Here is a 72,089-nt window from a genome sequence, read left to right on the forward strand (position 1 = left end):
AGGCTGTTTCGTCATTGTTGGTAATCATGCCCACTACTGTTGTCGTCTGCAAACTTGATGGTCGAGTTAGAGGCGTGCATGGCCACGCAGTCATGGGTGAACAGGGAGTACAGGAGGGTGCTGAGTACGCACACGTGTGGGGCCCTAGTGTTGAGGATCAGTGAAGTGGAGATGTTGTTTCCTACCTTCACCACCTGGGGGCAGCCCGTCAGGAAGTCCAGGACCCAATTGCACAGGGCGGGGTTGAGACCCAGGTCCTTAAGCTTAATGATAAGCTTGGCGGGTACTATGGTGTTGAATGCTGAGCTGTAGTCAATGAACAGCATTCTTACATTGGTATTCCTCTTGTCCAAATGGGATAGGGCAGTGTGAGTGTGATGGCGATTACAACGTCAGTGGACCTATTGGGGCCGTATGCAAATTGAAGTGGGTCTATAGTGGCAGGTAAGGTGGAGGTGATATGATCCTTGACAAGTCTCTCAAAGTACTTCATGATGACAGAAGTGAGTGCTATGGGCGATAGTCATTCAGTTCAGTTATCTTTGCCTTCTTGGGTACAGGAACAATGGTGGCCATCTTGAAGCATGTGGGGACAACAGACTGGGATAGGGAGAGATTGAATATGTCCGTAAACACACCAGCCAGCTGGTCTGCCCATGCTCTGAGGACGCAGCAAGGGATGCTGTCTGGGCCGGCAACCTTGCGAGGGTTAACACGTTTGAATGTTTTACTCACGTCGGCCACGGAGAAGTAGAAGGGGGCCCACAGTCCTAGGTAGCGGGCCACGTTGGTGGCACTGTATTATCCTTGTTATATCTCGGACGTTTGCAATTCGTTGCATCAGACTGTCTTCGGTTCTGTCTGTCTGTTTGTTCACTGCCCAGTATGTCAGTCATTCAGAATCAATGGTCAGGATTTGACCTGGGCGTACCTCTCATACCTGCACTCTTTTACACTTCCAAAAATGTGCTACAATAAAACCTGTCCAACAATCCAGCCAGACTCTCCTAGTCTCGGTCTCTCATACAGAGTTCATTGACACGTTGTTGTTTTTCTTTCCTTTAACCGTATGAGCAATCAGATGAGACTGATAACACCCTAACTTTGTAATGTACCGGCTGGCTGAGCAGAGGTTCAGGTTCATGGAGTTTTATATTAGTTATGAGGTTTTATGACCTATGATTTAGTGGCAACATGGTGAGCTGTTTTTACTGTGGTGTGTCTTTCCTTGTTGTTTGTGGAGATGGAGAGGGTTAGGGGAGTGAATTATTGTCTCAGGTGAACGGTTGGATCTGTTATGAATGTTTATTATGGGTTATTTTAAACTGATTAGGGATGTGTTGGACGGGGTCCTGGGAGTGAGCTGACTCATTTGTGCCCAATCAAGTCTGGTTCTCACCAACCAAAAAAAACTGCTGGGACTTTCTGCCAAGGGAGCAGGGGTTTGGATAGTTAGGAGCTGCATGTTGCATCAAGGTTAGAGTTTGGGGATTGTTAACTGATCCCAGATCTTTGTTTATGATTTTTCTTTACAATGTGCACACTCTCCCTTTTTTAAACGTCTTTACTCCCTGAACTTTACCCTTTGAACGCTTCCTTGCACCCCTCTGTAGCGAAACAGTGGTATCTTCCACAGAACCCTATGATACACCAAACTCCAGGAGATTATGGGGAATTAGAGCGGGGTTGGAGTTATGTTGGCATAAATCACACACAGCAGTGTTTTGGAGGGGTAACATTGTTGGAAGGGGGGGGCTCTATTCATTAATTTATTGCCAGTCTGTTATATATCATGCTAAAGATAGCTGGGCCTGAGCAGAGTTTGTATTTTCTGTTATTCTATGTGATATTTTTGTTTGGGGCCTGTATTGTAACAGCTGCGATCCCTCACTGTTAAAATAACATCCCTGGGAACACGGCCTTCCTAACGTGCACATAGGGTTGGCAGTGGTATACTGCTGACTGCTGAATGCTGGATTCTATACTGTGTATGTGTACAGTGGCTTGCGAAAGTATTCACCCCCTTGGCATTTTTCCTATTTCCTATTTTATTGCCTTTACAACCTGAGTGAAGGAAAAGCAACCAATGAGTTCTCAGCATATGTGGGAACTCCTTCAAGACTTTTGGAAAAGCATTCCAGGTGACTACCTCATGAAGCTGGTTGAGAGAATGCCAAGAATATGAAAAGCTGTCATCAAGACAAAGGTTGGCTACTGAAGAATCTAAAATAGAAAATATATTTTGATTTGTTTAACACTTTTTTGGTTACTACATGATTATTTCATGGCTTTGATGTCTTCACTATTATTCTACAATGTAGAAAATGGCAAAAATACAGAAAAATCCTTGAATGAGTAGGTGTGTCCACACGAGGATTGCACATTTTGGGGAATATTCAAAGGTGGAAACTTTCCGTGGGAATTAGGGTAGTATATGGGTATTAATGGAAATATATGCAAATTAATATTAATATAATTTAATTGTGCAGTGGTTTGCAAAAGTATTCACCCCCCTTGGCATTTTTCCTATTTTGTTGCCTTACAACGTGGAATTCAAATGGATTCTTGGGGTGTTTGTATCATTTGATTTACACAACATGCCTATCACTTTGAAAATACTTTTTATTGTGAAACAAACAAAAAAACTCAAACCTTGAGCGTGCGTAACTACACCAAATGTGTTTGTTATTTAAATAAAACAATTCTGGCCACTCTTACGTAAAGCCCAGCTCTGTGGAATGTACGGCTTATAGTGGTCCTATGGACAGATACTCCAATCTCCGCTGTGGAGCTTTGCAGCTTCTTCAGGGTTGTCTTTGGTCTCTTTGTTGCCTCTCTGATTAATGCCCTCCTTGCCTGGTCCGATTGTTTTGGTGGGCGGCCCTCTCTTGGCAGGTTTGTTGTGGTTCCATATTCTTTCAATTTTTTATTAATCGGTTTAATGGTGCTCCGTGGGATGTTCAAAGTTTCGGATATGTTTTTATAACCCAACCCCTTTATAACCCAACCATTGCTTGGCGGTGCCCCTGGCTTAGTGGTGTTGCAGACTCTGGGGCCTTTCAGAACAGAAGTATAGATAGTGAGATCATGTGACAGATCATGTGACACTTAAATTGCACACATGCAGACTTTATTTAACAAATTATGTGACATTTGAAGGTAATTGGTTGCACCAGATCTTATTAAGGGGCTTCATAGCAAAGGGGGTGAGTAAAAGTTCATTTTTTTTTCATTTCACTTCACCAATTTGGACTATTTTGTGTATGTCCATTACATGAAATCCAAATAAAAATCCATTTAAATTACAGGTTGTAATGCAACAAAATAGGAAAAACAATTAAAAGCCGATAAATAAACATTTTGCTGGAAAAAATGATGATGCGAAGGAAATAATTTTTTTCTTTGATGAAATACCAGTCAACGTAAATACCTTCATGCTTTTCGGTTTCTACATTAATCTACATAGTTTAGTGGAATTAACTTGGCCTGTCACACGCACACAGCATACAGAGCCTATTTTGAGTGGGATTTCTCCTGCTGGTCTAAATGCCAGCTGGTCTAAATGCAATTGCATGTTAAAAATCGTGTTGGTGCACAATTGAAAAGAGCTACAATTTTTATTTCTCAACCGGTAATTGAAGCACACCCCCCATTCACCATTCAAGTGCAGGCAACAGGCTATCAGCGTGTCACCCACCACTTTACAATGTGAGCTGGAGGAAGTGTGCATTTTGAAAACATACTTAATTTTTTAACATGAATGTTTTACCTTGCTTCAAAGTAGCCTATAGCCAAAATCTGCCCATGGACGTGGAGTCAATTCTTTCATAAAGACTTCATTGGGGGGCGCGTGCGTTTCAAGTTTGGGGACACTTACGATTTATCCTATGATTTCTACCGGTCTGGGTGCAAGTTATGATTTCCCCCTGCGCATTTTAGTGGAACCATTTTATTTCAATAACGTTTTTGTTTCTCAAAATCATTATCACGTGGTTAAATCATAAAAATGGGAATTCAAATGATCATCTTAAAGTTAAAAGTCAAGTAATGTGAGATCACCAGCCTCTGCCACACATTGATACACCATGATCCATTGGCGGCTAAAGTAATAAACGTATGGAACTCATAGCCTGTCGGCCAATGCAGCAGCAGGCATATGTCTTCCATTGCTCTTTCACACTGAGGATTGATGATTATCGAGGGGGAGGTTGTTGTAAAGGAACTTACTGTGAGGAACTACAGTTTCAAAATACAGTATAATCATTCGCAATGGATGTAAAAAAAAAAAAAAAAAATCCTACTATTCCACACAGCAGGCCAGGTACTTATATGTGTGCTCAGGAACAAGAGCTCCCTCAACATTATCAGGACAGAGAAACTAGACACATACTCTTTGCTCACATTGAGCACTCCAAACAAAAGACAATGAAAAACGTGTTTCTTGTTTCTTACAGGTTATCAGGTTGTGAACTCTGCAAACAATGTTTCTACTCTGAGAATGACTGAGTGACTGTAATTAATACACGCATTAACAGACATTCATGTAACCAAATGACAGGGATTAACGGTACATTTACTACTGCAGACATATGTAATGGTGAATTGATTCAAAAATTAAATAATCAAAGGGCAAACAATTCACAAGAGTTGGTAGGAGACAGCTGAGCTGTTCTGGAGAGAGATTCATTTTCTTGTCTCAATATTTTAAATTTAGCTCAAGACACGTTATCTTCACACATATTTTAGATGCTTTTTACTGACAGCCGCAACTCAATAACCATCTAGGCTTATTTCCATGCACCCTGCCCAAATTGTGGGCTTCCCAAATAGGCATAGACCTACAAGCTTGTGATTTGTAAAAATCCATGGCTAACTTTTTAAAGAATCTAATGATCTTTGATTCCTCTGTGGCTAAGTCATGCTTCCTGGGGAAGTATTTTGAATGATTTTATTTATTTCTGTATAGACAGGAGTAATTATATAATTTTGGCAAATGTATTTCCATACTTCCCAATTGGATCCACTATGCCGTTTCTCTCCTGTTCTATTGGTTTTCATATCAACTTTCTTTCGTTGTCCAGAAGCCAAAGGCACAATGCTAGTCATATTAGCAACCCATCCTAGTTGTTGCATCTTTAGATTCTCCCTCTTTCTAAGTTTCTAACATGTTCATCTCTTCCACAGGAACTGCTATCAGGTGTGCTATTTAGAATGGTGTTTTCTCGCAAATTGTCTTTATAGCAAATGTTTGAAAATGACCTTTTATTGGCTGCTTCATAATCTACATGTGATTTCTGTCATTCTGAGCACCGTGGGTGGACGCCCTAATGGGTTATGCACCCAATGCATATGGGTCCGGTAAATTTTTAAATGGCCGGTAAATGTAGTTGTCCGGTGCCACATTTTCCTAATGGAAACCCTGGTGGGTGGGTGAGTGGGTGGGTGGGTGTGTGGGTGTTTGGATGTGCGTGTGTATGTGTGGGAGATGCAGAAAGAGCAAGCCTGTATGTGTGCATCTGTGAGAGCTAGAGACTGTGTGTGTGTGTGTGTGTGTGTGTGTGTGTGTGTGTGTGTGTGTGTGTGTGCGTGTGTGTGTGTGTGTGCGTGCGTGCGTGCGTGCGTGCGTTGGAGACAGATTTAACACATTGTCCAGAGTTGAAACATAGTACTCCCAACTCCTCTCTACCCTCTCTGCAGCCTTTTACTTTTTTGTGCCCTTTGCTCCCTTGAGTTCCGCTCCATTTCATGGAATCCAGGGGACACGGTTTCCTCCTGGTGTCTGTGCGCGTTTATCCCAGGCCAGGGCCCTTTGGTCTCAACCGTGCCTCTCCACTCAGGAAAGCTGGCGCTCTTATAGCATGCCAGAATACACACACATCAGAGAGGAGAGATAGAAAGGGAGTGGGGAGATTGACGAGGCGGGAGTGGGAGGAATTGGAGTAGAGTGTAACGGTTTTCATCCTCCTCTTTTGAGGAGGAGTAGGAAAGATTGGACCAATACGCAGCCTGGTAAGTGTTCATCATATTTTTTATCAAAACTGAACACTACACAAACTGAAAACGAAACAGTTATGTGTGGAAGACACAGAAAACAATCGCCCACAACCAAAATAGGGAAAACGGGCTACCTAAGTATGATTCTCAATCAGAGGCAACGATCGACAGCTGCCTCTGATTGAGAACCATACCAGGCCAAACACAGAAATACAACATAGAAAAAAGAACATAGACTACCCACCCCAACTCACGCCCTGACCAACCTAACACAAAGACATAAAAAAGGAACTAAGTTCAGAACGTGACATAGAGGATTCGGTGTTTCCTCTTGGATTCTTTTTAGCAGCAGTAGCAAATGTAAAGAGGGGAAATGATGTTGACACCATCTGAAATATAACTGATGCGTGCCACTGCATTGTAGGGAGATGATGAGGAGCAAAGGATTGCTGTACGCTCGTGGCTCTCAATTGCGTCACTGCTCGCTCTGTTTGCTACAAATATACATGAAACATGTCACTGACTTTAAAGGAATAGTGTGAGATTTTGTCAATTAAGCCCTTTTTCTACTACACAGAGTCAGATCAACTCATGGAGACAATTTGTATGTCTTTGCATGCAGTTTGAATGAAGTTAAAGGTAACTAGCGTTAGTGCAATGACTGGTCTTCTAGTCATTGTGCTTAAGTTAGTTAGCAACTTCCTTCAAACTGCATGCATAGAAATAAAAATGGTATCCATGAGTTGATCTGACTATGGGTATGTAGAAAATGTATTTATTGCCAAGAACTTGCACTATCCATTTAAATACTTGTCTCAGCAGAAATATATCAAAAATATAATAAAGAAAAACAAAATACATTTTGGGAAGTGGTGGAAACTATTTAGCAGAGGTGGGCCACCACTAGGGCTGTTACGGTGACCATATTACTTCCACACTGGCGGTCACAAGTCATGACCACAGTCAAAATCCGTGTGACCATTTAGTATTTAGTACACAGTATCTGGGCTTCTTCAAGCTCTGATGCCACTGATGGCCATTAGTAGCCTACCAGACTTGCTAACTACCTGGTACTCAGCACTCTATTGTCCTTCTAATCACTCTGACATAATGCAAAGGTTTTCGAAAATCAAATCAAACACTTCATGAGACCCATGAGCGGATGTTGCGCAACATTTCTATAGGCTATGCAATTGCATGAGAAAACAGAGTTTTGTTGTGTTTACATCCCTGTTAGTGAGCATTTCTCCTTTGCCAAGATAGTCCATCCACCTGACAGGTGTGGCATATCAAGAAGCTGCTAAAAATGGCTTTATTTCTATAGGCTATGCAATTGAATGATAAAACAGAGTTTTGATTGCCTCTATTAGAAAGAGGATCCCATCAGTTTTCTATAGGCTAGGCCTAGCCTAGTTTTCTATAGGCTAGGCCAATTTATCAACTTTCCTAATATTAAGCACATGCTTTACAACAGGAATATAGCCTACCTGGCTGGCATGAAAATGAACCCCAGGGAAAAGCATCCTCCATTCGCTATTTATGTGCCCCAGTTTCCGAGACCGGTGCATGATAATGGTCCCAGACATGTCTGTCTTCACTTGTAGCCTACTTCTTAGCTGAGATGCCTGTGAGAAGGAACCGATCACGTTACGGGCATTTGCTAACAAGAATTGAAATATCTGAGAGAGCAATGTGAGTGAGAGGTGTTTTGGAGCATGGCAGCTGGGAGAAGTGAATTATAATTATTTTCAGTCCATGGGCACAACGGCCACTTTGGCCGCAAAAGGCATGGATTTTTTAGGGGCCATTACGGCCATACAAGGGGGTATGCCGCGGAGAATATTATGCCTGGTGAGAATATTATCAAGTGCTTATCAAATTGTGAATGAGTCACTGATGTAGTGTGTGGAGCCTGCACAAGAAACAAATCAGAGCTCATGCCTTTCAAGCAACTTTTTTCAAATCATCATTAGAGTCGCATCATGCAGCCTTAGAATGTATTAAAAATCAAAACATATAGTCCAACGTTTGTATCACAACTAAAGTTGCATAAATAACTTTAAATTAAGCATATAGGAGGACCTGTTTCTTTGTTAACAGCTCAACACAGAATAGCCGCTTGTGCTCACTTCCTTAGAAATCATTTGGAGAAAATATCCTTTCTATTTTATTCAGCTTTGTTCAGTTGTATTCTTCATACTATACTATTTTTTTTTTTAAATTCCACGGAATTCTAAGCAAATCTTGTCTGCTAAATGAGCTAGTGGAAACCACAACCAAATGACAGCCATGTCAGGGCCTAACATAAGGACAACTCAGAGTATGCCATTCTGTTCTTCTGAAATAGACTATATTTCTACATATTATTTTTTTGTTTTTACCTGTCTAAAATAAATGATGGACTTATTGTGATGGTGTATGTTATATTAAATGGATGTATTAAGACTTTTTAAAATGTAGATGTTCCAAAGGTCTGCATCAGTGGCTTGTAGGCTATGTGTGGAAGCCAGGAGATACTAATTGTATTTATGTTAATTCATGGTCAATTACCGTGAGACCGGCAGTTGACAACATTTCATGCAAGGGGAAACCGGGATACCTAGTCAGTTGTACAACTGAATGCCTTCCGCTGAAATGTGTCATGACCGCTACAGCCCTAGCCACCGCTGCTAATTTAATATAGGGGAAACACTGGGATTTAAATTCTGACCTATACAATGTAAGTGGTTCCCAGCTTAACTCAGCTGTTGCTTATTGATTTTATGACTTTTGGAAAAATGCATTCATTATTTACACTGATCAAAAATGTAAACGCAACATGTAAAGTGTTGGTCCCATGTTTCATGAGCTAAAATAAACTCTCCCAGAAATGTTCTATATGCACAAAAAGCTTATTCCTCACAAAAATCTGGTGACCAAATGTTAGTGAGCATTTCTCATTTGACAAGATAATCCATCCACCTGACAGGTGTGGCATATCAAGAAGCTGATTAAACAGCATGATCATTAAACAGGTGCACCTTGTGCTGGGGACAATAAAAGGACACTAAAATGTGCAGTTTTGTCACACAACACAATGCTACAGATGTATCACAGTTTGAGTGAGGGTGCAATTGGCATGCTGACTGCAGGAATGCCCACCAAAGCTGTTGCCAGATCATTTAATGTAAATGTTTCTATAAAAAAAAATTTGGCGCTACGTCCAATTGGCCTCGCAAACACAGACCACACCAGCCCAGGACCTCCACATCCGGCTTCTTCATCTGCGGGATCGTCTGAGACCAGCCACCCTGGCAGCTGATGAAACTGTGGGTTTGCACAACTGAAGAATTTCTGCACAAACTGTCAGAAACCGTCTCAGGGAAGCTCTTCTGCGTGCTCGTCGTTCTTACCAGGATCTTGACCTGACTGTAGTTCAGCATTGTAACTGACTTCTAGTGGGCAAATGCTCACCTTCAATGGAGAAATGTGCTCTTCACAGATTAATCCCAGTTTCAACTGTACCGAGCAGATGGCAAACGCTGTGTATGGCGTTGTGTGGGCAAGCGATTTGCTGATGTCAACATTGGGAACAGAGTGCCCCATGGTGGCAGTGGGGTTATGGTATTGAGAGGCAGAAGCTACGGACAACGAACACAATTGCATTTTATCGATGGCAATTTGAATGCACAGCGATACTGTGACGGGATCCTGAGACCCATTGTCGTGCCATTTATCCACCGCCGTCACCTCATGTTTCAGCATGATAATGCACGGCCCCATATCGCAAGGATCTGTACACAATTCCTGGAAGCTGAAAATGTCCCAGTTCTTCCATGACCTGCATATTCACCAGACATGTCACCCATTGAACATGTTTGGGATGCTCTGGATCAACGTGTACAACAGCGTGTTCCAGTTCCTACCAATATTCAACAACTTTGCACAGCCATTGAAGAGGAGTTTGACAACATTCCACAGGCCACAATCAACAGCCTGATCAACTCTATGCAAAGGAGATGTGTTGCGCTTCATGAGGTAAATAGTGGCCACACCACATACTGACTGGTTTTCTGATCCACGCCCCTACCTTTTTATTAAAGTTATCTTTGACCAACAGAGGAATATCTGTATTCCCAGTCATGTGAAATCCATAGAATAGGGCCTAATGAATTGATTTCAGTTCACTGATTTCCTTATAAGAACTGTAACTCAGTAAAATCTTTGAAATTGTTGCATGTTGTGTTTATATTTTTGTTCTGTGTAATAGTTATTTCAATTCTCACTGGTAAGGATTGTTGTTAGGCTACAAAGAGGACAACTGATCCACAGCAACATATAACTCAAGGCTCGTCATCCTTAGGTATAGAATATAGCTAAGCATCTGCACAAACGCAATTGCAATTTTGAACAATGTGAAAGTTTGACATTTTAACGAAGCATAAAGTCCAACTGTCCTGCACTTCAAAGTGAACCTGGATGGGGACATAAGGGTAATGCCAAGTCATAGCCGTTATGCTAACTGCTTTGTGATCGAATGACTTCAACCAAGAGCCTTGTTTGAAGAATGGGAGAGAGACAGATTGAGGGAGAGTCAGAAGAAAAGGGGGAGAATACCTACATACTTAGTCTACAGTTTTCACTCTTTGCACATGAACAAGAGTAAAAAAGTCAAAGTTCAACGTTTGTCTGAGTTGGATCAGAAGATGGCAACACTGCAAGGTTGGGGAGGAAAAAGGTTAGCGAGGAGCTTGAGCTAAAGCTGTGTACTCTGCATGACAGAAATAGACACCTGGCTCAAATAGAAGCCTGTCTCTAAGCGCCGGTTGTGTTCGGTGATTGAAGCAAATAAGCACTATTCATTTCAGTTTTACTTAGACGTTGTGTTCATTCATCTCCTTTCCATTAAGTTTAAACAGATGTTACCAACTACTAGAGAGCCTCAATTCTAAACAACATGCAAAGACTGAGAGAAACAAAATCACATAAGGAATATGCATGCTGCATACAGTAAGGGGAAGAGATATAGGTTGTTTTTGTGAAACTGCTCTGGGTCAAGCTGTGGCATATGGTTTCGTGTTCACAGTGAGAATAGAAATCTACTTGTTACTCACCCACGCACACACACCAACACACATGAATTTACATACACACTTGCACTCAAAACAGCTCTTAAAAACTTGATGGCACAATTTGTTGGTAAAGTGAAAAGTTAGTCAAACTCTATTATATAGACCAGATATGCTTGTGCACACAACTTCATGCTTGAGCAAAACCTTTAATTATCTTCCCCCCCCCCCCCCCCCCCCCCCCCCCCCCCCCCCCCCAGAAACAAGAGAGGGAGAGGGAGAAAAAAAGATTGGACCCTGTAACTGTTGTTCTAGCCTGTGATTGGTGGTAGCCTGTTGCTAGGCTTATGTCATTGTGAGGGTGGGAGGTTTTTGCTTCCTCTCTCTGCAAAGCGATAGGTCAGGTTTGAACTGGTTAGGAGGACTTCTACCGCTTGTTGAACATCCCCAAAGTTTTGTGGTTTTCTTTGGCTCTCCGTTCTCTTCTCTTCTAATTGCATGTGGAAAACACTGCAGCCACTTCTGGGGCACATACTTTATGTGCACAGCATTAACTTTGGCTTCCTCTCTCTTTGACTTTTATCCTCCTTTTTACTGGTAACAGCAGCTGAAATGTTTGCGCAGTAAAACAATAAATACATTTCCTTAGCTTTAAAAAAATATATATTATAATTCTGGCCCACTCAAAAACCATTACTTTTATCCTGTCCATAAAAATACTAATCACAAACCAGTTGCATTGATGTGATAGAGATCTGTTAGTAAACTATTTACTAACATACTCCTCTCAAACCCAAATATCTAATTTGAATAAATAGTCTGTTGATTTCCAGTCCATACATACCATTGTTTCAGTATTGTCTGTAGAATGTATTCCCAGTCAGTTGTAACAATAGGATATCATTGTGTGTGGGTGGTTTGTGCATCATCAGTTAGACTGGTCATTCAGACTCAATAAAGAGAGGACCACTGAGAACCAGGGTTCTCTGGAGACCCAAGTAATTTAACAAGGCCTCTATTCCTAATACCGCAGGACTAATGGCATGGCTCATATACCATGTCAATCCTGTTAGTTCAGAAGTCCAAAAGTCCTTCGAAAATAATGGCTAAATGAACGTGGTCAGTTCCAAACTGAGTCTGATCTGATGAAATTAAAGAAGAGTTAACTCCAACTCTACTGTCCAATCCCTCTATCCCTTCCTCTGATGCTCACCATCTGCACTGTGGGAACTGTCTTGAGAAGGATCCCTGCAGGATCTCCACTAGCCTCCCACTGCAGTGTAATTAATCATCATGATGTTATCATAACCCACTCTTACCCCTGCCCCACCCGCACTGGGCTTGGCTGGCATGTGTACAGCAAAGCCCCAAGAGTGTCTGCTGGGTGGTGGTGATGTGTATGCCTGTGACAATAGTGTTTGGCCCTGTCCTCTGTCCGGGGTGCTGAGGGCCAGTCGGGTCCCTGACCTAGCCTAGCGCTTTTATGTGAAAAGATGATGTCGGAAACCAAACGCTGACCAGGCCTCTTCTGCTCTGCAACTTTGCTGAGCCATGGGGCTCACATACACACAGTGCTCACTGTGCTGCTCCGGCTATTGCGGCTGGGAAATGGCAGAGTGCTGACTCCAGACCCAGGGCATGTTTACCATGACTCCCACCCCTCTTTGGGGAGAACAGGGAGGGGGAGAGAGGGAGGGGGGCACTATCACACAATGAACCTGCTGAATGGTGTGCTATCTATCAGCCAGGGGACTGACTTGCAGCCAGCCAATGCCAAATCAACCAGGAAGCCAGGCCCTTAAACAGAGTATTGAATTGGAGCTTGGATCGGCTCGGTCTAGTGATAACCGATAACAATCTGGGCTCCCTTACACCACCACCTCCTTGTTACCTAATAAAACTTGTTTGTCAGGTTTTATTTGGTTCTTTCAGCAACACAGGTGGCTGGTGACATCATTCAGGCTGTATCTATATTGACAGGCTCTATGATAGATGCCTGTCGTTTCTAGACTTCCTGTTAGGTTTGTTTGAGGTGCTATACCGCAAGTCTGATTGGTTTAGGCCTGGGCTGCTTTATCGGAGCTCTGATAGTCTAAAGGCCTCCGCATGCTTCCCATCCGAAACAGATCAGAAAAGTTTGTGCATATATTATGACTAGGTTTTTTGACGTTTTTATTTGTTTTGGGCTTCGGGCAAGGGTTTTTTCAACTGTTCATGCACACAAATGTTTTTCTTTTTGCAAGCTCAATTTTGGTAGCCGAAGTCTATGCACCTTCATAGGTCATTGGTCAACAGTAGTGAACTCGTTTTAATGCACCTTTTTTTCACTTGAGAAATACTCCACCAAACATCTTAGTTAGATGTAAAATTACGCGACTAAGATCTTGTTATCTTAGATTACACTTCCTCACAATAGCCTGATGCATAAAACTCTTTGTGTTCCGGCTAAAGTCATTCATTGCCAATGGGCAGTCCACAACGCTACGTTGGGGGTGCCTCACTAAGCTGCGGTGCATTCTGTGTACTGTATGCATTGCTTACCGTGTGTCGGTACAAATGGAGTTACACACACACATACTCCAACTAGCTAGCTTTTAGCTAGTTGAAAAGCAAAGTACATGTGCGTTAAGTACGGAACATGTGGGCTAGACATCCAGCAAAACAAAAGGCATATGCATCTGGTGGACACCAGGTATTAGAGCAGGTCCGCTGGAGCCATGGCCCAGTGAGACAGAGGCACCGGCCCGCATAGATGGAAACAAAAAAGTATTTTGGGTAAAACACTGGGTTAAGTCTTCAGTTGAAATGCACCATAAGCAGGGATTCATTTCAGGTTGTTTGTACACCTGCTGTGTCCTGTCCTGTCTTGCAGGACCAGATATCCTACTGTGTCATAATAATATACGCCACCGCAGAGCGTCGGTAGGCCACCTTGTTTACAGTGGTGATGCTGGCCAAGGAGACATGACCAGATTGGACTCACAGAGAAAATAACTTGCTGCTGCTTGCTGAATAATCTTGTATCGGTAGTTGTTTTCAATGCACATGACTGAGATGAGGACATAGATAGCTGGTGCATGCAAACATTAGTGTAGTGGGTCATTGTGGTGGGAAAGGGTGAAAAATAAAAACGTGCAAAAAAAATTGCAAAGTGAATGACATAATTGATTTAGATAATTCGCCTATGGATCATGTAATAAATACATTAAGGCAGCTGGTCAAAGGGACCTCTTAAAAACTATGAAAGTGGGGTAACTAAGTTAACATATGGAATTGTTCTAAGATGGTCATACCATTGATCAAATGTAGAATTTTGCCCTATTTCTAGGAGATGTAAGAAAGCTCAGGAAATATTTGTGGTTGTTTTGGACATATATTTAATCCCTTATATTTGTTGGCACAAAACTACCTCCATACTTCCATTCGTTTGTATGGGTTACCTCCAAGTGTGGTGGATTGAGACGCAGACCATGCAATCTCTAGTTTAAATTTACGGATTTTCATTTGTTTATTAAGTTACTTAGATAGACTCTTAAGATTAATGCACACATTCAATATCCATTGCCATGATCAATGGCAGAAGCAAGGAACAAAATTAGATACTTGATTGATTATGTTTTCCTGGGGGCTGGCTCGCTCTGCGTTCACGTTTAGACCCTCTCTCCGCACGGTCCACTCCTATTTCTCCGTCCTCTTATACCTCATTGGATGAATGGAGGTTGTTTTCGCCTTTCGATTGGCTGAGGCGCACTTCACTCAACTAGGGCTCAGTTTATTTACAGTGTGTGCTGAGGTTGAACGGTATTCTGCTGTAGGGCTGCAACAACTGACAATTGAGCACTTTACCCTCATGAAACAAAGCGAGAACGGAAACCTCAATTTAAATATACCTGAAACACAGGATCGCAGGAAGACACATTATGAGGCACGCAACTGCAGCAACAGAAACCATGGACAATAATTCATTTACAGTAACATACTTATATAAAATATGCGCTCATTGTGAACGGCTAAGCAAAAAGGTAAGAGAAAAGGAAAATAAATGTCAAATGCTTTTGACAGTGAATGCATGTTTTTAAAACTCCGTGCACCGTAGTTGTGGAATTTTAGAGTGTTAATTTGTGACAAGTTCATGTCCCTTTGGACACTTTGTTTTGTGGCTGCGAGCGAAGGAACTGCAGTGCAGTCTTTTCTTTTGTGTCCGACCTTGTTTACGCGTTTGAAGAGTTAGCGTTGCTTGTCAATGCTTTACATTTCTTCTCTTGCTTTGTCGTCATATTGTCAACTCTTCTATTTCGTATATGCTCTTAGCAAAATGTTTTGCTTGGTGTCTTTGAATGCAAGACCGTCGCTATCGATTAATCTTTGGCCCCGAGTTCTTCCAAGACTAGGTCATTCATTCTACCACTTCATTGCTCTGCGCAGAGGGACAGGAGCTATCTATGGAGCCCACAGGGAACATATGATCAGCGACTTCTTAAGTTGGCTGTTTTTAATGTTTTAATGAGATATCAATCGTGTCTTGAATGTGTTCCTTTTAATAACATTTGACAATGCAAACCTTTCCGAATAATTGTGTCAAATAACGTATCAATTAGGGTATTAAATGTGTTTCAACCTCAAGTGGTTAAATAGCAGCCGCACGCATGATACATTGTATCTATCAAGTGTTTGATTTGTGTGTTTTGACACTTGTCGCATTTCTAGAGACTACTGTTATGGCAGCTTGCTACAGCGAAATTGTGAACAAAATGAGTTGGATTTCTCTTTTGCACAGGCTGTGCATGCAATTCTCCAACCTGACTGTAGAGCGAATATGTGATCTAGTGGAGAGAGTGAGAGATGTCTTGCAGAAGGACGTACAATATTACAGTCAGGGCTCGCAGCCAAAATGGTACTAAAAACAGCATTTAGGGTTTTCGCATGATGTTGCATTTGGTTCTTGCAGAACAATGTGTTTCTGTACTCTTAACTTGCAGGACTTAGGAGTTCGGATCCCAGGACCACTGGGAAATGGACCAAGTAGATTTATCCCTGAAAAAGAGGTAAGGAGAACAACTTAATTTACACCACAGGATTTTCTATACTTGTGAAAATGATTACACCTTTTAACTTACCAATACAATATGGCAGTGCCATATTATATCAATATGTGATTGAGAGTAAAAATGTATTCACTGGCTCTGTGGCACCAGATACTTCAAGTCAGTAAAGTAGATCTGAGGGCGCAATCGATATTTGAGGACGCATTTGCTGCACTGGGTCGTCTTGACAACATCTCCTTGGTGATGGGCTTCCACCCACAGTACCTGGAGAGTTTCCTGAGAACACAGCACTACCTGCTGCAGATGGATGGGCCCTTATCCCTGCACTACCGCCACTACATAGGCATCATGGTGAGGCCCCTTAAGCCCTACTCTAAACTCTGCAGTGGCTTTACTATGGTAGTGTAGAGACACTTGGACAGTCTCGTAACTCTCTCCTTCCCTCCCAGGCTGCGGCCAGACACCAGTGCTCCTACCTGGTCAACCTCCACGTCAACGACTTCCTCCAGGTGGGAGGGGACCCCAAGTGGCTGAATGGCCTGGACGGAGCCCCACAGAAGCTGCAGGCTCTTGGGGAGCTCAACAAGATCCTGGCCCACCGGCCCTGGCTTCTTACCAAGGCACACATTGAGGTAGGAAGCTGGGGCTGGACCTGTGACACAAACACACACACACAGGACTGGACAAAGGGACAGGTTAGGGTTATGTAACAGACTGAGATCATGGGTGGCGGCACACCAGAGTTATGCGGCTGTTACTTGGCAGGGTTAGTTATATGAAAGCGGGAGGAATGGGCAGAGATGAAATGGAAGGTATGGGAAGAAAACAAATGGAAGGGTTGAAATTGAGAGACAGGAAAATAAGATTCCATTCAAAGGAAACCACTGATTGACTGACACTTCAACTCTCTATTCTCCCCAGCACCTGCTGAAGGCTGAAGAACACAGCTGGTCCCTGGCTGAGCTGATCCATGCTGTGGTGCTCCTCACACACTACCACTCCCTGGCATCCTTTACCTTTGGCTGTGGCATCACCCCTGAGATCCACAGTGATGGTGGGCACACCTTGAGACCTCTCTCCCTCAGCCAGTACTGTGTCTGCGACATCGCCAATGGCAATGGGCACGGCAACGACCTGGAGGAAAGGAGAAGCAGCCATCAGGTGCGAGGAAGGAGGATGGTGTATTTGTGTGTGAGAAAGTGAAGCTGAGGGTTTGGCAGTTACTGGCTTTGACAAAGATGTGGTTGTGAGTTGAGTGGCTCTTGTGGTTGTGGTCACCCTATGTATGACCCATGCCCTGACCAGAATGTGTTTGTGGGCCTGTCTAGGTGTCTGGTGAGGTGGAGGTGCTGATGGAGAGAATGAAGCAGTTGCAGGAGTGTCGTGATGAAGAAGAAGCCAGTCAGGAGGAGATGGCCAAACGCTTCGAGAGGGAGAAAACTGAGAGCATGCTGGTGGCCACGGCAGAGGAAGAGGAGTGTGTGCAGTCAAGAGACGTATCCAGGCACTTTGAAGACCCCAGCTACGGCTACAAGAACTTTTCCAGGAGAGGAGAACATGTACCCACCTTCAGAGTGCAGGTATATAACGCTCACACATACAACTTCACTTACGGAGAAACAGGGAGGGATGGAGAGAAAGTGAAGCGTGTTTTCAATAGCTTCAAGTGCAACATTTTCTAAATGTAATCTATCTGATTGACCAATTGATATCCAGACATTGTGATTAGCACTTTGCCTTCCTCTTTTCTCCTCTCTCTTCTGCAGGACTACAGTTGGGAGGACCACGGCTACTCCCTGGTGAACCGTCTGTACCCTGATGTTGGTCAGCTGCTGGATGAGAAGTTCCAGATGGCCTACAACCTGACCTACAACACCATGGCCATGCACAAAGATGTGGACACCACCATGCTGCGCAGGGCTATCTGGAACTACATCCACTGCATGTTCGGCATCAGGTACGCCACTCACTGGCACAATACGAATACAAATTAATTTATTCCAAGATGACATATGCTAGATTCAATGAAAACATTAATATTAGCACGTTTTAATACATTGACAAAGTGCATTCATTTTGGACAGTAATATACTTTAGTAAAGAAATAACTGTATTCATCAGTAGCTGTAACAATCTCCCTCTGCGTGTCTCAGGTATGATGACTATGACTACGGGGAGATTAACCAGCTGTTGGACCGCAGCTTTAAGGTCTACATTAAGACCATGGTGTGCAGCCCGGAAAAAAACACCAAACGAATGTATGAGAGCTTCTGGAGGCAGTTCCAGCACTCCGAGAAGGTGAAGGAATAACTTATTTTACTTATTTGTCCGTGGGTTTGTTTCATTTTTTTTAGCATTTAAAGTTTATAGGTTTCTCATAGCGCTTGATCTGAGTGACTGGAGCAGTGTTGTAATGCTTCCTTTCCCTTTCCCAGGTCCACGTAAATCTGCTTCTTATGGAAGCGCGCATGCAGGCAGAACTGCTCTACGCTCTGAGAGCGATCACCTGCTACATGACATGAAGTGCTTTTGGCGTTTATCGTTGTATTTTACTGTCGTTGTTGCTCTCGTTGGACACCTTTTAAAATAAATTTAAAAAACCAATTGGGGGGGGGGGCAGAAAGGAGCTCCGCTCGTCCTTGTGATGGATGGAACAAAATAGAGAATGGTGGGGGAGAGCAAAAGAAATAACTGCAAAAAATAATAATCTGAACCCATTTTTGGAAAGATGAGCTTTGTTGGTCCTCTTTGCCGGCATTGCCAAAACTCACCATGAGGGGGCAGCCTAGAGCAGACTCCCTCTGGCATGAGTGTGTGGCCAACCTTCCAGTATTCCAATACATATCAGTGGATGATGTCACTGAAATCTCCTTAGTGTGAAAAACCCACAGCAATTCTCCAGAAAGAAGAGCAGTACACCAGTCTACACTCAATGTAATCATAGTTCTTTTTTGTGGGGGGTTGTATTAAGAGAAGTTATCATGGGGTTGATGTTATTTCTGTAACTGGAGGTTATGAAATCATAATTTGGGCTGGGGGGTAGTGTGCCTGATTTGTAATATCAGTGTTCAGAAGTGCTGCCTGATACTGCTGCTCATGTAAGCATGGGGTCATATTGACCCCCACACCCTAACCATCAAACTGTTTGTGTAAGCTAACCCAAGGAGTGTGTGTGAGAACGGAAAGGTGTTGGAAAAGCTTAAAAAAAAAAAAACATTGTCTGAGACCTATTCAGTTTGACTGCAAGTATGAGAGGCTCTCTGTGACAAGTATTGTGTGTGTGTGTGTGTTTTATAAAAAAATGTTGGGATTTCAAGTGTTTAAACAAAAGGGCAAGGCACTCTTGTGACTGTTAAATCGATCTGTTTTGTTTCTGGTAGAAGCTTTGTCCTGTAAGGAAAAAAAGACAAGCTAAAAATAATATTTAAAAAAAAAACAGGTCTTCTAGTGGATTGACTTCTGGTTGTCATAAAGATTACGTCACCTGTCTGTCTTCCACATTCACCCTTTGACCCTCCCTTTGACCCTGGCCTGGTCATCCTAACACCTTCAAAGCTTTGGATTGTGAGTTTTACCAGTACATACCTCTTCTGTTTTCTCTAGCACATTAAGTGCTCTTTGGCAAGCAGAATGACTCTTCATTTCTCTGGGTCGCTTGGCTTCCATTCGTAGGGAGCCCGGTTGGTCCTAACTGGACCGACTGTGGTTGACGCAGTCGGTCATAGCGGAGCTTGTTTCCTCTGTGGAAGCCTAACCAGTGCAAAAGCAGCTCTTTTAAAAACATTTTTTTTTTTAAAAGACGATGGCAGACCCATCCACTGTTTTTATTTCTGTTGACTGAAAACAAGTAAAGTACTGCATTCTTCTGAGGGTGGGTTGAGACAGTTGATCGTTTGATAAGATGATTATGGAATGGTACATTATTTGGAGGTGGTTGTGGTAGGAAGTCGAGGTTTCATACTTGACTGTCAGACACTTTTTATTAAAGAAATTAAATATAATTTTATTTTCTAGTTTTCTCCCTAAAACTGTTTTTGCTGCATCAAAATGTTCACTCATTACATAACACAGGTACATTTGGACTCATTCATGCAACAAACCCACCAAATTGTAGTCACAGCACATGTCCATTGTTCAGCTTGCAGATAATGCATCTGCTCTCCCATCAATTAGTTTCCAATGATATAGGAAAACATTTGGCTATTAGATACATTTTGCACACTTTAATGCAATAGTGGCTCTCACACAATGAACTGTTTCGCACAACAGCGTAAGACTTAGGTGTATATGAGTCCAAATCCTAGCAGTGTTTCAGTTTCCTGTGTTGAGTCGGTCCTCCCATTCACACTACACTGAACTGTGGTTTGCTTGTGTTAATGTTACGACCCAAACAGAACCACAAATGGTCCTTCCTTGTCCATGTGTGGTCGAGTCAGAGTTGGACGTTACTCCCACAACTGTTGTGCTAAAACATTTGAACTTGTCTGTAATGTGCAATGAGATGAGGGGACATTCCCTCTAGAATCACCCTTTGAGCTTTGTTCTGCTCATTTCTGTCCTCACTGGAAAAACTCCCTGGCATGACTGGCTATAGACTGAAATCTTTGGGATTTTTTTTCCATTAAGGACAGAGGGTGACTTGGTCCATTCAATCACCAGCAGTATGTCTCTACTGAACTGTCTCTATTTTTGACTGACTAATTTCCCTATGACAATCTGAAAAAGGATGAGACTAAACAAATGATGCTCTTAACACCATGATCAGCCAGCTAGCTAGCTGTTTCATATCAACCCAGACAAACATCTATCATGTGGAGAACAATGTTTGTCATTGAATATGCCTAATGAAATGCTATTGGGTTGTCTTGTGTGATGTCACTGAACGCTTTAATTTTGTATAGTAGGACAAGGAAGTGGGGAACTGAGGTTTGTTTTTACAGAAGTGCCGTTTTTTTTCTTCCTTAATGTGATTTGAAAACGCTGTCACTTTGCAGCAGCACTGCCTGGTCCATATTTGTGTAACAATAAAGGCTTTGAGGAGCATGTTTACAATACTTTTCTGTTTTGTTGTTTGTGTACAGCGGTTCATAGATTTAGGGCTCTATTCGATCAGATCCACTTTAGCTGACATCCTCATATTATTTTATTCAACTGAGAGCTGTTAATTTCAAAGTGCGGTAATGCAACATTTAAAAAAATGGGAGACACGAGAGCATAGCGGTTGTTTTGGCAGTGTCGGAGGTGAAACTGCGTTAGAGCTGTCAAATCCACAAGCGTCTCCTGGAATTATACCTGAAGTGGACTTTGCCATTAGCTACACGGAGTCGACTTAAGAGAAATCCCATGCAGCCTTGTAAATATAAAGTTCAAAAACTGGAATGTGGGATATAAATCCTCTTTTAATTTAATCAATTTATGCGTCATTAGTTCTATATAGCCTATACTTTCTTGTTCTGAACTTCTAACGGGTGTGGCTTCGCAACATTGATCAGGAGCAGCTGCTCACAGATTTGACAACTCCAACGCAGTTTCACCTCCGACACCGCAAAAACATCAGCTACGTGGGTGTCGGATATCGCCGGTTAACGCTTGATCTGATTAAATCTAGGCCTAACAATGTCTTAACCAGCTATAAGGAGAAACATTTACTTTTTATCACCACAGAGACAAATTACAATTCTACTCGTATGTTAACAAAAGTAGCTTATGACAAAATCACAACCATTTTACAGTATACATAAGACAACCTCAAAATTATAATTTATGTTATTTAAAGTGTAAACAGTTTGTCATACATGTCAGGTAGACATTCAGTAGGTCATAGGTATGGGCATGGAGTTTTTCATGATTATGTGACTTAACCAGGAAAAAATCTAGACCTATAGCCTATAACTAAATACTTATTCATAGAATTAGTGAGAGGGGTAGTAGCTGAAGAGTGGTAGTAGCATAGAGTGACTTTAGAGAGGTGTCAGTATAGCAAGGCACAACAAGGAGAAAGGAGAGGACATTGCAAAGAGGTCACACTAGGGAGTGAGACATGGTGCATCTCAAATGGCACCTTATTCGTTATATAGTGCACTACTTTAGACCAGAGTCTATGGACCCTGGTCAAAATCAGTGCACTATATAGGTAACAGGGCGCCATTCGTGACAACCAGAGTAAGAAGATAGTCATGTTAGTCAGTCTGAGTCTGGATCCTGTCCCTCAGCCTCTTAGCCACAGGCAGGAACTCCAACTCCCAGCATAATCGGTGGAAGTCCCTCATGTCGTCACCAGAGGTCCACTGCAGCGCGTCCTCCTCGTCTGAGAGATAGAAAGAGCTTAATCAAAATGCTTCAACATAAAAAAAAAAAAACTGAACAAAGTATCTGTTTACAGAAGCATAGAAACACTAAAGATGGTTATTCAAGACACTTTCGGTAAATCATTACAGTAGTAGTGTGGTATCCTTACTTAGGTATGGTGTTAGGACCTCTAGCAGTGCCTCTCTTTCCTGGTTGTTCATTGTGGATGGGGCGCCTGTCTCCATCCCCCCCTCCTCAGTGAGGTTCCACAGGGTCTGACACACCAGGCCAGCCAGCTGCCAGTCCACTGGCCCAAAGTCCCTCAGACAGTCTGCCAGCCTGCACACACGCACATATACGTGACTGGGTGAGACTTAAGTCACATGATCCTTAAGTGCAGCTGGTCCTAAAGGTTGGCCCCTGCTACTGTAGTAAGGCTCTTCGGCTAAAGATGACTGAGTCTTGAGCTTAGCACTCTACAACTGATATACAGTACCAGTCAAAAGTTTGGACACACCCACTCGTTTTTCTTTATTTTTACTATTCTCTACATTGTAGAATAATAGTGAAGACATCAAAACTATGAAATCATGTAGTAACCAAAAAAAAGTGTTAAACAAATCAAAATATATTTTATATTTGAGATTCTTCAAAGTAGACACCCTTTGCCTTGATGACAGCTTTGCACACTCTTGTGTCTTAAAAGTTAATTTGTAGAATTTCTTTCCTTCTTGATGCATTTGAGCAAATTAGTTGTGTTGTGACAAAGTAGTATACAGAAGATGGTCTTTTACCAAATATGGCTAAGTCCATATTATGGCAAGAACAGCTCAAATAAGCAAAGAGAAATGACAGTCCATTACTTTAAGACATGAAGGTCAGCCAATCAGGAACATTTCAAAAACTAAAGTTTAAAGTTTCCTCAAGCGGTCACAAAAACCATCAAGCGCTATGATGAAACTGACTCTCATGAGGACCGCCACAGGAAAGGAAAACCTAAAGTTACCTCTACTGCAGAGGATAAGTTCATTAGAGTTACCATCCTCAGAAATCGTCAATTAACTACATCTCAGATTGCAGTCCAAATAAATGCTTCACAGAGTTGAAGTAACAGACACATCTCAACATCAACTGTTCAGAGGAGACTGCGTGAATCAGGCCTTCATGGTCGAATTGCTGCAAAGAAACCACTACTAAAGGACACCAATAAGATAGAGAGTCTTGCTTGGGCCAAGACACACAAGCAGTGGACTTTAGATCAGTGGAAATCTGTCCTTTGGTCTGAGTCCAAATTTGAGATTTTTGGTTCCAACCGAGTCTTTGTGAAATGCAGAGTAGGTGAACGGATGATCTCCCCATGTGTGGTTCCCACCGTGAAGCAGGTGGTGTGATGGTGTGGGGATGCTTTGCTGGTGACACTGTCTTGTAATTTATTTAGAATTCAATGCACACTTAACCAGCATCGCTTCCACAGCAATCTGCATCGATACGCCATCCCATCTGGTTTGCATTTAGTGGGACTATCATTTGTTTTTCAACAGGACCCAAAATATACCTCCAGGCTATATAAGGGCTATTTGACCAAGAAGGGGAGTGATGGAGTGCTGCATCAGATGACCTGGCCTCCACAATCACCTGACCTCAACCCAATTGAGATGATTTGGGATGAGTTGGATCACATAGTGAAGGAAAAGCAGCCAACGAGTTCTCAGCATATGTGGGAATTCCTTCAAGACTGTTGGAAAAACATTCCAGGTGACTACCTCATGAAGCTGGTTGAGAGAATGCCAAGAATGTGAAAAGCTGTCATCAAGGCCAAGGTTGGCTACTTTGAAGAATCTCATATATAAAATACATTTTGATTTGTTTAACACTTATTTGGTTACTACATGATTATTTCATGGTTTTGCTGTCTTTCACTATTATTATACAACGTAGAAAATAGCAAAAATAAAGAAAAACCCTTGAATGAATAGGTGTGTCCACACTAGGGTTGCACATGTTGGGGAATATTCAGAGGTGGAAACTTTCCGTGGGAATTAACAGGAATATATGGTAATTAACGGAAATACAGTTGAAGTCGGAAGTTAACATTAATTAGTTTTAATGACTCCAAACTAAGTGTTTCAACCACTCCACAAATGTCTTGTTAACAAACTATAGTTTTGGCAAGTTGGTTAGGACATCTACTTTGTGCATGACACAAGTCATTTTCCCAACAATTGTTTACAGACAGATTATTTCACTGTATCATATTTCCAGTGGGTCAGAAGTTTAGATACAGTAAATTGACAGTGCCTTTAAACAGATTGGAAAATTCCAGAATATGATGTCATGGATTTAGAAGCTTCTGATAGATGATTTCAATTAGACTGAGGCAATTGGAGGTGTACCTGTGGATGTATTGGTGCATCTCAAAGGGAGTCCACTGAGTCATTTCCGGTCACGACTTGCAGACTTGTTTTTGAGTTGCTGTGCGTTTTGTTGCCAACCTGTTTTGCTACCTGACAAATTTACGGTTTTTACTTTTTAATTACCGTTTATATTTTTGTTTTTTCCTACCCAACTTTTTCACTCCGGACGCTTTATCTGGACACGGTTCGTCAGGACCTCCAACAGCCGAAGCTAAGTAGTAACATTAACATGATGCCTTATAATTGCAGTCGCTGTACTCGCCTTACGGCGAGGATAGCTGTGCTACAAGCCCAGCTTCAGACGCAATCGCTAGGCAAGGGTAATTTCAGTGTAGGAAAGGATGAAACCGCGTCTGTGCCACCAGTAAGTACAGATAGTAGTATAAATCCCCTGGCACAGTCCCCGCAGCCGGACAACTTTCTCACGGTTTCTGGAAGGAAATGCTGTAGGAACGCTCAACCGGTGTCGCTCATTCAGCCGACAGAAACTTTCAACCGGTTTTCCCCATTAAGCAGCGGGTCGGAGTCAGAGGCCGAGTCTTCTCTGGTCTCTCCTCCTCCCGTTACGGGGTCTGAGACGCCGAAGCTTCCCACCATTAGCTCTGACAAATTGAAAACTCTAGTCATTGGCGACTCCATTACCCGCAGTATTAGACTTAAAACGAATCATCCAGCGATCATACACTGTTTACCGGGGGGCAGGGCTACCGACGTTAAGGCTAATCTGAAGATGGTGCTGGCTAAAGCTAAAACTGGCGAGTGTAGAGAGTATAGAGATATTGTTATCCAAGTCAGCACCAACGATGTTAGGATGAAACAGTCAGAGATCACCAAGCGCAACATAGCTTCTGCGTGTAAATCAGCTAGAAAGATGTGTCGGCATCGAGTAATTGTCTCTGGCCCCCTCCCAGTTAGGGGGAGTGATGAGCTCTACAGCAGAGTCTCACAACTCAATCGCTGGTTGAAAACTGTTTTCTGCCCCTCCCAAAAGATAGAATTTGTAGATAATTGGCCCTCTTTCTGGGACTCACCCACAAACAGGACCAAGCCTGACCTGCTGAGGAGTGACGGACTCCATCCTAGCTGGAGGGGTGCTCTCATTTTATCTACCAACATAGACAGGGCTCTAACTCCTCTAGCTCCACAATGAAATAGGGTGCAGGCCAGGCAGCAGGCTGTTAGCCAGCCTGCCAGCATAGTGGAGTCTGCCACTAGCACAGTCAGTGTAGTCAGCTCAGCTATCACCATTGAGACCGTGTCTGTGCCTCGACCTGGGTTGGGCAAAACTAAACATGGCGGTGTTCGCCTTAGCAATCTCACTAGGATAAAGACCACCTCCATTCCTGTCATTATTGAAAGAGATCATGATACCTCACATCTCAAAATAGGGCTACTTAATGTTAGATCCCTTACTTCAAAGGCAATTATAGTCAATGAACTAATCACTGATCATAATCTTGATGTGATTGGCCTGACTGAAACATGGCTTAAGCCTGATGAATTTACTGTGTTAAATGAGGCCTCACCTCCTGGCTACACTAGTGACCATTTCCCCCGTGCATCCCGCAAAGGCGGAGGTGTTGCTAACATTTACGATAGCAAATTTCAATTTACAAAAAAAAAAATGACGTTTTCGTCTTTTGAGCTTCTAGTCATGAAATCTATGCAGCCTACTCAATCACTTTTTATAGCTACTGTTTACAGGCCTCCTGGGCCATATACAGCGTTCCTCACTGAGTTCCCTGAATTCCTATCGGACCTTGTAGTCATAGCGGATAATATTCTAATCTTTGGTGACTTTAATATTCACATGGAAAAGTCCACAGACCCACTCCAAAAGGCTTTCGGAGCCATCATCGACTCAGTGGGTTTTGTCCAACATGTCTCTGGACCCACTCACTGTCACAGTCATACGCTGGACCTAGTTTTGTCCCATGGAATAAATGTTGTGGATCTTAATGTTTTTCCTCATAATCCTGGACTATCGGACCACCATTTTATTACGTTTGCAATTGCAACAAATAATCTGCTCAGACCCCAACCAAGGATCATCAAAAGTCGTGCTATAAATTCACAGACACACAAAGATTCCTTGATGTCCTTCCAGATTCCCTCTGTCTACCCAAGGACGCCAGAGGACAAAAATCAGTTAACCACCTAACTGAGGAACTCAACTTAACCTTGCGCAATACCCTAGATGCAGTTGCACCCCTAAAAACTAAAAACATTTCTCATAAGAAACTAGCTCCCTGGTACACAGAAAATACCCGAGCTCTGAAGCAAGCTTCCAGAAAATTGGAACGGAAATGGCGCCACACCAAACTGGAAGTCTTCCGACTAGCTTGGAAAGACAGTACTGTGCAGTACCGAAGAGCCCTTACTGCTGCTCGATCATCCTATTTTTCTAACTTAATTGAGGAAAATAAGAACAATCCGAAATTCCTTTTTGATACTGTCGCAAAGCTAACTAAAAAGCAGCATTCCCCAAGAGAGGATGACTTTCACTTTAGCAGTGATAAATTCATGAACTTCTTTGAGGAAAAGATTATGATTATTAGAAAGCAAATTACGGACTCCTCCTTAAATCTGCGTATTCCTTCAAAGCTCAGTTGTCCTGAGTCTGCACAACTCTGCCAGGACCTAGGATCAAGAGAGACGCTCAAGTGTTTTAGTACTATATCTCTTGACACAATGATGAAAATAATCATGGCCTCTAAACCTTCAAGCTGCATACTGGACCCTATTCCAACTACACTACTGAAAGAGCTGCTTCCTGTGCTTGGCCCTCCTATGTTGAACATAATAAACGGCTCTCTATCCACCGGATGTGTACCAAACTCACTAAAAGTGGCAGTAATAAAGCCTCTCTTGAAAAAGCCAAACCTTGACCCAGAAAATATAAAAAACTATCGGCCTATATCGAATCTTCCATTCCTCTCAAAAATTTTAGAAAAGGCTGTTGCGCAACAACTCACTGCCTTCCTGAAGACAAACAATGTATACGAAATGCTTCAGTCTGGTTTTAGACCCCATCATAGCACTGAGACGGCACTTGTGAAGGTGGTAAATGACATTTTAATGGCATCGGACCGAGGCTCTGCATCTGTCCTCGTGCTCCTAGACCTTAGTGCTGCTTTTGATACCATCAATCACCACATTCTTTTGGAGAGATTGGAAACCCAAATTGGTCTACACGGACAAGTTCTGGCCTGGTTTAGATCTTATCTGTCGGAAAGATATCAGTTTGTCTCTGTGAATGGTTTGTCCTCTGACAAATCAACTGTAAATTTCGGTGTTCCTCAAGGTTCCGTTTTAGGACCACTATTGTTTTCACTATATATTTTACCTCTTGGGGATGTCATTCGAAAACATAATGTTAACTTTCACTGCTATGCGGATGACACACAGCTGTACATTTCAATTAAACATGGTGAAGCCCCAAAATTGCCCTTGCTAGAAGAATGTGTTTCAGACATAAGGAAGTGGATGGCTGCAAACTTTCTACTTTTAAACTCGGACAAAACAGAGATGCTTGTTCTAGGTCCCAAGAAACAAAGAGATCTTCTGTTGAATCTGACAATTAATCTTAATGGTTGTACAGTCGTCTCAAATAAAACTGTGAAGGACCTCGGCATTACTCTGGACCCTGATCTCTCTTTTGAAGAACATATCAAGACCATTTCAAGGACAGCTTTTTTCCATCTACGTAACATTGCAAAAATCAGAAACTTTCTGTCCAAAAATGATGCAGAAAAATTAATCCATGCTTTTGTCACTTCCAGGTTAGACTACTGCAATGCTCTACTTTCCGGCTACCCGGATAAAGCACTAAATAAACTTCAGTTAGTGCTAAATACGGCTGCTAGAATCCTGACTAGAACCAAAAAATTTGATCATATTACTCCAGTGCTAGCCTCTCTACACTGGCTTCCTGTCAAAGCAAGGGCTGATTTCAAGGTTTTACTGCTAACCTACAAAGCATTACATGGGCTTGCTCCTACCTATCTCTCTGATTTGGTCCTGCCGTACATACCTACACGTACGCTACGGTCACAAGACGCAGGCCTCCTAATTGTCCCTAGAATTTTTAAGCAAACAGCTGGAGGCAGGGCTTTCTCCTATAGAGCTCCATTTTTATGGAACGGTCTGCCTACCCATGTCAGAGACGCAAACTCGGTCTCAACCTTTAAGTCTCTACTGAAGACTCATCTCTTCAGTGGGTCATATGATTGAGTGTAGTCTGGCCCAGGAGTGGGAGGGTGAACGGAAAGGCTCTGGAGCAACGAACCGCCCTTGCTGTCTCTGCCTGGCCGGTTCCCCTCTTTCCACTGGGATTCTCTGCCTCTAACCCTATTACAGGGGCTGAGTCACTGGCTTTACTGGGGCTCTCTCATGCCGTCCCTGGAGGGGGTGCGTCACCTGAGTGGGTTGAGTCACTGATGTGGTCATCCTGTCTGGGTTGGCGCCCCCCCCCCCCTTGGGTTGTGCCGTGGCGGAGGTCTTTGTGGGCTATACTCAGCCTTGTCTCAGGATGGTAAGTTGGTGGTTGAAGATATCCCTCTAGTGTTGTGGGGGCTGTGCTTTGGCAAAGTGGGTGGGGTTATATCCTTCCTGTTTGGCCCTGTCCGGGGGTGTCCTCGGATGGGGCCACAGTGTCTCCTGACCCCTCCTGTCTCAGCCTCCAGTATTTATGCTGCAGTAGTTTATGTGTCGGGGGGCTAGGGTCAGTTTGTTATATCTGGAGTACTTCTCCTGTCCTATTCGGTGTCCTGTGTGAATCTAAGTGTGCGTTCTCTAATTCTCTCCTTCTCTCTTTCTCTCTCTCGGAGGACCTGAGCCCTAGGACCATGCCCCAGGACTACCTGACATGATGACTCCTTGCTGTCCCCAGTCCACCTGGCTGTGCTGCTGCTCCAGTTTCAACTGTTCTGCCTTATTATTATTCGACCATGCTGGTCATTTATGAACATTTGAACATCTTGGCCATGTTCTGTTATAATCTCCACCCGGCACAGCCAGAAGAGGACTGGCCATCCCACATATGCTCTCTCTAATTCTCTCTTTCTTTCTCTCTCTCGGAGGACCTGAGCTATAGGACCATGCCCCAGGAATACCTGACATGATGACTCCTTGCTGTCCCCAGTCCACCTGGCTGTGCTGCTGCTCCAGTTTCAACTGTTCTGCCTTATTATTATTCGACCATGCTGGTCATTTATGAACATTTGAACATCTTGGCCATGTTCTGTTATAATCTCCACCCGGCACAGCCAGAAGAGGACTGGCCATCCCACATATGCTCTCTCTAATTCTCTCTTTCTTTCTCTCTCTCGGAGGACCTGAGCCATAGGACCATGCCCCAGGAATACCTGACATGATGACTCCTTGCTGTCCCCAGTCCACCTGACTGTGCTGCTGCTCCAGTTTCAACTATTCTGCCTTATTATTATTCGACCATGCTGGTCATTTATGAACATTTGAACATCTTGACCATGTTTTGTTATAATCTCCACAGCCAGAAGAGGACTGGCCACCCCACATAGCCTGGTTCCTCTCTAGGTTTCTTCCTAGGTTTTGGCCTTTCTAGGGAGTTTTTCCTAGCCACCGTGCTTCTACACCTGCATTGCTTGCTGTTTGGGGTTTTAGGCTGGGTTTCTGTACAGCACTTTGAGATATCAGCTGATGTACGAAGGGCTATATAAATAAATTTGATTTGATTTGATTGCAAGGCCTACCTTCAAACTCAGTGCCTCTTTGCTTGACATCATGGGAAAATCAAAAGAAATCAGCAAAGACCTCAGGAAAAAAAATGTAGACCTCCACAAGTCTGGTTCATCCTTGGGAGCAATTTCCCGAACATCTGAAGGTACCACATTCATCTGTACAAACAATAGTACACAAGTATAAACACCAAGGGACCACGCAGCCATCATACCGCTCAGGAAGGAGACCGTCTTTGGTGCGAAAAGTGCAATCAATCCCAGAACAACAGCAAAGGACCTTGTGAAGATGCTGGAGGAAACAGGTACAAAAGCATCTATACAGTATCCACAGTAAAACGAGTCCTATACCGACATAACCTGAAAGGCCGCTCAGCAAGGAAGAAGCCACTGCTCCAAAACCGCCATAAAAAAGCCAGACTACGGTTTGCAACTGCACATGGGGACAAAGATCGTACTTTTTGGAGAAATGTCCTCTGGTCTGGTGAAACAAAAATAGAACTGTTAGGCCATAATGACTTTTGTTATGTTTGGAGGAAAAAGAGGTAGGCTTGCAAGCCAAAGAACACCATCCCTACCGTGAAGCACGGGGCGCCAGCATCATGTTGTGGGGGTGCTTTGCTGCAGGAGGGACTGGTGCACTTCACAAAATAGATGGCTCATGAGGAGGTAAAATTACATGGATATATTGAAGCAACAACTCAAGACATCAGTCAGGAAGTTAACTTGTCTGGTACAAGTGGGACGCTACCTCGACAACAGCCAGTGAAATTGCAGAGCGCCAAATTCAAAACAGAAATCCCATAATTAAAATTCCTCAAACATACAAGTATTATCCACCATTTTAAAGATAAACTTCTTGTTAATCCAACCACAGTGTCCGATTTCAAAAGGCTTTACTGCGAAAGCACACCATGCGATTATGTTAGGTCAGCACCTAAAAAAAAGCACCTCACAAAAAGCAGAAAGAGATAAAATGAATCACTAACCTTTGATGATCTTCATCAGATGGCACTCATAGGACTTCATGTTACACAATACATATGTTTTGTTCGATAAAGTTCATATTTATATCCAAAAATCTGTTTACAATGGGGAGTTATGGTCAGAAATGCATTGGCTCAAACAAACATCCGGTGAAAGTGCAGAGAGCGACATCAAATTACAGAAATACTCATCATAAACATTGATAAACAATACAAGTGTTAAACATATGAATAAACATAAACTTCTCCTTAATGCAACCGCTGTGTCAGATTTCAAAAAGGCTTTACGGAGAAAGCACACTTTGCAATTATGTTAGGTCTGCACCTAGCCACAGAAACCCACACAGCCATTTTCCAGCCAAGGAGAGTGTCACAAAAGTCATAAATAGCATTACAATTAATCACTTACCTTTGATGATCTTCATCTGGTGGCACTCCCAGGTCTTCATGTTAGACAATAAATGTTTGTTATGTTCTATAATGTCCCTCTTTATGACCAAATACCTCCTTTTTGGTTGCGCATTTTGTCCAGTAATCCGAATGCTTAATGCGCGTGCACTAAGTCCAGACAAAAAGTTTTTAAAAAGTACAATGTTTAAAATCAATCCTACGGTTGTTTTTGTCATAAAAAATCAATAATATTTTAACCGGACAAAAGCTTCGTCAATAGGAAAGGAGAAACAAGAAAGGCGTGTTCCCGATCAGGCATATGGCTGATGAATGGAAATTTCCACTGGCCACTGATTGAAAGTGCTGTATCTCCCTCATTTTTCAGAGTAAAAGCCTGAAACAATGCCTAAAGACTGGCCACATGTAGAGGAAGCCACTGGGTCCTAAGTCTTTGTATGGTGGATAGGCTTTCAATGGAAAAACAGCCTTTCAAAATAATAGTACTTCCTGGTTGGATTTTCCTCGGGTTTTCGCCTGCCATATCGGTTCTGTTATACTCAGACATTATTTTAACAGTTTTGGAAACTTTAGTGTGTTTTCTATCGACTAATTATATGCATATCCTATCTTCTGGGCCTGAGTAGCAGGCAGTTTAATTTGGGCACGCTTTTCATCCAAAATTCCGAATGCTGCCCCCTACCCTAGTGAAGTTAAAGCTTGGTCGCAAATGGGTCTTCCAAATGGACAATGACCCCAAGCATACTTCCAAAGTTGTGGCAAAATGGCTTAAGGACAACAAAGGTATTGGAGTGGCCATCACAAAGCCCTGACCTCAATCCCATAGAAAATGTCTGGCCAGAACTGAATAAAACGTGTGCGAGCAAGGAGGCCAACAAACCTGACTCAATTACACCAGCTCTGTCAGGAGGAATGGGCCAAAATTCACCCAACTTATTGTGGAAAGCTTGTGGAAGGCTACCCAAAACGTTTGACCCAAGTTAAACAATTTAAAGGCAATGCTACCAAATACTAATTGAGCGTATGTAAACTTCGTACCCACTGGGAAAGTGATGAAAGAAAAAAGCTGAAATAAATCACTCTCTACTATTATTCTGACATTTCACATTCCTAAAATATAGTGGTGATCTTAACTGACCTAAGAAAGGGAAGTTTTACTAGGATTAAAAGTCCGGAATTGTGAAAAACTGAGTTTAAATGTATTTTGCTAAGGTGTATGTACACTTCCGACTTCAACTGTATATGCAAATTAATATTAACCATTTAAATGTACAGTGGCTTGCAAAAGTATTCACCCCTTTGGCATTTTTCCTATTTTGTTGCCTTACGTTGAATTAAAATGGATTTTTGGGGCGTTTGTATCATTTGATTTACACAACATGGTCGCAAATGGGTCTTCCAAATGGACAATGACCCCAAGCATACTTCCAAAATTGTGGCATCACAAAGCCCTGACATTTGATTTACCACTTTGAAGATGCAAAATATTTATTAATTGTGAAACAAAGAAGAAATAACAAAAAAAAAACAGAAAACTTGAGAGTGCATAACTATTCATAACCCCCCGCCCCAAAGTCAATACTGTGTAGAACCACCTTTTGCAGCAATTACAGATGCAAGTCTCTTGGGGTGTGTCTCTATAAGCTTGGCACATCTAGCCACTGGGAGTTTTGCCCATTCTTCAAGGCAAAACTGCTCCAGCTCCTTCAAGTTGGATGGGTTCCACTGGTGTACAGCAAACTTTAAGTCATACCACTTATTTTTTTCTTTAAGCAATGGCTTTTTTTCTGGCCACTCTTATGTAAAGCCCAGCTCTGTAGAGTGTACGGCTTAAAGTGGACCTATGGACAGATACTCCAATCTCCGCTGTGGAGATTTGCAGCTCCTTCAGGGTTATCTTTGGTCTCTTTGTTGCCTCTCTGATTAATGCCCCCCCCTGCCTGGTCCGTGAGTTTTGGTGGGTGGCCCTCTCATGGCAGGTTTGTTGTGGTGCCATATTCTTTACATTTTTTAATCATGGATTTAATGGTGCTCCATGGGATGTTCAAAGTTTCTGATATTTTTTTTAATATCCCAACCCTGATCTGTATTTCTCCACAACTTTGTCTCTGACCTGTTTGGAGAGCTCCTTGGTCTTCATGGTGCCACTTGCTTAGCGGTGTTTCAGACTCTGGGGCCTTTCAGAACAGGACATGCGACAGATCATGTGACACTTAGATTGCACACAGGGGGACTTTATTTAACTTCTGAAGGTAATTGGTTGCACCAGATCCTATTTAGGGGCTTCATAGCAAAGGGGTGAATACATATGCACGTACCACTTCAAAAAATGTTTTTGAATTTTTTTGAAACAAGTAATTTTTTTGTTTCACTTCACCAATATGGACTATTTTGTGTATGTCCATTACATGAAATCTAAATCAAAATTCATTTAAATTACAGGTTGTAATGCAGCAAAATAGGGAATACACCAAGGGGATGAGTACTTTCGCAAGGCACCTTGGATGTTTTTTGCATTAGATATATTTACCATATCATATGGAGACAGAAACATAAACCGTTTACCTTATCATAAGTAGAGATAATCGCAAATGATTAAATCTTTCCAATAGAAATAACTATTTAGTTACAAATTGAACTTTAATTAAGTGAGTTGACTCATCACATGGGATGATTTCACTGAACAACAAAAGAAAGGGAATATTGAATGATCCATCACATCTCCCAAAAACATTTTCAACATACATCTGTAAAATGATTGTCTAGAAACTAAAGCTTTGGTTGTCTTCCTCTCAGGCTTCCATGTCTTCTCCCTGGACCTCCTCAATATCCACCTCTTGAACAGACAGGCCTATTCTTCATTGTCACTTTCCAACCTTGTTTGGGATGGCTCGTTGTCATATAAAATATATTCACCCCACCCAGTATTGTAATCAAAACTTACCAGAAAGGATGTAGTCCTCAGACAGTGTAGTAGTGTGGGCTCAATAGCATCTCATTAGTGTGCAAGATCTTGAGAATCAGCTGTACATGTGATGGAAAGGTGCACTGAACATGTGATGGAAGAATGCACTGTGCATGCAGAAGGTTGTTGCAATTCCATTGAATTGTGTATAGTTTAACCAAAATATGCCACAAGACCTAGAATTGACTTACGTGTAATCCCACAAAAAAAGGTTCACTGTCATAAGCTAACTTTTTTGATGCATTTTAGCAAAATTCCAGGGCTTAACTTCCCATGGAAAATTAACTGGAAAGTTTCCAGCCCTTTGCAACCCTAGTCCACACTTGACTGGTACTATATTATTTATTTTTTTCTCCCCAATTTCGTGATTATGATCTTATCTCGTCGCTGCAACTGCCCAACAGTGTTTCTGTCGAGAGAGCGAGAGGCGAAGGTCAACTGACGACCAAAGTCAGCCTGCAGGCGCCCGGCCCGCTGCAAGGAGTCGCTAGAGCGCAATGAGCCCCCTGGCCAAACCCTCCCCTAACCCAGACGACGACGCTGGGCCAATTGTACACAGCCCTATGGGACTCCCGATCACGGCCGGTAATGACCGAATCGAACCCCAGGCTGGAGTGAAGTCAAAACACCACAATGCAATGCCTGCGCCACTCGGGAGGCTCTTACAACAGATATTCTATCAAATGTTTGCATGTATAAAAATCTCAATAAGCTCAATTAACATAATAAAATAAAAAAAAAAGAGGTTAGTAGATCAAGTAAAGTAGCCTACGCTGTGAGTCTTAAAAGCACCAGGTCTTAATTAACATGTTTTAGCACCATAAAGGTGGTACTGGGGTTAAGAACTAGTAAAATGACCACATACAGTACCTTAATATCATTCCTAGTTCCTGTGTGTGCTCCTTACTTGGTGTGTGCTCCCTCCTGTGTGAGGGTGGTTCTGCTGGGGGGGTTCAGGGCCAGGTTAGTGAGGACCCCACAGGCTGAGAAACATACCTCTGGGCTCTTAGAGTCCAACAGAGTCACCATAAACTGGTGCACTGGGGGAGACAGGGAGAGAAGAGGTTAAGAGGGGTTGGGGTACAACACAGGTGAGGCTTTTGAGTCAGTGTTTATCTGGGAAAAAAGGTTTCTATTTCATGCGTGTGCATTCACAGAATACAATACCTAAAGCACAACCTTTATTTTGTCTAACAGGCGTCAATAGAGCATGACACATATCCCCATTTCACTCCACTGTGTGTGTGTGTACGCATATACACACCGTTGTTTTGTATGATGAAGTCACAAACCTCCCTGGACTGGGTGAGGTTGCCAAACACACACGTGGCCTCCAGCATCCCATCAATACTGGAGCTGAGGAGCAGCTTCAACAACACTAGAGAGAGAGAGGAATGGAGAAAGAGCGGGGGGGATGGAGAGGAATGGAGAAGAGCGGGGGGGAGGGAGAGAGAAAGGGAGTGAGACAGCAAATATAAAAGAGACACCACAGCCACACAAACACTTAGGCCTAGCATACACAAAAACAGCCTCACACACACACAGTGGGGCAAAAAAAGCATTTAGTCAGCCACCAATTGTGCAAGTTCTCCCACTTAAAAAGATGAGAGAGGCCTGTAATTTTCATCATAGGTACACTTCAACTTTGACGGACAAAATGAGAAAAAAAAATCCAGAAAATCACATTGTAGGATTTATTATGAATTTAATTTGCAAATTATGGTGGAAAATAAGTATTTGGTCAATAACAAAAGTTTCTCAATACTTTGTCATTGCCAACAAAGGGTATATAACAGAGGTCAAACGTTTTCTGTAAGTCTTCACAAGGTTTTCACACACTGTTGCTGGTATTTTGGCCCATTCCTCCATGCAGATATCCTCTAGAGCAGTGATGTTTTGGGGCTGTTGCTGGGCAACACAGACTTTCAGCTCCCTCCAAAGATTTTCTATGGGGTTGAGATCTGGAGACTGGCTAGGCCACTCCAGGACCTTGAAATGCTTCTTACGAAGCCACTCCTTTGTTGCCCGGGCGGTGTTGCCCGGGCGACGTTTCATCTCCAATGCCCTTGCTGATGGAAGGAGGTTTTCACTCAAAATCTCACGATACATGGCCCCATTCATTCTTTCCTTTACACGGATCAGTCGTCCTGGTCCCTTTGCAGAAAAACAGCCCCAAAGCATGATGTTTTCACCCCCATGCTTCACAGTTTTTTACCAAAAAGTTATATTTTGGTTTCATCGAACCATATGACATTCTCCCAATCTTCTTCTGGATCATCCAAATGCTCTCTAGCAAACTTCAGACGGGCCTGGACATGTACTGGCTTAAGCAGGGGGACACGTCTGGCACTGCAAGATTCGAGTCCCTGGCGGCGTAGTGTGTTACTGATGGTAGACTTTGGTCCCAGCTCTCTGCAGGTCATTCACTAGGTCCCCCCGTGTGGTTCTGGGATTTTTGACCCCACGGGGTGAGATCTTGCGTGAAGCCCCAGATCGAGGGAGATTATCAGTGGTCTTGTATGTCTACCATTTCCTAATAATTGTTCCCACAGTTGATTTCTTCAAACCAAGCTGCTTACCTTTTGCAGATTCAGTCTTCCCAGCCTGGTGCAGGTCTACAATTTTATTTCTGGTGTCCTTTGACAGCTCTTTGGTCTTGGCCATAGTGGAGTTTGGAGTGTGACTGTTTGAGGTTGTGGACAGGTGTCTTTTATACTGATAACAAGTTCAAACAGGTGCCATTAATACAGGTAACGAGTGGAGGACAGAGGAGCCTCTTAAAGAAGAAGTTACAGGTCTGTGAGAGCCAGAAATCTTGCTTTTTTGTAGGTGACCAAATACTTATTTTCCTCCATAATTTGCAAATAAATTCATTAAAAATCCTTCAATGTGATTTTCTGGATTTTTTTTTCTCATTTTGTCTGTCATAGTTGAAGTGTACCTATGATGAAAATGACAGGCCTCTCTCATCTTTTTAAGTGGAGAACTTGCACAATTGGTGGCTGACTAAATACTTTTTTGCCCCACTGTATATACAGTTGAAGTCAGAAGTTCACTTAGGTTGGAGTCATTAAAACTCATTTTTTCAACCACTCAACAAACTATAGTTTTGGCAAGTAGGTTAGGACATCTACTTTGTGCATGACACAAGTAATTTTTCCAACAACTGTTTACATACAGATTATTTCACTGTATCACAATTCCAGTGGGTAAGAAAGAAGTTTACATACACTAAATTGACTGTGCCTTTAAACAGCTTGGAAAATTTCAGAAAAGATGTCATGGCTTTAGAAGCTTCTGTTAGGCTAATTGACATCATTTGATTCAATTGGAGATGTATTTCAAGGTCTACCTTCAAAACTCAGTGCCTCTTTGCTTGACATCATGGGAAAATCAAAAGGAATAAGCCAAGTTCTCAGAAAATAAATGTAGACCTCCAGAAGTCTAGTTCATCCTTGGGAGCAATTTCCAAACGCCTGAAGGTACCATGTTCATCTGTACAAACAATAGTACACATGTATGAACACCAAGGGACCACGCAGCCATCATACCGGAAGGACACTGTCTTTGGTGCGAAAAGTGCAATCAATCCCAGAACAACAGCAAAGGACCTTGTGAAGATGCTGGAGGAAACGTGTACAAAAGCATCTATATCCACAGTAAAACGAATCCTATATCGACATAACCTGAAAGGCCGCTCAACAAGGAAGAAGCCACTGCTCCAAAACCGCCATAAAAAAGCCAGACTACGGTTTGCAACTGCACATGGGGACAAAGATCGTACTTTTTGGAGAAATGTCCTCTGGTCTGGTGAAACAAAAATAGAACTGTTAGGCCATAATGACTTTCGTTATGTTTGGAGGAAAAAGGGGTAGGCTTGCAAGCCAAAGAACACCATCCCAACCATGAAGCATGGGGGGGCAGCATCATATTGTGGGGGTGCTTTGCTGCAGAAAGGACTGGTGCACTTCACAAAATAGATGGCATCACAAGGAAGGGAAATTATGTGGATATATTGAAGCAACATCTCAAGACATCAGTCAGGAAGTTAAAGCTTGGTCGCTAATGGGTCTTCCAAATGGACAACGACCCCAAGCATACTTCCAAAGTTGTGGCAAAATGGCTTAAGGACAACAAAGTTCAGGTATTGGAGTGGCCATCACAAAGCCCTGACCTCATCCTATAGAACATTTGTGGGCAGAACTGAAAAAGCGTGTGCGAGCAAGGAGGCCTACAAACCTGACTCAGTTACACCAGCTCTGTCAGGAGGAATGGGCCAAAATTCAACTTATTGTGGGAAGCTTGTGGAAGGCTGCCCGAAATGTTTGACCCAAGTTAAACATTTTAAAGGCAATGCTACCAAAAACTAAATGAGTGTATATAAACTTCTGACCCACTGGGAATGTGATGAAAGAAATAAAAGCTGAAATAAATCATTCTCTCTACTACTATTCTGACATTTCACAGTCCTAAAATAAAGTGGTGATCCTAACTGACCTAAGAAAGGGAATTTTTACTAGAATTAAATGTCAGGAATTGTGAAAAACTGAGTTTAAATATATTTGCCTAAGGTGTATGTAAACTTCCAACTTCAACTGTACACGCACGCACGCAAGCACGCACAAACACACTCTCACTCTCTTACACTTGGCGACAGTGAGTCCTCTGTCTCTGACCACTGAGCTGTCTTCCTGGTAAAAGGACAGGTTGTTGATGGTGGCAGCCACGTTCACCAGAAGCTCCTCACTTTCCTGCATGGACCTGAGCTCTGACACACACACACACACACACACACACACACTTTACAGCAGGGAGAATTAAAACATTGGATGCATTTACTGTTGAAAAAAGTTCTCTGTTGAGGCTCTCTGCAGCACAGCAAGAACAGAATATATAGGTTATATATAGGCAGTTATAGTAAAAAGTGTGAAAATAGTATCTATGGAATATGAAACATTCACTTAGCTACATGTTATCTGCAGGAAATGTACCCAATAAATGTGGGTATCATTTCCAACGAACTTGTGCAGAAAATTTTAAAAAGATGCAAGCGGTTAAAAACAGAATGTGCTCTGGATTTTGAAGCAGATGTTGCTTATTCGGTCATACTGTATATCACAGATATTGCGGTCGTACTGAGTGTCAACCGGTGCCTGCATCATAGTGTGTGTTTCGTTTCTGGGTCTGACTGGAAAGGCCCTTTAGTGTGGTGGAGAATTTCTCCTCCTCTCTCTAAAATGTAAAGCAGCATGCATCATAAACTGTGATCAAAACAGGATATTATTGAAATGCCTGATTTATGTCCACAGCCAGTGCGGATCAGAAAGGGAAAAACTACATCTCTTCGGTCTGTCTGGCTCTCACAATCTACTTTCTGTTTTGCTATTTTTCCCATTCTTTCTTTACTTTGTTTCACACTCACCCTCTCTTTCTTCAAATGTCCATACCTTTGTCTTTACCACCATCTGCATATGGCCCTCTATTTCTCTCTGTCATTCTCTCTCCATCTCCCCATACCCAGTCACGTACAGTACAGTGTGTGGGAGGGAGACGGAAGATAAGAGCTCACAGTTGAGAAACTAAAAAATTCACACCCACCTGAACATGGCCTATACCAGTCAGTCAGTCCTGAAACTATTCTAACCACCTAGGAGTTTCACAAGAACCAACCCCAGGCTCTCAAGAGAACAGAACATTCTGCTCTTTTCTGCAAAAAGGACCCAAACTGAAAAAGGATGTGCACAAAAAAAATCGAAAGAAAGAAGGCGAGAAATGGAAAAATGAAATAGATGTTAGATATTTGTCACTTGTTCCCAGCACACAGGAAGCTGTGGTACCAAACAAGGACTGACTGTACAGAGTTTTACATTATAAAGGGTTTGTACATTTTTATTAATCTGGTGACGGAGCACCTCAGGGCTAAACAAATAAAGTACTACTGTCTTGAGCGCTAGCTAGCTAGTTAGCTAACTAACTGACCCTAGTGAATAGAAAGATTCAGTACAACCAGGGACAATATGGAGATGGGATCATTATGGTAATGTTATGGAGACATTATGAGAACATTATGGGGATGTTATGAGAAGATTATGGGTTCATATTTCAGCCTTACATTACCCTCAAAGTGCTGAAACTCACCCAGTGTGTTCAGCAGGTAGTGTATTAGGTCTGTGTTAGCTGCCAGGGTCGGTCCCACTGCAGGGTGGATGGACATATTAGCCAGTACCCTGACCAGCTTCACCAGCACATCCTTGCTCTCCCACCATCCCAAGAAAGGGGTGCAGGGGTTACAGGTGTCCCTGGCTGGAGGTGTGCGGGGTGTGTGTGCGGGCGGTGGGTCCCACCTCCCGTGGTAGGTGTGGTAGAGCCCCAGGAGCACGGACATACATCCCTCAGCCGTGAAGAGGTGCTTTCTGGCCTCACTGCTCCGAGACGTTAGGTTACCTAGAGTGAAGAGCAGACGCACCACCAGGTCCTGTGTGGAGGGGAGACAGAGGGAGGGGGCTTGAATGTGTTTCAGTGTAGTGTGTGTTCGCGTGTGTTATCCACATAAACACATACCTTGGTCACAGAGAATAACACAGTCATTTCTCACATCAGATATGGCATTACATTAATTTACAATATCTCTCCTACCACAGCGACAAGGACCGACAAATTACCGCAAAAGCAGAAGAAAATGTATACCACCACGTTTGTTTCTCAATCGCATACCGCCCCTCCCCTAAAAGTGGGTGTCACAAACATCCTTCCCATTGCCCTAGAGTTACCCTAGTCCTGGCTGGGCTGACTGGCAAGTGTGGCTGGGATGGACTGGGCTGTACTGTACTGTACAGGCTGTCCTGTCAAAGGGCTATTTAGGACACAACGTAATCAACCATGTGTCTATGTGTATTAATGGGGGATATCTACTGTGTCTAGCATATGTGTGCCCACTGTGTGTGTGTGTGTGTGTGTTAGCTCCCCTGCTGTGTGTTGTTTATTCCCTGGGTGATTTAGATCCTCCCCACCCCGTCTCCCTGAGGAAGGGCAGGATGACTTCCTCAATTTCTCCTGGGACGCTAATTAAAGTCAAAGCACACACACACACACACACTGCTGTAAATGTACTGGGACTTGGAGTACATAAACAACTTGCTCAAGGTAAACAGGCTTAGTCGATGAACAGTATAAACACTGGGAGTAAATAGGCTAATCTGCTTCCTATACCACAGTACACACACAGGGCTCACCTGTTTCCACTGGTGTTTGCTCAACAGTTCTATAAATAGTGTGTAGCAGCCCGGGGTCTGGGCCAGAACCAGGCAGCACTCAGAGTAGGAGGACAGTTTACTGGAGGACAGACAGAGGGACAATAAATAACACTGACCAGATAGACTCTCACTGGACTGTTTTACTAGAGGGATTGGTTTTATTGGCATTAGATGTGGAAAAAGGGAGTGCTACATGGTTTTGTAATCATTCACTGAGATAGTGAACTGTTCATTCATATTATAACTGTAAATGTGTTTTTTTAATGAGGAATAACAGTTCAGAGTGGCTGATGAAGTTGGGAAAAGTCTTTGAGACATATTTAACCATCACTTCATGTTTACAGACTAAAAAGAAATGCACAACATGCACCATGTCCAATGGCATGAGGACTGTACTGTCCCACCCACAATGAAACAGTTGAATGTAAGTTTTGAGAGGTTTTAGATGTACAGTGTGTGTGTGTTACCTGAACACCCTGGCAATGTTGGTGCAGATGTCCTGGTCTCCGTGGTGATGGCGCAGCACCAGGCACAGTTCTGCCAGGGTGCCGTGGGAGACGAAAAGGGGGCGGGACTCGGGGAGGTCAGCCAGGTTCCTCAGGGTTGCTGTCAACTGCAAGGGTCAGAAGTGGAGAGAGAAAGAGCGAGAGAGCATGTGAGGCAATGGCGATGTGATGAAAGCGGAACCAAGAGAACTGATGAGTTATTGTAGATGGTCTTTGCCAGTTGCACCTGATGTAACAATATCTCCAGTAATCTTCAACCTTTTTGACAGAAGGAGCGGAAGTTATTCAAAGACCCTATAAATCACTCTATCGTGAAGGAAACTGATTTCCAACACTACACAGAGCGTTGCCAGCAGTGGCGCTGAAATTACAACACTCTCAGTTCCCTCTGACTACCAACAGCATAACAAGCAGCCAGACAGGCCGCCGCATATCATTTCATATCAAATCATCTGCTAAACTCTAACTCAGGATGTTATCTTAATCAGTTAATCAGATTGAAGACGTTAAGTGGTGATTTTCTATAGAATGAAACATACTGTACTGTGGAGCAGAGCTGTGTGTGTTATGGCCCGAACAAATCAGAATATTATGGCGCAGCAGACAGAAACAAAAGCATAATTACTAATAGCAGGAATAGGAAAATTAAAAAGTTACCCTCACGAGAAATGAGAAGTTCCTTAAAACTGAATATTTCACATTTTGTTCCTTTTAATGTTTTGCTTTGTTAAATTTTTAAAAAACTTCAACTGAAAAGTTAACTGTCCAGTTGTTCTTCAAATGTCGAGGAACTTAGCTAAAAAAAACTGCCTTTGACTGATTTGGAGTCAGCTCTACCGGGCCTTTACCATAGTGTTTATGTAACTGGTTCGGGGTATCTTCTACAATCTCACCTGTACATGGATGTGTCCTCCAATGGTGAACTGAGTGTGGTCAGGTTGGGACAGTGGGTGGAGCTTCTGTATGAGCAAGGTGGCCACACCCACACAGTCTTTGGCCAACAGGAGCCTGAGGAGGGCAGAGTTCCCTGAGAGGAACTTCAGAGTGCCCACACAGTACAACACAGCCTCCCCAGACACACACACATCCTCACAGCGCAGCACACACAGCAGCGAATCTGGACATAATACAAAGTCACACACACTTGTTAACACACATCACTCCAACCTCACAACACAAGCTGCTTTTAATACAACCATACACAGGTAAAAACAACATTCAAACATACAGTACCAACCAAAAGTTTGGACATACCTACTCATTCCAGGGTTTTTCTTAATTTTTACTATTTTCTACATTGTAGAATAATAGTGAAGACATCAAAACTATGAAATAACACATTGAATCAGGCAGTAACCCCAAAAAATTGTTAAACAAATCAAAATATATTTTATATTTGAGATTCTTCAAAGTAGCAACCCTTTACCTTGATCACAGCTTGGCATTCTCTCAATCAGTTTCATGAGGTAGTCACCTGGAATGCATTTAAATTAACAAGTGTGCCTTTTTAAAAGTTACTTTGTGGAATTTCTTTCCTTCTTAATCCGTTTGAGCCAATCAGTTGTGTTGTGACAAGGTAGGGGTGGTATACAGAAGATGGTCTTTTACCAAACAGGGCTAAGTCTATATTATGGCAAGAACAGCTCAAATAAGCAAATAAACGACAGTCCATCATTATTTAATAAGACATGAAGGTCAGTCAATCTGGAAACGTTCGAGAACTTTGAACATGTAGTCGCAAAAACCATCAAGCACTATGATGAAACTGGCTCTCATGAGGACTGCCACAGGAAAGGAAGACTTGAGTAGGTGAACGGATTATGTGGGGTTGCCTGCCTGTGGGGTTCCCACAGTGAAGTATGGAGGAGGAGGTATGATGGTGTTTTGCTGGTGACACTGTCTGTGATTTATTCAGAATTAAAAAGGCACACTTAACCAGCATGGCTACCACAGCATTTTTCAGCAATACGCCATACCATCTGGTTTGCGCTTAGTGGGACTATAATTTGTTTTTCAACAGGACAATGACCCAACACACCTCCAGGCTGTGTAAGGGCTATTTATCCAAGAAGGAGAGTGATGGAGTGCTGCATCAGATGACCTGGCCTCCACAAATCACCTGACCTCAACCCATTTGAGATGGTTTGGGATGAGTTGGACCGCAGAGTAAAGGAAAAGCAGCCAACAAGTGATCAGCTTATGTGGGAACTCCTTCAAGACTTGGAGAAGCATTCCAGGTGAAGCTGGTTGAGAGAATGCCAAGAGTGTGCAAAGCTGTCAAAGGTAAAGGGTGGCTACTTTGAAGAATCTCATAAAATATAGTTTGATTTGTTTAACACTTTTTTGTTTACTACATGATATTTCATAGTTTTGATGTCTTCACTACTATTCTACAATGTAGAAAATAATAAAATTAGTAGGTGTCCAAACTTTTGACTGGCACTGTATATAATTAACATTATACACACATACTGTTAAGTGTGTCAATGTGTTACCTATGATGGAGTTGTTCTGGAAGAGGATATCGTTGCTCTCACTGCGGCTGATCTTGAAGATGAGTTTACAGATGTTCAGCAGGTTTTTTCCACTGACGTTCAGCTGAACAACAAGTTATAAGACAAAAATAATTCTAACACAAAAGCCAGGAACTTTACACTGTTGCTTTGTACTAAGGATATCACCCAACAAATCTAACTAAGGGCAGGTCTGTTTAAACTACTGTTGTGTATTAGGGCAAGGAAGAGATGGGAGAAATAGAATCATCATGATGACATTGATTGTACTCACCTCAAGGGTGAGTTTGGCGAGCTGCAGGTTGAGTTGGGCGGAATTGAGGTCGATGAGGCAGAACAGCGCCCTAAGAAGCCACGCTCTCTTCCTGCAACGCCTGCCCAGCATGCCTTGCTCTGCCAGGGCGCCATGGAGACAGTCACACACGTCACACAGCCGCTCCACGGCATCCTCGGATCCACCTGAGGAGAGGCACATGATTAAGAAAAATATGTAAACTTAGACATACAGTGGGGCAAAAAAAGTATTTACGTCAGCCACCAATTGTGCAAGTTCTCCCACTTAAAAAGATGAGAGAGGCCTGTAATTTTCATCATAGGTACACTTCAACTCTGACAGACAAAATTAGAAAAAAAATGAATTTATGAATTTATTTGCAAATTATGGTGGAAAATAAGTATTTGGTCACCTACAAACAAGCAAGATTTCTGGCTCTCACAGACCTGTAACTTCTTCTTTAAGAGGCTCCTCTGTCCTCCACTCGTTACCTGTATTAATGGCACCTGTTTGAACTTGTTATCAGTATAAAAGACACCTGTCCACAACCTCAAACAGTCACCCTCCATACGCCACTATGGCCAAGACCAAAGAGCTGTCAAAGGACACCAGAAACAAAATTTTAGACCTGCACCAGGCTGGGAAGACTGAATCTGCAATAGGTAAGCAGCTTGGTTTGAAGAAATCAACTGTGGGAGCAATTATTAGGAAATGGAAGACATACAAGACCACTTATAATCTCCCTCGATCTGGGGCTCCACGCAAGATCTCACCCCGTGGGGTCAAAATGATCACAAGAACGGTGAGCAAAAATCCCAGAACGACACGGGGGGACCTAGTGAATGACCTGCAGAGAGCTGGGACCAAAGTAACAAAGCCTACCATCAGTAACACACTACGCCGCCAGGGACTCAAATCCTGCAGTGCCAGACGTGTCCCCCTGCTTAAGCCAGTACATGTCCAGGCCCATCTAAAGTTTGCTAGAGAGCATTTGGATGATCCAGAAGAAGATTGGGAGAATGTCATATGGTCAGATGAAACCAAAATAGAACCTTTTGGTAAAAACTAAACTTGTCGTGTTTGGAGGGCAAAGAATGCTGAGTTGCATCCAAAGAACACCATACCTACTGTGAAGCATGGGGGTGGAAACATCATGCTTTGGGGCTGTTTTTCTGCAAAGGGACCAGGACGACTGATCCGTGTAAAGGAAAGAATGAATGGGGCCATGTATCGTGAGATTTTGAGTGAAAACCTCCTTCCATCAGCAAGGGCATTGAAGATGAAACGTGGCTGGGTCTTTCAGTATGACAATGATCCCAAACACACCGCCCAGGCAATGAATTAGTGGCTTCGTAAGAAGCATTTCAAGGTCCTGGAGTGGCCTAGCCAGTCTCCAGATCTCAACCCCATAGAAAATCTTTGGAGGGAGTTGAAAGTCCATGTTGCCCAGCAACAGCCCCAAAACATCACTGCTCTAGAGGAGATCTGCATGGAGGAATGGGCCAAAATACCAGCAACAATGTGTTGACATTGACCTCTGTCATTGCCAACAAAAGGTATATAACAAAGTATTGAGATAAACTTTAGTTATTGACCAAATACTTATTTTCCACCATAATTTGCAAATAAATTCATTAAAAATCCTACAATGTGATTTCTGGATTTTTTTTCTCATTTTGTCTGTCATAGTTGAAGTGTACCTACGATGAAAATCACAGCCCTCTCTTCTTTTTTAAGTGGGAGAACTTGCACAATTGGTGGCTGACTATATACTTTTTTGCCCCACTGTATTTGTGCAAATATACCACTGACATGCATTATTTATTCACATGCACACAGAGTTATGAGTTATGCACACATATCTTATGTTAGGATTTGGCCCCCAGTGAATATGCATGATTAACATCCTGTACATTACTGAGAGGAAAAGAGAGGGTGGGGTGCTTTTCCAGGTAAAATATATATGTTTTCCTTCTGTCTAAAAAATATGGCCAATTTCCTCTTTCCAGAAAGGTTGGCCACACACTCGACTCAACATATTGCAATATCACAGGCAATCTGAAATGCATGAGCCAGGAGGTACTTGGTACAATAAATATTTCAAAAGTGTTAAAATATTTACAGACCTAGAATTCATTTTGCGGTAGTCAGACTGCAAAGTCAAACTAGGAGAATTCTGAAGGGATGCCAAACACAACACTAGTTTGTTTTGCTTTCTTCAACCGTTAAAATGGCTCCGTGTTAACTTTTTTCATGTGTGTGTGTTTTTCTACCAACACTGATCTATTTTTATTAACTTACATATTAGCATGAAAAGGAAATCAGCTGAATAGCACATAAGAAACTTCCCTATATTCAAATCACAGGATAAACTTAATTTCAGTCCTGTTTTCACAATATCTGCCCAGTTCTCAAAAAGTCTAAATTATTTGTGCATTTACGAAAGAGGTGCTTTTTGTACAGGACAACATAGATGCATTAGGGAAAGAATTGCAATCCAACACTGTCCAATTATCATTGTCTTATATTGAGAAGAATGTTATGTGACTAACATCTGTTTGTACTTTTGTTTGGGGTTCATTCATAGCAAACAGAACACTACCTGCAGCGATGGACTCCAGCTCTTGTAACAGAGGGAAAATCTTAACATTCCACACCACTGATTCGTCCTCAGCCTCCTGGCTGGCTGGTCTGTCTCCGTTGCCTAACTCTGTTCCTAACTCTGACACAGAAACAAGGAGACGAAAAGGGAAGAAAGAAAAACAGACAATTAATGCCTCAAAGCTCAACTTGGTGCAAGAGGGCTGAGTATAGTTCACAAGTTCAGCTTCTTAAAATAAATCGCTCTCCAGGAAGTTTAATGCCGGTAATGAAAGGTCACCGTTCGCATCTATAGTTCCTCTGATTTATGTGTGTACTTGCGTGCGTGTGAATATTTGCATATCTGTATGCCTGGTGCAGTGGTGGTTCAGGAAGTGGTGGCTACAGACCAACAGCCATTAGTTGCTGCTTACAGAAAGTGTGTGAGTGAGGCCTTTCAGCAACAACACCCTGCATGATCAAAGTGTGACACACTGTTAAGCTCTCACAGTTGAGAGGAAAGAAAGGTGGTTATGCTGGAGATGAGATTAACATTACATTCTTGGTTCTTTTCATTTAGCAGCTTAATATATCCTCAACCAGTATGTAGACATCAAACCAACTATGACTTTGATTTAAGCTCAAATAAAATAAAACATCCTTCACACACATCTACAGCCAACCAACCTGGATGGTAGATTTAACAATAGGTTTAACAATTGGCCTGGTGTAGGCTACCTTCGCAGGCTCTGTTGGTTCGCTGCTGGACATATAAGCCCTTAGTTGATCCTAACGTACAGTTAGAACTGTATGGTTCAGTAAACTATTGAACTAAGCTAGTATTCACTTAGTGAATCAGGACTAACCTGTTCCGGCCCCGGCTCCTGCTCCTGTTCCTTTGCCTGGTCTAATAGATGAGTCAACACCACCATGGAACCTGAGTCCACTGCAATTTGACATAAACACACACAAGATGTCTTTACCAAAATGGTGGCTCAGAACCTATTAGGTCTTGGCTGATTAACTATTGTTAACTGAGATGTAAGACATTCTCAAAGATGGGTCACTCACAGTGCATAATACTGTAGTTTGGAAACAACTGGTTGTATTGCTAGATACATGGGGCGGTAGGGTAGCCTAGTGGTTAGAGCGTTGGACTAATAACCGGAAGGTTGCAAGTTCCCCGAGCTGTCGTTCTGCCCCTGAACAGGCAGTTAACCCACTGTTCCTAGGCCGTCATTGAAAATAAGAATTTGTTCTTAACTGACTTGCCTAGTTAAATAAAGGTAAAATAAAATATGTGACCAGTTCCTTCAGCCACCACTTGGTGTCCCCATTTCAACAAGAACTCAGACCACAGCTTTGTGGTTAAAGCCATTCATGTGACTTTACTCACCAGTCAGTTTCAGTTAGAGAACAGGCAGTAACAACCATAACATGCTGTTTTAATCTGCACTGTTCCCGTTCACTGTCTGTTTGTTGTCATTGATGTTCAAATTGATCCTGACAATGCTATAATGTCCCTACTATAAGTAAAATTGGGCATGGAACTTAAAACTCCCTCAAGGGCTAAAGCATCTATTGGATGACTTACGGACAGTACTGAGGCTGGTTCACAGGGCATAGACTAGATCAGAAAACACAAGCCCTGAGAGCAGAGGTGAATGTTATTCTACATTTCAGAGAGAGAGAAAAAGAGGGAGATGCACAAATACACATGGAGAAAGAGACAGAGAGAGAGACAAAGAGTGAGGGAGCAAGAGAGAGTGGGAGAGAGGGGTCATGGGGTCTGTGTGATAGGATTAGGGCCTGATAATAGGGCCTCTGTGTGTGATAGTGCATTCTCAGAGACATGATCTCATCTGTGTCTTGGGCCTGGGCAGGGTCTAGCCAATGGACAGCAGACAGTCAGTCAGTCCCAGCAGAGACACTGCTATGCTGCTGCCAGCCATGCCCAGATGGGCACCCAAATCTAATAGACATCCATTTGGAGCTATAAAGCCCAGGTTTATTGGAGAAAAAGAAGCAGCCAATGTCTAATCTCTCACTCTTCATCTCACTAACTTTTTTTTCCATTTCTTCAGCATGCACTACACACTCCAACTTTAAATCTTTCACTCTGTAGATCAATTTGTTATTTCAATCTCCTTCGCTCTCACCCCTGGCTCAAACCCTCACTCTCCCTTTTCTGTCGCTTTCTATCCCCCTCTCTCTAAGATGGGTTGGTCTACGTTCTGAAAAGGATTCCTGGCTTGGATTTTTGGTTCTCAGTAAACCTGTGGGGATCTTGGTTTCTAAGTAAAAGTGTCCAATGGTTGTTCGCCAGCAGCTATAGCTAATCGATGGAAAGGATGGATTTTAATGACAGGCCCGTCTTCACGCCTGGAGTTATGCCTACGTAACTGACATTCTCCTGATGAGGTCGGTAGAAAGAAACAGTGTTCTAGCCTCTACTGACTGTGGAGGTATAAGGCTGACCAGTCAGTGATGGTGATAACAGATAGATAGACCTATTTTATTAGGAAGGGCTTTAGCTGAGAAGGTCGTTTGGGTGGGGAAACTAGGATCCCTTTAAACCAGGGATTCCCAAACTCGGTCCTGGTGCCTCCCATGGGTGCACGTTTTGGTTTTTGCCCTAGCACTACACAACTGATTCACAACTGATTCAAATCAACCCAATATCCAGCTAAGATTATTTGAATCAGCTGTCTAGTGCTTGGGCAAAAAACTAAATGTGCACCCATGGGAGGCCCCAAGTCAGAGTTTGGGAAATCCTGCTTAAAGACAGATACCTGACTTGAATAATGAGGTTGACTTATTAGGCCTGGATGGGGGTAGCTAAAAGGTTATATAATATTTTATAACACTTAGGAGAAATTCATGAAATACCTTGAATAAACATGAAGGCATTCTGAGAACCAAAATGAGTGAGAAAGCAGAGGATGTGGGGTGCGTAGTTAAAGTCCAGGCCAAGGGCCGGGGATGTGAAATGTAAGAATAGGAGGTATAATTCACCACTATGCAGTACTGGTGACATGGAATCCATTGTGTGCCAATAAATCTACACTTATCCGCTTACTTTCACCTAGGTCAAAAAAGAGGCAGAGTGAGGAATGGAGGGGGGGGAGAGAGAAAGGGGGAGAGAGAGAGAGGGAGGAGAGAGAAATGGGAGGAGTAAAACAGTAAGAAAAATTCAAGAAGAAAAATATGGAAAAAAAAGAGACGAGAATAGAAAGAAACGAGGATATGGAGGAGAGAACAAGGAGTGAAATGTAGAGAAATGTACAGGCATACAGTACCTTACACTGTTGGTCCTGGGTGGGGCAGGTTTCGAGGGTCCTCCACTATCCTTGTCTCTCCTCTCTCGATCAGTAGGCTCAACATAAAGGGCTCTCCTGCCTCTTCCCTTAGCTGACAGCTCTCTCTGCTCTGGGCTGGAGACTGAATTTACACTCTCCCTTACTACAAACACAGTACAATTAAGAGCTATTATAGTTACTGGATACTAGTGTTAATTCTGAAAACCCCTTAACATTTTCATCATCTTTTCAGATATTGTGTTTTGATTTGGTGAAAGATTAGAAAATTGATGAAAATGTACAAATAACCCAATTTTACAGTCATTTTAGCTTTTCCCAAAAGCGTTATAATACAGTAAGTAAGGAATGACAGCAAGCAAATGTGCAAAAAAAGAAGACTAAAACCCAAGGCAACCAGCTACAGTGAATTATGCTTTCCACCTCAACCACCCCAGTGGTAATGTAAAGCAGGTATAATGTCCTCCTGTGAATAGCTCCATTCATTTCCCTTTGGGAGAAGCGCTGTTCCAGCCTTCTGCCTGTAAACATGGTTTAATAAAAAAAAAGACTAGCAGGCCACGTGCTGAGATATTTACTTACAATAATAGTGTTAATGGTTTGCTTATTGCAACCATCCCTCTATTTCCCCCTCGCTTTAAAAAACCCTAACATGCCTCTCTATATACAGTTGAAGTGGGAAGTTTACAAAAATCATTTTTCAACCACTCCACAAATTTCTTGTCAACAAACTATAGTTTTGGCAAGTCAGTTAGGACATCTACTTTGTGCATGAAACAAGACATTTTTCCAACAATTGTTTACAGATAGATTATTTCACTTATAATTCACTGTATCACAATTCCGGTGGGTCAGAAGTTTACATACAGTAAGTTGACTGTGCCTTTAAACAGCTTGGAAAATTCCAGGAAATTATGTCATGGCTTTAGAAGCTTCTGATATGTTAATTGACATCATTTGAGTCAATTGGAGGTGTACCTGTGGATGTATTTCAAGGCCTACCTTCAAACTCAGTGCCTCTTTGTTTGACATCATGGGAAAATCAAAAGAAATCAGCCAAGAAATAATAGAATTCCACAAGTCTGGGTCATCCTTGGGAGCAATTTCCAAACGCCTGAAGGTACCGCATCTGTACAAACAATAGTACGCAGGTATAAACACCATGGGACCACACAGCCGTCATGCCGCTCAGGAAGGGGACGCGTTCTGTCTCCTAGAGATGAACATACTTTGGTGCGAAAAGTACAAATCAATCCCAGAACAACAGCAAAGGACCTTGTGAAGATGCTGGAGGATACAGGTACAAAAGCATCTATATCCACAGTCAAACGAGTCCTATATCGACATAACCTGAAAAGGCAGCTCAGCAAGGAAGAAGCCACTGCTCCAAATCCGCCATAAAAAAGCCAGACTACGGATTGCAACTGCACATGGGGACAAAGATCATACTTTTTGGAGAAATAATTAAACAAACAGAACTTTCTGGCCATAAAGACCATTGTTATGTTTGGAGGAAAAAGGGGGAGGCTTGCAAGCCGAACAACAACATCCCAACCGTGAAGCATGGGGGTGGCAGCATCATGTTGTGGGGGTGCTTTGCTACAGGAGGGACTGGTGCACTTCACAAAATAGATGGCATCACGAGGAAGGAGAATTTGGTGGATATATTGAAGCAACATCTCAAGACATCAGTCAGGAAGTTAAAGCTTGGTCGCAAAATGAGTCTTCCAAATGGACAATGAGTTGTGGCAAAATGGCTTAAATACAGCAAAGTCAAGGTATTGGAGTGGCCATGACAAAGCCCTGACCTCAAGCCTACAGAACATTTGTGGGAAGAACTGAAAAAGAATGTGAAAGGAAGGAGGTATACAAACGCGACTCAGTTACACCAGCTCTGTCAGGAGGAATGTGCCAAAATTTACCCAATTTATTGTGGGAAGCTTGTGGAAGACTTCCCGAAACGTTTGGCAATGCTACCAAATACTAATTGAGTGTATGTATACTTCTGACCTGCTGGGAATGTGATGAAAGAAATAAAAGCTGAAATAAATCATTCTTTCCACTATTATTCTGACATTTCACATTCTTAATAAAGTAGTGATCTTAACTGACCTAAAACAGGGAATTTCTACTTGGATTAAATGTCAGGAATTGTAAAAAAAAAAAAACGGAGTTTAAACGTATTTGGCTAAGGTGTAGGTAAACTTCCGACTTCAACTGTATGTGTGTGTGTGTATATCACCTCCAATCTCTCCATCGCTTTTGCAATTTTGTCTCTCCCTTCTTAGACTTCCTAATAAAATACAAAAAACTACATCTCAGCCCTCTTTTTCCTCGCTCTTCATCTCTTTCCTTTCTCTCCTTACCTTCTGTTGGCCGTGCCACAGGTGGGAGTGCTGTCAGAAAGCCAGCTCTAAAAAGGCGTGCCCTCGCCCCCACCGCCCCCCTCTTCAGCTCCAGGGTGTCAGAGGGGGGTTTGGGGAGGGCCATGGGGCTGACGGGATCTGGGTCCTCATCCTGGGCCACTGGCAACCTGGGCTTCTGGTAGGCCATAAACATTACTTCATCATTAAAGGGACCAAACACTGAATTAGTGTGTGTTGTCTTCAGCTGATCAGAACGATACACTAAGGCTTTCCAAGACCCCCAAGTTCACAAGGATACACAAATATTAATGTACTGTACAAGAGTGAGGATATGAAATGTACAGTGAGGAGAACCCACATGTTCCAGAGGTGACAGGCGAGTTCCAGAACCCGGTCTGGAGTCTGGCGCTTCAAAGTTCCGAGCGTAGAGGCTGAAAGAAGAAAAAAAGACCATGTTCATTCAGTACACTGTACGGATGTGACACTAGACTACTGCTAGGGGGGTTATAATATAGTGTGTTTAACCAGATCCTTAACCTGAATGTAGAGGGAGGTCGACTGTCTTGGGTTTGAGAGGTCTCTCCAAACAGCTGTCTGTGGTTGTCTCGAGGGGTAAAAGGTCGCTGGGTGCGCAGGGTCCTCAGAGAGTGCCTAGCCTCGGTGACGATCTCTGCGCTGGTCTTCCTCCGAGGGTCAGGGTTCAGGGTGAAAGGGCTGTGTTTCTCACGCTTCCTCTCCAAAGACATTTTGTGATGGTTGTTGCCAGCAGGACCAGGGATGAGGTCAGGAGAATTACTTTATGAGAATGATTTCATCACTGAAGTGGGTTTTGCCTGGGTGTATTACTGAAGAGGAAGAGGCGGTGAAATGATGAGGAAACCTATTCATTATTCACAAAAGCTATTTACTATATATATCTATATATGATATATATCTATATATGATATATATCTATATATGATATATATATATTATATATATATATCTTATATATATATATATATATATATATATCTTATATATATATCTATATATATATATATATTATATATATATATCTTATATATATATATCTTATATATATATATATATATATCTTATATATATATATATATATATATATCTTATATATATATATATATATATATATATATATATATATATATATATATATATATATATATATATATATATATATATATATATATATATATATATATATGGGTGAATAATAAACACAGTATGTTAAGCCATTGCAGAAACAGGCACCAAAAATGCATCTGAGTAAAGCAAGCAAAACGGCATAAAAAACTGTACTGACATGAAGAGTTACAGTGGCTTGTTGTAAATGAGAAAGCCTGCGCGTCCTCGCTAAGTAACCATGGTAACCGAGAACAGCGGAGGTAGCAAGCGTTTGACTAGTGACAACAAACCGGAGTAACAGAAATTGTGTACAGAAACGAACAAATGAAATGTTAATCTATGATACACTCTGAATTTTTCAACCGATAACACTACCAGGAATACTCACCGTGAATTGGTATCATAAACTAAATACCTCGGGAGAGGTGTCAAAAACCAAGCGTGCTAGCATGCTAGCCAGTTCAAATGCTTTGGATAACGTTAGCATCAGCTGGCAGATTTTGGAAATTAAAATAAATTGAATTCTTATTACTAAAATAAACTTACCGTCTACTGGTGATCACCTTTAAAATGAATGGCCGATTTTGAGACGACACTTATAGCTACAGCCAAACAGGGAAATGCATTGCTTTTCAAGTTTGATGCAAGTGAGTTTGTAGAGGTTGCAGGCAAACGACTGCCTGACGTCGTCGAGTCTCGGGCACGAGCCTTACCGTCAGTTTGTGTCCAGCATTAGTCCAGGTGAGTCCCTCAACATCTCCACCGTTTTTTCGGTACAACATTTGCATTTTTCATTAAACTGACAAAAAAAAGCATGACATTTTAACAAGTCAGTTGCGTCACACCATCACATAGGCTATCATGTCATACATCACTGAATAATCTTTTTTTACCTGTAACCAGGGATGATAACCAATTTTGTGTGTTGAATTGGTTTCTAGATTAGAGAACTTTTGCCGAAATGTCAGTTTTCCTCATCTGTCATTAAATGAAACGGTGCTCTGTATTTAAGCGATCTTTAAAATGGACATTGTGTTTGTCACATTGTTATCTTTTTTATATGTCCTTCCCATTGCTTTAAATGCTTTAAACCCAGATGTAAACTGTTTAAACCAATAGCCAACTATATTTTCCACATCCCACCGACATTACATTCTGGTTAGTATTCAGAATGAGGAATTGATTTATAACAATAACCATCCATTGAGTTGTTGTTAAGAGAATGAGCAGGCTTTCAACTGAACAGGCTGCCCTGATTCCTGATTAAACTGCCTTAATTTTGCTGGACCCCAGGAAGAGTAGGTGCTGCTTTGGCAGGGATCCATAAATTATACAAATACACCCTCTGGCTAAATTAAAAATCAGTATTAATGTGTCGGCCGCTATGAATCAACCATCTCCTCTTTCTCACTGGCACATTAAACCGCTGCTGACGCTTATGCGCATAATTAAGTATAGAAAACTGGTAAAGCTTGACTTAGAGTACAGATACAGTATTTAAAGACTTAGACTGTCTCAGTCTGCCACAGACATTTAAGTTTGGCCATTATGTAAACGTGTATTAACTATTTTTGACATTTATACCTTTTATTTCCAGTCAAGGTTTATAGAAATAAAAATAATAAAATAAGGCTGTAGAAATCCATTCAAATTGCTAAAAATATGTGGATAAAATCTGATTTAAAGGTGTTTCCATAGCCCATATAAAAATGTTGGTCACCATTACGGCATATGTTGCAGGTGATATTGTTGGATTCAATTCAATGAAAACAAATCTCGAAATGATCGCAATGGTTGATCTGGCAGGAGAACATTTGGACACCATTTTGTGGTGCGTGAAAATGTGATGTTAAAATAACAAAAGAGCGAACACAAAATGGCCACGGATTAGGTCGACTTTTTCATCCGGTGCTTTGCTTTCGAACGCTGCTCCTCTGCGAGATGTAAAGTATTTTTCGTACAACATTCCTGTGGCATGAACAACCAATACCCCTGACACTGGAGAAGAGACCTCCAGCTTTAGTTCATTCTGTCCACCCAATTTCACTGTTCAGTCTCTGTTCACTGCCACAGCTTCATTTAGGGCAAAGCAGGCATGAGTGCAAGTGAGGGATAGAGTTCTATCAATATTCATAAACAAACTTAGGGTAGAGGGATAGAAGAGTAAAACATGCATTGGTACGCTGCTTTCATTCATTCAACTCACGCTTCACCCTGGATCAGTTTAACCCCGAAGATGGGTCGATCACTTTGCAGCAATCAGGTCTGTCTGGATTTGCAACGTTCGTCCACTCGCAAACCTTTCCCCCCCTGCTTTTTCCCAAAGTAGAAATGTACATCTGAGCAATTTTGTGTCTCTCTTGTTGGATTTAAATAGCCCTACATGCTTCATTCTCATGGATACAGTGAGCCTGATTGGATGAGAGTGCATGGTGGGTATGCCCAATCAGAGGGCATCACCATGGCGCTTCCCAGCCAATGGGAGGTGGAGGATGGTCTCTGTAATTTTATTGTCACTAAGGGAGGGGGAAACATACTAATAGGACAGTTGACACTAACATGGTGAGCAGTGGAGGAGGCCGTTACAGTCAAAGTGTATATCACTGATATGGCCTGGGAGCAGTAGCAGTAATCATTAAGAGAAAGAAGAGAACAGCTCGAAAAGTCAGTAAACACACACTCCCACCACAGACACATCACAGTTTTAACTTGTCCACGTCACAGTGAGGAAGAAATGGCTTGATTTGCGAGTACTTTCGTCCTCCTTGAAGGTGGTGCATCTCCTTGGCAACCGGCTCAGGGCCAGGAGCTCAGTATAATAGAGGAAACACACAGCTGACATGGAGGTTAGATGAGAGGAGCTTCTCTCTCCTCAATCACTATTCAGTCCAGGACCCCAATGTAAGTTCTCGCTCTCTCGCGCTCTCCCATTACTCTCCTTCCTTTCCCTGTTCTGATATGTTTGTTTCTCCCCTAATTTTTCTTACCCCATCCCCATGCCTTCTTCTTTCTCACTCTCTCATTGTCTCGCTCTCTCTCACTCTAATGTACTCTCATAGCAAAACCTGTTTTACAGAATTGCCAAAATGGTACTGACAGTGCAACCTGCAGGCATCATGTGATCAATACAATAGAAAACTGCTGATATCTTGTCTGTCTGAACTATAGGGGCCTCCCCATCCCGCCGATGTGCAGCTGCAGCAGTCTTTTTTTATCAAGGGGTTTTTATTTGGCATTTTAAAGACCCCACCCCAACCTTCCATACTCCATTGGAGCCCCTCCCCAATACCAGACTTTAAATGAACAGGCATGACATAAAATCACAGTTTTGAAACACACAGATATTCGGAAAGTATTCACATTAGACTTATTCTAAAATGGATTCAATAAAACATTTCCTATCAATCTACACACAATCCCCCTTAATGACAAAATGAAAACCAAAGCATTCTTATAAAAAAATACCTTATTTACATAAGTATTCAAACCCTTTGCTATGACATTCGAAATTGAGCTCAGTTGTATCCTGTTTCCATTGATCATCCTTGAGATGTTTCTACAACTTGATTTGAGTCCACCTGTGGTAGATTCAACTGATTGGACATGATTTGGAAAGGCACACTCTTGTCTATATAAGGTCCCACAGTTGACAGTGCATGTCAGTACAAAAAAAACAAGCTATGAGGTCGAAATGAATTGTCCATAGAGGTCAGAGACATTGTGTTGAGGCACAGATCTGAAGAAGGGTACCAAGAAATTTCTGCAGCATTGAAGGTCCCCAAGAACACAGTGGCCTCCATCATTCATAAATGGAGAACCTTTCAGAAGGACAACCATCTCTGCAGCACTCCACAAATCAAGCCTTTATGGTAGAGTGGCCAGACGGAAGCCAATCCTCAGTAAAAGGCACTTGACAGCCCGCTTGCCAAAAAGCACCTAAAGGACACTCAGACCATGAGAAACAAGATTCTCTGGTCTGATGAAACCAAGTTTGAACTCTTTGGCCTGAATGCCAAGCAAAACCAGGCACCGCTCATCACCAGATCAATACCATCCCTACATCCCTAAGCATGGTAGTGGCAGCATCATGCTGTGGGGATGTTTTTCAGTAGCAAGGATTGGGAAACGAGTAAGGATCGAGGGAAAGCTGAACGGAGCAAAATACAGAGAGATCCTTGTTGAAAAGCTCTTCAGGACTTCAGACTGGGGCGAAGGTTCACCTTCCAACAGGACAACGACCTTAAGCACACAGCCAAGACAACGCAGGACTGGCTTTTGGGACAAGTCTCTGAATGTACTTGAGTGGCCCATCAGGGCCCGGACTTGAACTTGATCAAACATCTCTGGAGAGACCAGAAAATGCTGTGCAGCGACGTTCCCTATCCAACCTGACAGAGCTTGAGAGAATCTGCAGAGAAGAATGGGAGAAACTCCCCAAATATAGGTGTTCCAAGCTTGTAGCGTCATACCCAAGAAGTATCGAGGCTGTAATCGCTGCCAACGGTGCTTCAACAAAGTACTGAGTAAAGGGTCTGAATACTTATGTAAATGTGATATTTCCATTTTTATATATTTTTTATATTTGCCAAAATTTGTAAAAACCAGTTTTTTCTTTGTCATTATGGGATATTGTTTGTAGATTGAGATAAAAATATATTTGATCAGTTTTAGAATAAGGATGAGTGTAACAAAATGTGGAAAAAGTCAAGGGGTTTGAATACTTTCCTAATGCACTGTAAACAAACAAAAATGGAAAGGAATTAAAAAATAGTGATACACATTCATATTTGGGTTACTTTATGGAGTTATGAAATTAGCTACAAAAGATAAGAAAGGTTGCCAGATATGATACCATTTTATTGCTGATCCTCTAACTGAAAAGCCCATGTTCTCTAGTTTGTGATGCTGGAAGACTTCCTTTATCCATAGCTAAAAGTAGGAGGAAATGTATCTTCTTTTTGTTCCTTTTTTCCAAAAATATTATTCTTGTAGGCGAAATAGCATGGCAAATGTTGTTTAGAATCAATCCTCAAGGTGTTTTTCACATATCTATTCGATAATATATCCGTCGGGACAATTGGTTTCTCATTTGAAGCGATTGGAAAAATGGCTACTTCTGTACTTTACGCAAGATTTTCTGCGGGAGCCATCATGTGACCACTTGCTCAATGTGGTCCCTTACGGCTATTCTTCAACATAAATGCGTAAAAAGACGTCACAATGCTGTAGACACCTTGGGAAATACGTAGAAAGCGTAAGCTCATTCGTAGCCCATTCACAGCCATATAAAGGAGTCATTGGCATGCAGCGCTTTCAAAAAATGGGGCACTTCCTGATTGGATTTTTATCTGGGTTTCGCCTGTAACATCAGTTCTGTTGCACTCACAGACAATATCTTTGCAGTTTTGGAAACGTCAGAGTGTTTTCTATCCAAAGCTGTCAATTATATGCATAGTCGAGCATCTTGTCGTGACAAAATATCCCGTTTAAAACGGGAACGTTTTTTATCCAAAAATGAAAATAGTCACAAAAGGGTATTAACACAACTGTGGGAAGCATTGGAGTCAACATGGGCCAGCATCCCTGTGGAATGCTTTCAACACCTTGTAGAGTCCATGTCCCGACGAATTGAGGCTGTTCTGAGGGCAAAAGGAGGTGCGACTCAACATTAGGAAGATGTTCCTAATGTTTTGTGCACTCAGTGTATAGACCAAGCCTATGCCCCCTGTGACATAAGGATTAACTTTACAAACAGAGACTAGAGGGGAGGTACGTGGGTGTGATGAGAAGTGATTAGAGTTTGAAGATACAAAACTACAAAGTTATAGATACCTAAAGAAATGTTGATCTATGAATATTTAACTTTTGTACAAACTGTTCGAAAGATACAAAATCATTTATCAATGTACAAGTCATTCAGTGAGGAGCTAAGGAGGTGGGCCCACGGGATGAAGTCTCTAGGGTCAATCATTTCGGGCCTGCAACATCAGTGTTTTCTGTCATCCAATATATAATTATTATTCTTATTATTGCTGCCCAATAATAATATTGAATGTTTTTAAGTGTGTTAGACCACCCTGCAGGCGTGATCGCTGCAAAACACTTTTACGTATCCAATGGTTTTTCTTGTTCCAGATAAAAGCAGATATCAATTCACATATGGAATAAATAAAACAAAATGTAAGAAATATAGGAATAGATTAAGATTAAGTATAAAAACAATGGTAACACATTCATTTTAATTGTGTTAATTATTCTGCCCAAATTCCAGCATTCAAAATTCTGCATCAGGCGGAGTTTGAATGGAGGAAAATTGGCATTATATAGAGATATTTCAATTCGTGTGCAACCCAGACTCCCAAGTATTAACATTCATTTTCTTTCTCTTTACCATTGTTTATTTTATTCTGTCTCTCTTACTCTTTATTTTTTCTATGTACAACTTCCTCAGGAGGGCTGTCACCATCAGACCGATAAGAATGCTCTGAGTAAGGTGAAGGTTGTCGTGTGTCAGCGTGCCATGGCCATGTTGTGACGCGAGAGAGATTTGCATTGAGGGTGTTTCTGTGTTATGGCAGAAAACCACAACTGGCTATTGAAGGATGTATCTAGGCCTCCACTCCTGTTCAACACAAGCTGTGTGATCTCCCTCTAACACACTGACACAGGCTTGCTTGAGTTTGCAGTTTTATCAGGGATTTCAAGTTCAAATGTGCCTTCAGGAGAATTTCCTCATACAGGTACGACCGAACACAACAGTGTGTACGCTGCATATTTCTGATGATAAAAAATAAGCCAACTTTGCTTACTCCAGACTGTGTTTGACAGCAGAAGCACTTTTTAAAAAAAACTTTGTCAACCTTGGCTCTCTCAACTTTTTAGAGAGAGAGAGAGAGAGAATAACAATAGGACTCATAAACCAACTCTAATGCTTGATTTGTTGGCAGGTTAGAGTTTTTCATTATGTATCTTGCACAGCCACAAAGTCATAAAATCTCATTTTAAACCTTACCCTAACCTTAACCACACTGCTTACTCTAATGCCTAACCCTAACCTTAAATGAAGATCAAAAAGGAAAAATGTTTTACTTTGCAGCTGGCCTATCTAAGGGGAAATCAGTTCTGCCTCCAAGACAAGACAATAAATGTCAACCTGCGACTTGTTGAGGCCTGTAACCACCAACAATATGTTGTGAGTCACACAAGCAGATATAAAACTTGCACACACACTGTCTGCAGCCCGTCTGTAGGGGTGAATAGCAGCCACTGACACGGTCTGCCATTCAAATAGAGCAGACACACTCGACAGACAGTCACCCTCTTATCTCTGTCTGTCTGCACGGAAAATAACCCTGACACGCACACACTCATATTACACACAGATATTTTTTGGGTGACACACTTGGAGACATGAACATTGGTCGCGCACACGCACATTATGGAGAGGCATCCCTCTGTTTTATATTCCTTTGACCCCTATCATCCACAGACTCCAATAAAGGGAGTTTAATATTTAAAATTATAATCAAAAGGAGAGAGCCTTTATCTAATCTTGATGGAACTGATTAATGTTTCCATAAATAGCTCCGTGGTCTGTCTGTCTGCCTCTTTCTTTGTCTCCACAGTCCCTGCCTGTCTGCCTGTCTGTCTGTCTGCCTGTCTGTCTGTCTAACAGTCTGTCTGTGCACTGTGTTCCTGCTCTATGACAGTCTGTATGGGCTTCTCACGTCAAGGGCCAATGACGACAGACACTCTCTGACTCACTCCTCCACAATGTAGCCTGAATGCACTCCCAACCTGTTACCCTGGCTTGAATAAACAGGCATGCACAGATACACACTCATACAGTACATAAACTCTCTGACACACACAGACAGACACTAGTGGGAATGTCATTTTGGTTCCACATTTTGTACGCTTGAGCACATGTCCTAGACCTAGAGACTACTGAAAAATAAATATTAAAAAAACGGTAGTTAAATCCTAGGTCTGTTCATAATGCTGCTATTTCAATAGAAAATGCTTGTTCTATAGCGAATTGTAATGCACCTGTATACAATGACTGGTTTGAAATGACAGGGCTATAAACTGTTGAATGAACTGCCCTCTCCTGACCGCTGCTTGATGACGTCACAATAGGTTCTGTCGGTCAAGTACACACATGGACCAATGCCTTGGTGTGGTTGAGTGATATGAACGCAGTCTGTTTGGAACACAACAAGATTCACATTTTGGGGACAAATCCCCTTCATCTCTTCCTTTTTTAATTTGTGTGTGTCACAAAGTCTATAGTAGGTCACTGTGTTCAAGTGTGTACTATCGTGTATAGATGTTTGAGAGTGACTAACCCCTCCACCCTTCTAATTTTTGCACATCACTAACTGTTGTGCAACCAATGGTGAGACTACAAGAACATTCACAATATAGTTTACTGTTCTCTCCCTCATCCTCTCTCTGTAGTTTTCTATTGTAAGAAAATAAATAAGAAATAGTACACCCTTTGTGTGGTTTCAGATACTCCCTCCCTACCTCCCCCATCTGTGTAAACAAACACTTCAAGTCGACTCAATGGGAGATATGGTTTTATGACACATTTGGATTTTCTTTCTATTATGTAAGAAAAATAAGCAATCAAGGTGAAAAGTATCCTTGTTTGTCCCTCTCTGCGCACCGGCGCAAAGGAAGGCTCTGGCCTTAGAGCTGGACTGGACGCCGTGCCTGGACTGGGCACCGGCACAGAGGAGGACTCCTGCCATGGAGTGGGACTGGATGCCGTGCCCGGATTGGGCATCAGCGCAGAGGAAGGCTCCGGCCATGGAGAAGGACTGGATGCCGTGCCCGGACTGGACACCGGCGCAGAGGAAGGCACCGGCCATGGAGCGGGACTGGACTGGGCACCGGCGCAGAGTAAGGCTCCGGCCATGGAGCGAGACTGGACACCGTGCCTAGACTGGGCACCGGCGCAGGAAGCTCCGGGCCGTGGACCGACACTGGAAGCTTCGGACTGTTGACCGTCACCTGAAGCTCCGGACTGTTGACCATCACTGGAAGCTCCGGACTGTGAACCGTCGCTGGAGGTTCCGGGCCGTAGACCGTCACTGGAATCTCCGGACCGTGGACCGTCGCTGGAGGCTCTGGACCGTGAACCGTCGCTGGAAGCTCTAGACCGTGAACCGTCGCTGGAAGCTCTGGATCGTGAACCGTCGCTGGAAGCTCTGGACCGTGAACCATCGATGGAAGCTCTGGACCGTGAACCATCGATGGAAGCTCTGGACCGTGAACCGTCGCTGGAGACACACTCACTGTACACACTCACTGGTGGAAGAGTGTGGGGAGCCGGCACAGGACGTACCTGGCTGGGGAGGCGCACTGGAGCCCTGGTGCGTGGAGCCGGCACAGGTGGCACCGAGCTGATGACACGCTCTTCAGGGCGAGTGCAAGGAGCTGACACAGGACGTACCGGGCTGATAAACCGTTTTTCAGCACGCCTGCGCTGCAGCATACTCCTCACCAACACCTCTCTCCGGTATCCCTCATTAACTTCTTGGTGACAGGGGGGCAGTATTGAGTAGCTTGGATGAATAATGTGACCAGAGTAAACTGCCTGCTACTCTGTCCCAGATGCTAATATATGCATAATATTAGTAGTATTGGATAGAAAACACTCTGAAGTTTCTAAAACTGTTTGAATGATGTCTGTGAGTATAGGAGAACTCATATGGCAGGCGAAAACCTGAGAAAAATCCAACCAGGAAGTCTGAGGTTTGTAGTTTTTCAACTCTTTGCCATTCCGATATACAGTGTACATGGGGTCATATTGTACCTCCTAAGGCTTCCACTAGATGTCAACAGTCTTTAGAACTTTGTTTCAGGCTTCTACTATGAAGGGGGAGAGAATGCGAGGGGATTGAGCCAGGTGTCTGGCAGAGTGCCACAGGCTATTGACGCGCGGTCACGAGAGAGTTAGCTCTCGTTCCATTGCTTTTCTACAGACAATGGAATTCTCCGGTTGGAACATTATTGAAGATTTATGATAAAAACATCCTTAAGATTGATTCTATACTTAGTTTGACAAGTTTCTACGACCTGTAATATAACTTTTTGAAGTTTTCGTCCGACGTTCGGCTGGACCTGAACGCACGTTTAACAAAAGCTATTTGGACATAAATTATTAACTTTATCGAACAAATCAAACATTTATTGTGGAACTGGGATTCCTGGGAATACATTCTGATGAAGATCATCAAAGGTAAGTGAATATTTATAATGCTTTTTCTGACTAATGTTGACTACACAATATGGCGGATATCTTTTTGGCTGCTTTGTTGTCTGAACGCTGAACTCAGATTATTGCATGGTTTGCTTTTTCCGCAACGTTTAAAAAAAAAAATCTGACACAGCGGTTGCATTAAGGAGAAGTATATATCGAATTCCATGTATAACACTTGTATTTTCATCAACATTTATGATGAGTATTTCTGTAAATTGATGTGGCTAGCTGCACAATCACCGCATGTTTTAGAACTACTGAACGTAGTAATGTGCCAATGTGAAATGAGATTTTCTTAATATAAATATGGACTTTAGCGAACAAAACACACATGTATTGTGTAACATGAAGTCCTATGAGTTTCATCTGATGAAGATCATCAAAGGTTAGTGATACATTTTATCTCTATTTGTGCTTTTTGTGACTCCTCTCTTTGGCTGGAAAAATGGCTGTGTTTTTCTGTGACTTGGTGGTGACCCTACCGTTGCAGCCTGCGCGAGGATGCCCGTCGGGAGTTGGCCTGCAGCGATACCACTCTTGCCTTTGACCAGTTGGTGGACATGATAACCTGCTGGTCACCCGTGGATGTCCAGAGAGGGCTCTGTCGATTCCCTCTCCCAGCACCACCGCACCGGTGCCTATGGAGCTGGGAGGTGCGGCGCTTATGGAGGCCGGAGGAGGGGCTTTCACGTGTACCAGCAGGTTATCTGTGGCCGCAGAGGTCACACTACTGGTCGGTGCCGTGTTGGTTCCTCTAGGGGTCAAGGCAGCAGGCAGAGTACTCTGGTGTCGCCCCAGGTGAGCATGCACCACTCTCATCCAGAGCCCTCTGTTGACCACCTGTTTTTGCATGTTTATTTTCCTGAGTTTTACCCACATTCCCAGCATAAGACGCTCGTCGATTCAGGCGTCGATTCAGGCGCGGCGACAGAGCATTCGCCCAGAGGTTAGGAATCCCTATTGTTCCAGTGGCTAGGCCTTTCCCAGTTCACGCTCTGGATAGTCAACCATTAGGGTCCAGGTTAATTAGGGAGGCTACCATTCCCCTGGGCATAGTGACGCAGGGGGGTCACGAGGAGAGAATCAGTCTCTTCCTCATTGACTCTCCTGCATTTCCCGTGGTACTAGGCCTTCCCTGGTTAGCTCGTCGTGACCCCACCATTTCATGGCAACAGAGGGCTCTCACAGGGTGGTCGCCTAAGTGCTCAGGGAGGTGTTTAGGGGTTTCCATTTGTGCTACTATGGTGGAAAGTCCAGACCAGGTCTCCACCGTGTACATTCCCCCCGATTATGCCGATTTGGCTCTCACCTTCTCCAAAAAGAAGGCGACTGAATTACCACCCCATCGATGGGGGGATTGTGCGATAAATCTCCTGGTAGACGCTGCACTTCCGAGGAGTCACGTGTATCCCCTGTCACAGGCGGAGACGGTGGCTATGGAAACATATGTCTCCGAATCCCTGCGTCAGGGGTACATTCGGTCCTCCACTTCACCCACGTCCTCGAGTTTCTTTTTTGTGAAGAAGAAGGAGGGAGATCTGTGCCACGGTCACGGTGAGGTACAGTTACCCGCTGCTGCTCATCGCTTGTGAAACACCCATTGTAAATGCATTTGTAAATAACACCCTTGGAAGAGGGTGAAATTGCAGTTCCAGCTGTCAGTAAAGGGAGAGTGTAGGCTACTGCATAGGGCAGGTCATTTTGTGGGAGGACATTATGAAAATATTCTCCAGTTCCAGTCCCCAGAGGGGAAAACTAAGGACAGAGATATAATAGCAACATAATATTCAGTGCTGTCTTATTTTAGTATAATGAATCTTGTTTCTTTGTGATGTTTTCTGTTCTCAGATATGGAAAGCTGTGAAAGCCTGTTGGCAGACGAAAAGAGAGGTCCCAATATTTGTCCCAAGAGACTAGGGGTATTTCCTATATGCCATGGGTTATTCTGCATGTGTAGGCCTAGCTATGTTAGCAAATTTTGTATACAAAAATACAGTTAAACATCACACACAATGTATAATGATCTGTTTCATCTGTCTTTGTGCTTGTCTCCACCCCCCTCCAGGTGTCGCCCATCTTCCCCATTATCCCCTGTGTACTTAGACCTGTGTTTTCTGTTTGTCTGTTGCCAGTTTGTTTTGTTTATCAAGCTTACCAGTGTTTGTCCTGTCAGCTCCTGTCTTTTCCTAGCCTCTCTTTTTCTCGCCCTCCTGGTTTTTGACCCCTGCCTGTCCTGACCCTGAACTCGCCCGCCTATCCACTCTGCCTGACCCTGAGCTTGCCTGCTGTCCTGTACCTTTGCCTCTGTTGCTGTAATAAACATTGTTACTTCGACACGGTCTGTATCTGGGTCTTAGCTTATCCTGATGTATAAACCTATTACAGTTGGAGAAGGCCAACCCTGCTGGAGGTCTGCTGGGTGTGCAGGGTTCTATTTCAGCCCAGCAATACTAGTTGAATCTAATGATTTGATAATCTAGTATATTATTGATTGGCTGGAATAGAAGTCAGACTTGAAGCCACCGTTGGCATGGAGTTTTTTTTTGTTAACCTGAAATGATGCTTTAGTGATAATGGTCTACTTGTACTACTCAATAATCGATTGTTGTTTAGACTAAGATGCTTAATCTTTACGAGTTAGCTTATTTGTACATTTTTAAGTATGTTGATTTTAAGTGTTGATTATTTGAAGTGAAGTGTTTAAACTTGTTTTAATTTTTAAACTGTTATTCAAAATGAACTAGTATGAATGTTGATTAATCACATATCACAATCCTGCAATAAAGAGGGGAAGGGGTTTGTTCTCTGTGTTGTATTCCCAAATGAACATGTCCTTTTTGTCTAATCTTAAAATCTCCAATCTGTTTAATTTTGTCACTCTCTCAGTATCAGCTATGTGAATCCATTTTGCAGCATATCATATAGCATGTGTCACTGGTGTAAAGAGGAGTAGGCAGAAGGCAGTCTCAGGTTTAGAACTACTGAGTTTTTTGAAGCACCGTAGATCAAAGCGGCACAAAACCCACATGCTGTTTTGCTCAAAATGTATCTTCATGAACAAAAAGGCACAGGACGAACCCAAAGTGCAAAATATAAAGTACTCAGGAAATAGTAGGAGAGATTCCTCTCAGGAAAACAAGTAACATTTGCAATGACGACAAAGACAAATGCCAGAGGGAGTATATATACAGTGATAGAGTGGGGATTGGAACCAGGTGTGTGTAATGATGACGAGACAAGTCCAGGGTTGACGAGTGAAAATTCGGCAGCAGCTAGAAGGCTGGCGATACCGAACGCCTGAGCTGGACAGGAGGGGGAGCCAAAGCGAAGGCTGGTGTGTAGGCCATAGGCCTACAGTGTGATGGCATTACTGGCCTTATGGGCATCTGTCATCCGAAGCAGAGAATAGCTAAACTCACACACTGTTTACATGTTGAGCTATAGGTTCTCAATTTAAAATGACACCAGAAGACAATATATATGAGGCAAACCATATACTAGATGTCTTTTAAGTGCTGCATTACAGATAACATTTTACAAGGTTAATTTATTTTAGCAATGTTGCTTGCACAATGATTGCAGTTGGTCCCACAGATAGACAGTACATGGTTGCTCTATGTATCCCTGACCCTAGATAAGCTAAAGACTGGGCTAACACAGCTAACCCTTTAGGTCAATAATATAATGTTTTTATCAACATTTTGTCGGCTTATAATCGTGAGAGAAATGTTACTAGCTAGTAACTAGCTAGTGAGTTATACCTAGGTAGTTTACAATGTTAGCTGACTTTTCTCAAATCAAACGTCATTGAGGCTAGCTACTTTTTTGCCCCTCTACTAGCCTTTACAGCCAAATATCACTTCAGAAACGTTAAAATAAAAAGATACTGATATGGTCAGCATTGTAGGCCATTTCTCCCCTCTTGCTGCAGCTTTAGCTCACCTTGAAATAACAGAAATGCTGTGAAAACCAGCATGCTGAAAACTTTCTCAAATGTTTTATCACCAGCTCCTTGTTGCTGGTCAGTGTTTCCAACAATTTTTCAGCAGTGGTGTAAAGTACTTAAGTAAAAATACTTGAAAGTACTACTTAAGCAGTTTTTGGGGTTATGTGTACTTTACTTTACTATTCATATTTTTGACTACTGTTACTTTTTTTTCACTACATTCCTAAAGAAAATGATGTACTTTTTACTACATACATTTTCCCTGACACCCAAAAGTACTCGTTACATTTTCAATTATTAGCAGGACAGAAAAAAAGTTCAAAAAAAATGTTCAAGAGAATAAATAAAATATTTATATTTTTACTTTTATATTTTAGCAATTACATTTACTTTTGATAATTAAGTATATTTTACTGCGTGACTTTCACTTTTCCTTGAGTTATTTTCTATTAAAGTATGTTTACTTTTACTCAAGTATCGACAATTGTGTACTTCTCTCCCCACTGTTTTTCAGTGAGATCTGTTATTGGCTCCTTGATTTGTTGCTAGTTGACGTTTTACGGCAACAGCACAGCTGTGGTCCCTAACATAGTGCTTTCGCCCCCTCTCCCGCTGCAAACCCTCTCCCATTGTGCTTCTCTGCCTGTGTGTACACCATTGCTGTGACTTCTGTTGTACATACAGATTCTCCCACTCATTTGCGGCAGAATTTAGTAGTAAAAGTTGCTAAATGCTATCAAAACCATAGAAACCCTCATTGTCAAAACTCCCCAAAGGCAACCTGAAAAGTATCTCAATTTGTTGCTAATATCTCTTACCAATGGAGGGGTCTGAACTCACTAAATATAGCAACAAAGTCACAAAGAATTGGCAACACTGGTTGCATTTTTCTTTCTCATGCTGTTGCTCCTACCGCACTAATCTGGTGAACACAGTTGGAGCTCTGCCCAAGCAAGGCATTTGATTGTTTCCGATCGTGTTCCGATCCCTCTTTAGCTGATTTCTGCCATGGCACTTCCCCAGGCTTCCTGTTTTAGGGAAGGACATGACCCCCCCACTTTCTGAAATTGTATATTTGTCCCCCCCCACCAGTTTTATCATTCCACTGTGATACAAAATGTTGCGCCAGTGTGCTTTAGGACCATACAGATGCCTCAGGGTGGTCGGGTAGGCTGTTTTCTGGTTTCAGCCAAGTGGATTTAGGACCACACAGATCATGCTGACAGGCTGGCTATGTGAAGGCAAAGCCTCTGAAAGGCTGGCAAATAGGACAAGCACAGGATAGATGAACAGAAGCAGCTGCTGTCTGTGTTGTGCTTTTTCTCAGAGTTGTAAAAGCAAGCTAAGCAGAAACTGGCTACTCTTTAGTTGATTGATCTAGCTGGCAAAGTAACTGCTGTTTGACTGAAAAAAAAGTATGTATTCCCAGTGCTAAGCTAGTACTAACTGACATGTTACGTGAACTGCTAGCAGCTAGTTAGCTAGTAGCTACCACACCAGTTCAGCTCTAGCTAGCCTCTAGCTATCTGCCAGGTAGCATTATCTAACAGCTGTTGTATGTATGGGAATGACTTGTAGCATTAAATGTATTTTTTTTAAATCCCTTATCAATCTACACACAATAGCCCATAATGACAAAGCAAAAACAGGTTTTTAGAATACATTTTTTTACAAAAATAACTTATTGAGCTCAGGTGCATCCTGTTTCCATTGATCATCCTTGAGAAGTATCTACAACCATCTCTGCAGCACTCCACCAATCAGGCCTTTATGGTAGAGTGACGGGACGGAAGCCGCCACACAGTAAAAGGCCGATAGCCAACTTGGAGTTTGCCAAAAGGCACCTAAAGGACTCTCAGACCATTGTTTTATTTATAGGGGACAATGCACATTAATCAACATCAATATTACAATAATGCCACATCCATGTACAGTAAATGTGCCAGGGTTAGCCAAAAGCTCATTTGTACCCGTAGTCCCAGGGCAAGTAAGGGCAATTACACAGTTACAAGACAAATACTTACTAAAACAATACAAAATACAAATACATTACATCCAATAATATATCATTCTAACTTATTCACAATAGAACACTTATCAACTGTTGTCTTACATATGAGGAACCACAGATAGAGTTGAGCTATGTTTTCAATTATAATTTCTATGATCAGTGCAGCTTCTCAATGTAATGAACACAATGGGAGACAGGGAGCTGGTTTCAAGCGCAGGGCGCAACAGGTGTTTATTGTAAAGGACCACAGGAGGAGGCAGGTAGCTGGATCCAGGGGCAGGCAGAAGGTCATACACAAGGGGTCCAAAAAGGCAACAGTACAGGCAAGGAAAAGTCTGGTAACGTCATCCAGGAGACCAGGAAATACGTTGATAACAGGAAATCCGCTAAAGTACAGGCAAAAACTATCATACACAGGAGGAGTAAATTACAGGGCAACCCCAGCGCCCCGACTAGCCATGTTTCACAAAACAAACAATACCTCACAATGATGGGGTGCAAAGAACTGAACTAAATAGTATGTGATAATGACATACAGGTGTGTGAACAGGTGATCAGAATTCAGGTGATTGGGATCTGGAAAGTGGGCTGCGTTCAGGGTATCTATGTGTTTGAAAGTGAGCTGCGTTCAGGGGATCTAAGTGTTTGAGACTGTGAGTTGGATACAGACGTTACACTCACATCCATGGGTATTGCATTCCAGTATATTGTAGCTCTAACAGAGAAGGCCGATTGACCGAATTTACTGTGTCGAAAAGAGGCAACGCAATCCCCTCTAGTTACTGCCCTTGTTATCCTGGAGGTGCTTTCCTTGAGCATGATATTCCGGCATAGGGGTGGAGGTGCAAGACCATGCAGGACCTTAAAGACAAGGCTTTCATTTACATACTGCTTAAAGCTATCCAGACTGAATAAATTATGTTTGTGAATGATGTGACAATGGTGTAAACGGTTTGGTTTTCCATCTGACCAATCAACTGAATGTACCACAGGTAAAGTTGTAGAAACATCTTAAGGATGATCAATGAAACAGGATTTACCTGAG

The 72,089-nt window shown here is 42.5% G+C and overlaps 2 protein-coding genes across 3 annotated transcripts; one reads left to right on the forward strand and one right to left on the reverse strand.

Moving 5' to 3' along the window:
- Positions 1–14,814: 14,814 nt before the first annotated feature.
- LOC139415392 (sestrin-1-like) lies at positions 14,815–21,141 on the forward strand. 2 transcript variants are annotated; one of them, XM_071163506.1, is made up of 9 exons: positions 14,815–15,064; positions 16,022–16,087; positions 16,238–16,438; positions 16,537–16,719; positions 17,009–17,248; positions 17,416–17,667; positions 17,854–18,044; positions 18,241–18,385; positions 18,523–21,141. In XM_071163506.1, the coding sequence occupies exons 1-9, from the start codon at positions 14,963–14,965 to the stop codon at positions 18,607–18,609; spliced, it is 1,467 nt and encodes a 488-aa protein (XP_071019607.1). In that variant the 5' UTR covers positions 14,815–14,962; the 3' UTR covers positions 18,610–21,141. The 2 variants fall into 2 exon arrangements, with proteins under 2 accessions (XP_071019607.1, XP_071019608.1); XM_071163507.1 differs by having other exon boundaries at positions 14,846–15,064; positions 16,349–16,438.
- A 702-nt stretch (positions 21,142–21,843) lies between these two features.
- On the reverse strand, positions 21,844–55,450 carry LOC139415391 (armadillo repeat-containing protein 2-like). Its single transcript, XM_071163505.1, has 18 exons — positions 55,364–55,450; positions 54,212–54,519; positions 54,033–54,105; positions 53,675–53,849; positions 51,291–51,453; positions 48,858–48,937; positions 48,014–48,133; positions 45,412–45,596; positions 45,120–45,222; positions 43,518–43,741; positions 42,586–42,731; positions 42,098–42,197; positions 41,004–41,340; positions 39,511–39,633; positions 36,130–36,243; positions 35,773–35,905; positions 22,545–22,714; positions 21,844–22,394 (listed from the first exon to the last, which is right to left on the reverse strand). Exons 2-18 carry the CDS (start codon positions 54,418–54,420, stop codon positions 22,267–22,269), a joined length of 2,583 nt encoding a protein of 860 aa, XP_071019606.1. The 5' UTR covers positions 54,421–54,519; positions 55,364–55,450; the 3' UTR covers positions 21,844–22,266.
- Positions 55,451–72,089: the final 16,639 nt, after the last annotated feature.

Source organism: Oncorhynchus clarkii, chromosome 8, assembly GCF_045791955.1.
Source record: "Oncorhynchus clarkii lewisi isolate Uvic-CL-2024 chromosome 8, UVic_Ocla_1.0, whole genome shotgun sequence".
NCBI lineage: Eukaryota > Metazoa > Chordata > Actinopteri > Salmoniformes > Salmonidae > Oncorhynchus > Oncorhynchus clarkii.

Coding starts and splice junctions, on each gene's coding strand:
- LOC139415392 (XM_071163506.1), top strand. CDS start 14,963: ATGAGGCACGCAACTGCAGCAACAGAAACCATGGACAATAATTCATTT. Junction 15,065..16,021: donor GTGAACGGCTAAGCAAAAAG/GTAAGAGAAAAG, acceptor CTTAACTTGCAG/GACTTAGGAGTTCGGATCCC. Junction 17,668..17,853: donor TACCCACCTTCAGAGTGCAG/GTATATAACGCT, acceptor TCTCTTCTGCAG/GACTACAGTTGGGAGGACCA.
- LOC139415391 (XM_071163505.1), bottom strand. CDS start 54,420: ATGTCTTTGGAGAGGAAGCGTGAGAAACACAGCCCTTTCACCCTGAAC. Junction 48,134..48,857: donor AGGAGCCGGGGCCGGAACAG/GTTAGTCCTGAT, acceptor TTTCTGTGTCAG/AGTTAGGAACAGAGTTAGGC. Junction 43,742..45,119: donor CCAGAACAACTCCATCATAG/GTAACACATTGA, acceptor TATTATGTCCAG/ATTCGCTGCTGTGTGTGCTG.